The following is a 72,089-nucleotide window of genomic DNA, read 5'->3' as shown; positions in this document are numbered from 1 at the left end:
GTAACATTAGCAAACGATGTAAAGTGATTCCTTTTATGTTATATGCTGCTAACCCAGTTGGAGCAGTAACCACACAAGACAAAGTAGAATCCGTTTTTTGCTGTAGGTAGCTTCTGATGACTTTAATTAGGAAACTTTTTCCAGTTCCAGCTTGTCCGCTTACATACATCCTGATTGGATGAAATGATGTGCATGAGCACTCTTTTTTTTCATGTAGAAATCCGTGATCAATTTTGTTTCTGATCTCTTCATAAATTTGTTGCTGCTCTTCATTCAGTTGTCTTTCCAAATTTTGTAAGTCTATAAATTCTTCTTGAGCTTGATTCATAGCCGTTTCCACTTCATTCATGGCTATTGATGCTTCATTTTCAACGATTGGTTGTCCTAGGGGATCTTGACTGAGTGTTCCAGAACTTTAACTGTCCTGAGAACTGTCTCTAGCTATTTCTGCTGCAATTGTAGTTTCCTGTTCAATTTCTTCATTTAACATTTGCAGATAACTTGAGAATGTACTGCATTGTATGCTGTCTTTGCAAGCATTAAAAGAATCTTCATAGCTTTGAAATTCTCCCAGTAGTTCATCCTCTGTACGCCATGGTTTAAACAACTGTAAAAGAGCCAAGTAGTAAAATTCCTTCTTGTCAGTAGTGTCGCAACTCAGCTTCCTGTGATTTATCAAACTTCCTTTTGTTTGCTTCACCAAACATCCTTCCTCACCAATGACTTTATATTTTCCATTGTTGATGTCTTCTGCGGCTTTCCGTGAATAAATGTAGTTCTGCAGCACTTCATAGAGACACATGTTCTCCAGATGTTGACTTCTCTTGGGATAATATGTGTCCAACATGTTTGATTTCAAAATATCTGTACTTTCTGGGTCATTCTCGGCCAAATATTCAATTTCTCCAACAGATTTCAGTACCCGATTTCTCATTGCTGCAAGGCCTAAACTTGCCCAAATTATTCTTCTTGATTTCGAGTAGAGACTTGCAGAAGATAACCTATCTGAACATTCGTAGGATCCAATTTCTCGATGCGATAACATCTTCAAACTGAAACTGTACAGCTTCTTACTGACAGTCTTCTCGTGAGAAATCTCTTCCCACATTTCCTTCAATTCTGTTTTTTCTGATTTCGTAATGTAAGACGTTACATATCGAGCAACAGCAATGGAATTGTCAGCTACATACTGTATATCCATGTTAGCGTTCCACATGGATAAAATGACTGGGTTGTAGTCATTTATATTTTTTGATTCTTCTTTTCTTTTTAGGTTGTAGGTATTCTTAGGTGATTTTCTTGTGATAGTATGTCTCACAGCTGACATAAAACTGTTTTCCATTTGAAAGAACAGGTCTAGGAAATCCAAATCGACATTTAGTGTAGTATTTATCTTTGCTCTTGTATTTCCGTCGACAGTATTTTCCACACCGATGACTTTGGAAACGTAAAACTTGCTCCTTTAACTTTTTCTCTTCTGTGCTTTTTGGTATAGCACATGTTGCATATTCTTCAATGTAAGATAACACTGCTTCATCAGTATCTGTTCCAAACTTTGGGGCATCCTTGATCCACAACAGCATATGAATATGAGGAGCACCTCTTGCCTGGTACTCTTTTCTCCAAAAGAAATCCACTACTTCTCCTAGAGGTGGATTTTTTTTATTGCAGATGAACGACATCATAGCCTCAAATCTATGATTGAAATATCTGCAAACATTAACCGGATCCAATGAGCACAGTTCTCTTGCTGTCTTGTATTCGATGTTTTTAATGTTTGAATTTGCCTCTCGTAGAAAATCCAGTAAATCATCCCAAGCGTACTCGGCACAGCTTAGGGTAACGAACCATGTTGGTGTTCCTAAATTCCGTAACATGCATTTTAATTCACCATGGCGTCGGTACCAATATTCATTTGTCCCACGCTGACAAGCCATCAGATTGATCAGTTGTGTTTCCAAATGATCATCTCGGTGCTGCACTTTCTCCATAAAATCCTTAGCAGACACATTTTGTAAATGTACTCCACTTTTTAAAATGTGATTTACTGCATAAGACAGTGCAGACAAATCACTTTCAAATAAAAGATGGAACAAATAAGGAATACTTTGTCGAAATCTGGGATCTTCAGCATATAGTCTTGTAGTCCGATACTCAGAAGCTGGAATCTGTTCCGGACGTTCATCGTATCGTCCTCCTTTTCCTTTAGGAAACAGCTGGGGAAAACATCGAGCTTCCAAGCTCTCCTCCCATACACTCACGGGAGTTCCTTTTGCTTTCTTCATCTGAAAGAGATCAATATTGTCTCCCATAACTTCTTTTGAATGAAGAGGATGTATGCTAAAATGTTCATAAATTTCTTCTTCCTTTGACTTGTCCACTTTTTCAATTTGTCCAGTTGGTGTTTCTGTGTCTTCTTGTAAATCTTCTTCTTCTTCTTCTTCTATATAAATTGATTCATACCATTTGTTATTCCTTTTCAAATACAAAGGTGCCAATTCCGATCCGGTAAAAAAATTCCCCGTCCGACTCGTATCCGGATTTTTTTCCGTCCGAATCGTCAAAGTAGCGTACAAACTGCCAAGTACGATTCGAACGGAAAAAAGTCCATACGAATCGCATTGGGAAGATTTCCCCACACGTCCTCGGGTCGGGAAAAGTCACCGACACGTCCCCGGTCGAAAAACCCACCGTGAGGAAAAATAAAGTCCGACTGCGCAAGTACGATCCCTCCCGTCCTCCCCATTTCACAACCATACGCAAAAAACACCGTCCGAACCGAACTCCCATAGCAACCATGGAGACATGTGCCCGCATACGCGCCGAACACCCCACCACCCCCCCCGCCCGCGTATGTACGCACCGAACCCCCACCCCAGCAGTGCATGTACGCCCCGAACCCCCACCCGTGTATGTACGCCCCGAACCACCACCCGTGTATGTACGCACCGAACCCCCACCCCAGCAGAGTATGTATGCCCCGAACCCCCACCCGTGTATGTACGGACCGAACCCCCACCCGTGTATGTACGCACCCAACCCCCACCCCAGCAGTGTATGTACGCCCCGAACCCCCACCCGAGTATGTACGCACCGAACCACCACCCGTGTATGTACGCACCAAACCCCCACCCGTGCATGTACGCCCCCGAACCCCCACCCGTGTATGTACGCACCAAACCCCCACCCGTGTATGAACGGACCGAACCCCCACCCGTGTATGTACGCACCCAACCCCCACCCCAGCAGTGTATGTACGCCCCGAACCCCCACCCGAGTATGTACGCACCGAACCACCACCCGTGTATGTACGCACCAAACCCCCACCCGTGCATGTACGCCCCCGAACCCCCACCCGTGTATGTACGCACCAAACCCCCACCCGTGTATGAACGGACCGAACCCCCCCCCAGCCGTGTATGTATGCACCGAACCCCCCCCCAGCCGTGTATGTACGCACCGAATCACCACCCGTGTATGTACGCACCCAACCCCCACCCCAGCAATGTATGTACGACCCGAACCCCCACCCGAGTATGTACGCACCGAACCACCACCCGTGTATGTACGCACCAAACCCCCACCCGTGCATGTACGCCCCCGAACCCCCACCCGTGTATGTACGCACCGAACCCCCACCCGTGTATGTACGCCCCCGAACCCCCACCCGTGTATGTACGCACCGAACCCCCACCCGTGTATGTACGCCCCCGAACCCCCCCCCAGCCGTGTATGTACGCACCGAACCACCACCCGTGTATGTACGCCCCCGAACCCCCACCCGAGTATGTACGCACCGAACCACCACCCGTGTATGTACGCACCAAACCCCCACCCGTTCATGTACGCCCCCGAACCCCCACCCATGTATGTACGCACCAAACCCCCACCCGTGTATGAACGGACCGAACCCCCACCCGTGTATGTACGCACCCAACCCCCACCCCAGCAGTGTATGTACGCCCCGAACCCCCACCCGAGTATGTACGCACCGAACCACCACCCGTGTATGTATGCACCAAACCCCCACCCGTGCATGTACGCCCCCGAACCCCCACCCGTGTATGTACGCACCAAACCCCCACCCGTGTATGAACGGACCGAACCCCCCCCAGCCGTGTATGTACGCACCGAACCCCCCCCAGCCGTGTATGTACGCACCGAACCACCACCCGTGTATGTACGCACCCAACCCCCACCCCAGCAGTGTATGTACGCCCCGAACCCCCACCCGAGTATGTACGCACCGAACCACCACCCGTGTATGTACGCACCAAACCCCCACCCGTGCATGTACGCCCCCGAACCCCCACCCGTGTATGTACGCACTGAACCCCCACCTGTGTATGTACGCCCCCGAACCCCCACCCGTGTATGTACGCACCGAACCCCCACCCGTGTATGTACGCCCCCGAACCCACCCCCAGCCGTGTATGTACGCACCGAACCACCACCCGTGTATGTACGCCCCCGAACCCCCACCCGAGTATGTACGCACCGAACCACCACCCGTGTATGTACGCACCAAACCCCCACCCGTGCATGTACGCCCCCGAACCCCCACCCGTGTATGTACGCACCAAACCCCCACCCGTGTATGAACGGACCGAACCCCCACCCGTGTATGTACGCACCCAACCCCCACCCCAGCAGTGTATGTACGCCCCGAACCCCCACCCGAGTATGTACGCACCGAACCACCACCCGTGTATGTACGCACCAAACCCCCACCCGTGCATGTACGCCCCCGAACCCCCACCCGTGTATGTACGCACCAAACCCCCACCCGTGTATGAACGGACCGAACCCCTCCCCAGCCGTGTATGTACGCACCGAACCCCCCCAGCCGTGTATGTACGCACCGAACCACCACCCGTGTATGTACGCACCCAACCCCCACCCCAGCAGTGTATGTACGCCCCGAACCCCCACCCGAGTATGTACGCACCGAACCACCACCCGTGTATGTACGCACCAAACCCCCACCCGTGTATGTACGCCCCCGAACCCCCACCCGTGTATGTACGCACCGAACCCCCACCCGTGTATGTACGCCCCCGAACCCCCCCCCAGCCGTGTATGTATGCACCGAACCACCACCCATGTATGTACGCACCGAACCCCCACCCGTGTATGTACGCCCCCGAACCCCCCCCCAGCCGTGTATGTACGCACCGAACCACCACCCGTGTATGTACGCCCCCGAACCCCCACCCATGTATGTACGCACCAAACCCCCCCCAGCTGTGTATATACGCACCAAACCCCCCCCCAGCCGTGTATGTACGCACCGAACCACCACCCGTGTATGTACGCACCAAACCCCCACCCCAGCCGTGTATGTACGCACCGAACCACCACCCGTGTATGTACGCCCCCGAACCCCCACCCGTGTATGTACGCACCAAACCCCCACCCGTGTATGAATGGACCGAACCCCCACCCGTGTATGTACGCACCCAACCCCCACCCCAGCAGTGTATGTACGCCCCGAACCCCCACCCGAGTATGTACGCACCGAACCACCACCCGTGTATGTACGCACCAAACCCCCACCCGTGCATGTACGCCCCCGAACCCCCACCCGTGTATGTACGCACCAAACCCCCACCCGTGTATGAACGGACCGAACCCCCCCAGCCGTGTATGTACGCACCGAACCCCCCCCAGCTGTGTATGTACGCACCGAACCACCACCCGTGTATGTACGCACCCAACCCCCACCCCAGCAGTGTATGTACGCCCCGAACCCCCACCCGAGTATGTACGCACCGAACCACCACCCATGTATGTACGCACCAAACCCCCACCCGTGTATGTACGCCCCCGAACCCCCACCCGTGTATGTACGCACCGAACCCCCACCCGTGTATGTACGCCCCCGAACCCCCCCCACCCGTGTATATACGCACCGAACCACCACCCGTGTATGTACGCACCGAACCCCCACCCGTGTATGTACGCCCCCGAACCACCCCCAGCCGTGTATGTACGCACCGAACCACCACCCGTGTATGTACGCCCCCGAACCCCCACCCGTGTATGTACGCACCAAACCCCCCCCAGCCGTGTATGTACGCACCAAACCCCCCCCCAGCCGTGTATGTACGCACCGAACCACCACCCGTGTATGTACGCACCAAACCCCCACCCCAGCCGTGTATGTACGCACCGAACCCCCACCCGTGTATGTACGCACCAAACCCCCACCCCAGCCGTGTATGTACGCACCGAACCACCACCCGTGTATGTACGCCCCCGAACCCCCACCCGTGTATGTACGCACCCAACCCCCCCCCAGCCGTGTATGTACGCACCGAACCCCCCCCAGCCATGTATGTACGCACCCAACCCCCACCCGTGTATGTACGCCCCCGAACCACCACCCGTGTATGTACGCACCAAACCCCCACCCGTTCATGTACGCCCCCGAACCCCCACCCATGTATGTACGCACCAAACCCCCACCCGTGTATGAACGGACCGAACCCCCACCCGTGTATGTACGCACCCAACCCCCACCCCAGCAGTGTATGTACACCCCGAACCCCCACCCGAGTATGTACGCACCGAACCACCACCCGTGTATGTATGCACCAAACCCCCACCCGTGCATGTACGCCCCCGAACCCCCACCCGTGTATGTACGCACCAAACCCCCACCCGTGTATGAACGGACCGAACCCCCACCCGTGTATGTACGCACCCAACCCCCACCCCAGCAGTGTATGTACGCCCCGAACCCCCACCCGAGTATGTACGCACCGAACCACCACCCGTGTATGTACGCACCAAACCCCCACCCGTGCATGTACGCCCCCGAACCCCCACCCGTGTATGTACGCACCAAACCCCCACCCGTGTATGAACGGACCGAACCCCCCCCCAGCCGTGTATGTACGCACCGAACCCCCCCCAGCCGTGTATGTACGCACCGAATCACCACCCGTGTATGTACGCACCCAACCCCCACCCCAGCAATGTATGTACGACCCGAACCCCCACCCGAGTATGTACGCACCGAACCACCACCCGTGTATGTACGCACCAAACCCCCACCCGTGCATGTACGCCCCCGAACCCCCACCCGTGTATGTACGCACCGAACCCCCACCCGTGTATGTACGCCCCCGAACCCCCACCCGTGTATGTACGCACCAAACCCCCCCCCCAGCCGTGTATGTACGCACCGAACCACCACCCGTGTATGTACGCACCAAACCCCCACCCCAGCCGTGTATGTACGCACCGAACCCCCACCCGTGTATGTACGCACCAAACCCCCACCCCAGCCGTGTATGTACGCACCGAACCACCACCCGTGTATGTACGCCCCCGAACCCCCACCCGTGTATGTACGCACCCAACCCCCCCCCAGCCGTGTATGTACGCACCGAACCCCCCCCAGCCATGTATGTACGCACCCAACCCCCACCCGAGTATGTACGCACCGAACCACCACCCGTGTATGTACGCACCAAACCCCCACCCGTTCATGTACGCCCCCGAACCCCCACCCATGTATGTACGCACCAAACCCCCACCCGTGTATGTACGCCCCCGAACCACCCCCAGCCGTGTATGTACGCACCGAACCACCACCCGTGTATGTACGCCCCCGAACCCCCACCCGTGTATGTACGCACCAAACCCCCCCCAGCCGTGTATGTACGCACCAAACCCCCCCCCCAGCCGTGTATGTACGCACCGAACCACCACCCGTGTATGTACGCACCAAACCCCCACCCCAGCCGTGTATGTACGCACCGAACCCCCACCCGTGTATGTACGCACCAAACCCCCACCCCAGCCGTGTATGTACGCACCGAACCACCACCCGTGTATGTACGCCCCCGAACCCCCACCCGTGTATGTACGCACCCAACCCCCCCCCAGCCGTGTATGTACGCACCGAACCCCCCCCAGCCATGTATGTACGCACCCAACCCCCACCCGAGTATGTACGCACCGAACCACCACCCGTGTATGTACGCACCAAACCCCCACCCGTTCATGTACGCCCCCGAACCCCCACCCATGTATGTACGCACCAAACCCCCACCCGTGTATGAACGGACCGAACCCCCACCCCACCAGGGAATGTACGGACCGCACCCCCACCAGTGCATGTACGGACCGTACTGACGCCAAAAAAACACGTACTGAACCAGGACAAACCATACTTACACAAGGAGAGTCAAGTAGAGTTTCCCCACACCACCAAACATGCCCAACAACACCACAAACATCACATACACTCACCTGCAACTGCCAAACTGCCAAACAGAGGCCCAAAACTCAATCACTCCTCATAACACACCCACACAAATTTCAAACACAGCCACACCCACAAATGGACCAATAAAAATGGACCACACACACAAACCATGAGCCTTTGCAACAGACCCACTGCTGCCAGAGCCCACAGACGACCCACACCACCATACTTGAACCTCACACTTGCATACCTTCACACAACCACCTACACAAACACCCCCTCATCACATTCACACACACACCTCCACTACCACACCCACACACCCACAACCATCCACACCCACACCCCCACAACCATCCACACCCACACCCCCACAACCATCCACACCCACACCCCACGCCATGTCCACCACCAAGAATCCAAAGTTCACAAAGGAGGAGCTGGAGATCCTTGTCGACGAAATCCTCAGAGTCGAGCCACAGCTCTTTGGGACATTGGTCAGACAGACCAGCATATCCGAAAAAACGGCCATGTGGCAGAGGATCGTCGATTCTGTGAATGCTGTTGGGACCACCAGAAGGACCAGGCACGAGTGCCAATCCAGGTGGTACGATCTGCGGAGGACGGTCAAGAGGAAGATGACTGACAATCACAACCAGGGGAACATCACTGGAGGAGGGCCGCCCCCCAGACCGGTACAATACCATCCCTGGGAGGAGAAGGTGATGTCCACGCTGGCGGTGGAGGGACTACACGGACTGCCAGGACTCCCAGACCCTGGTGAGTACACAAACAACTCACCTCACATGGGGGGGATGCCATACACAATCAATCATGCATGCCACCCCCCCCAAGCCACCACCGGACACAACAACACTCCACAAACACACACATGCCACTAGCGCCTCCATGCCCCATGCATCAATCAGGGCCATGCCAAGTCACAGGCCACACAAAACACCAACACAACACAGGATGTGGTCGATGCTGGGAGTGGGGGCATCAAAACTAACATTGAGCAACTCACAAGCACACAACAATGCCCTCAGCCCATATGGCCCAGGGCACAGCCATACAAACTGTGTGTACCCACACAGTACTGTCTTGCCTGCAAATGGTGGCTGCCATGCAGGATGACATGGGTCTGAAGGCACAATTTGCACATAACAGCAGACAATGAAGATGCATCGCTCTGATAGAGTCTCAGCACACACCGCCACAGCAGCAGCCTACACTCAGACACACTGCCCAATGGGTGCCCGGAGAACAGGGACTAACTCACATGAACAAGCCAATGGCCATTCAAAGACCGGCTAACTGTGTGTGCCCAGGAAGCTGGCCTGAGGTGACAGAGAGTGACAAAGAGAGGGAGGGAGAGGGGGAATGAGAGGGAAGGAGACAGAGGGGGACACAGGGAGACAGACAGAGGGAGGGAGTAGGGTGACAGAGGGAGACCGACAGAGGGAGGGAGGAGGGTGACAGAGGGAGGGAGGAAGGGAGACACAGGGAGACTAAATCACCCTTGGGTGGTGTGGCCATGTCCACTCGTCAGCCGGTGGACTGTGTGCATGCAGACCAGGTCTGGCAGTGCCTCAACCCCCCCTTCCGTAGATGAAGACCGGTCCATGTGTCAATCTGTGCACGAGTCCATCCGTGCTGCAGGCACAGACCTAACCACACACCCAGTATACCCACCCACTGTGTCGGTAAGAACCCTGTCACAAATGCTTCAGTCCCCTACCTGCAACATCCAATTGCCTTGGCAAAACACCATTTGGCCACGTACAGTGCAACACGTAAGGCGCCTCTGCATGGCTCGCTACGCCCGCACACCACACTGCTGACTGTGTACCCAAATAGATGCATCAACTAAGATTGTGTCTCACACATGCGTAAAGCCCTGACAGCTGTGGCCAAGGGACATAGCCATGCACAAGTGCACTGTGAGAGGAATGCAGGACAGATCCAACTACCCAGAGGAAGAGTGCCAAATCAGAAATGCATGCAACATGGATGCCACATGTGACACTGTTAACATTGTCTCTCTCACACACAGGTCAACGTCGACGAACACCCCCCAACACTGGGGGGGAAGTCTCACAGGACCAGGCTCCGCGGGATGAGGACCCCACCGCCAGCGATGACTCTCACCACTCCGTGGATGACCCAGACCAACCTGGCCCCTCTGGTGTCCAACCACCTGCAGCACCTGCGTCAGGTACAACTGTGCCAACCACCACCCCCATTCCTGCCACATCCCAGGAGACGTCCAGGAGCCCTGCCCGCACACGACCACCCAGCCAGTCTGCCCAGGAGGGACACGGTCCTCCGGGCACCCAGGAGGAGGCAGGCGGCAACGCAGATGCCATCCCTCAGGGGTCCCGGAGACCCGATGCACCCACAACGGCAGGCCAGGTGCACGTGGGCAGGGGTGGCGGGAGTGGAGGACGGCGGAGGCGCGAACCTGACCAGGCAGCTCAGGACCCGGTAGTGTCCCAGGTCAGCAACATCCTGGATACATACCGGCGTGACACCAGGGGCATGGACCAGATTGCGTCCACCCTCAATGACATCAAGGGGACCCTCCAGGAGATGAAGACCCTGCAGTCCCAGCAACATGCCTGTCAACTGCAACACCAAGGAAGGATGGAGGATAGACAGGCTGAGCTCGTGGCGGTGCAAACCCAAATGACCGGTGTACTCCGTCGGATTGCCGACAACATGGGCAACCCTCCCTGTGGCACCAGGCGAAGGCCATTACCAGACACAGGGAGGGATCAGGAGGAGGAGGATTCATCCGACGGAGCGTCACAGACATCGTCACGGACTGCTTCCGAGGGTCCCCGCAGGAAGGTGGGTCGTCCACGAAAAAGACTGTGAGAGTCAGCAGAACATCACCATCTCCCAGGTCACCTGGCCTGGCACCTGGCCCTCTGGCCCAATAGCAGCACATGACATTCTCTGCCACATGGACTTGCTGGTCACTGTCTGACCTATGTTGACGAAGACTGTGGCATGGACTCTGACATTTTGCTACGGCAAGGATACCAACTCCCCCAGTGAACTTTGGATTCTACACTCCCGCTGTGCACCTCTTGTCATCCCCACAAACCCGTACCCCACCACAAATAAATTAATCACACTTACAAGATGATGCCGTGATTCTGCATTATTACAATACATGTGTGTGTCGTAAAGTCAAAGCATGCCTGATCTCAGAATTAACTCCAACCATCCAAACCGTGGGGTCGCAGTCTTGCCCAGGACACACATGGGTCCCAATGTATCATCTGATACAGACATGGAGTACCATACTCACCTGTGCTGGGCCCAACCAGCTGAGTGGTTCCCGCACAACTGTGGCTACAGACACATTCAGGGGAGCAACAGTCATGCGCAGAGGTCAGGGATCATGTGGAGTGACCTGGCTTGCCGCTCCCAGGTATGTCTAGACATGTGTCCCTACAATGTGCAGCATGCTTGCGTCAGGCGGATGTTGAGAATGGTGGCTAGGCCAAGGTTGGATGCATGGAGATGCCAGAATGCAGTTTAGGATCACAGTGCCACATGGTTGTGTTGGGGTTGTGGGCTGCATCATGAGTGTGGGCGTGGATCGAGAAGGTCATCCTGCAGCTGGCTGTGAAACATTCCCCCCATCCCGTTTGGACGTTGATGTGGCCTGGTTGCCCGACGCAGTAGCAGAGCTGTGCAGATGCACTCCGGATATGGACAAGTACCATGGGAGTCGTAAGGCACATGTCCGTAGACTGCAGGGTAGGATTCGACACGGATGTTGTAGTTGCCCTGGGGGATGGTCTCTCTTGCCTTGAGGTGGATGGAACTGTGCATCTTGTGCATAATACAGTTCCCACTCCCTGACAAACCCCTAGCATCTTGTCACTCTACACATAGACACATATGCACCACCTATGAAAACTATGCCAGACATGCCGCACGCACAGTGGCAACAGGCCACCATTGACAGGGAAGAGGCACCTTGGAGACAGAGGGACAAATTTATTAGTCATGTGTGTTGGAATGACAATGATACTCTGTCAACACATACACAGGTCATGTGGATGAACATGTGGGAGCAACACTGGCACCCCCCATTGCAACACAGATGCTGGTATCCCATTGACCTGGCACACAAGTGACGGATAACAGCTAAACACCCCCTGCTGCCACGGAGAGGCCGCTATACACCATTGAGGCCCTGATGGGGCAATCACACACCATGTCAACCCGGTGCAACCTGTATGTTTCCGAGGCCAGTGTTACACACAATGATGGCCTCATCACAATCCCCAATCCCCTGCCACATGACAGTCACCAAGTCTGACCATGGCTCCAGGTGAAGCCTGCCCCATGTCATGTTCCCCATGTAGGATCACCATGTATGCAAATGGAACACACATGAACCGGAGAAGTGCACACAGACTACAAACAATTCACACACCCAAAACGACGTGAGGCATCCCTTACCCTAAGGAGATTTCAACACTTGCCCGTGCATGTGACGCTGAATCAGCACATGTTGCTGTGTTCATGAGGAGTAGCAGGAGCACAACAATGCCACCAGCAGACAGCATGCACATGGACCTGTGGAAGAGAGACACACAAGGAGTCAGCACAAAGGAGCACATCCGCAAGCATGTACTCAACACGTATCATGTTGTCAACATGACAGGTGACAATGATGACCCTCAGACAACATCCTTCCATTGCGCCATCACTTGAGTGACACTTCAATACACACCACTGACTCACTTGGCAGACATGCAGATGGACACACACATTGCAACACATGCCACACACGGCCCAATGCGTGCACACTCAGACACTGGAACTCACCACTAAGCAAAGAAGTTGCGTATGAGCCGACTCCGCATGTCCTCCACAGCCTCCTCCTCCTCCACATCACTTGCCCCGTCACCAAGGCCTTCATCCTCCACGGGTGGATGGTCCTGGTCATCTTGATCCAGTATGAGTGGAACAGCTTCCTCCACTGCCATGTTGTGCAGCATGCAGCAGACGATGATGATCTTGCACACCTTCACCGGGGCATATGGGAGTGCTCCGCCGGTCTTGTGGAGGCACCGGAATCGGCTCTTCAGAAGTCCAAACGTCCTCTCAATGACTCTCCTGGTCCGCCCATGTGCGTTGTTGTAGCGGTGCTCGGCAGCCGTGCTGGGGTTGCGGACAGGCGTCATCAGCCATGGCATGTTGGGATAGCCAGCGTCCCCTACAAGGAAACATCATGGACAGAAGTGTGTCAGCACAGGCAGTGAGATTGGAAGATGACGCCAAACACTGAACTGCCAGAGTCTACCCACCAACAATACATGCTCGCTCGTTCCGCAGCTGCAGCATCATTTCAGGCAGCCTGCTACGCCTCATGATGAAGGCATCGTGTGCTGATCCTGGAAAGCGAACACAGACATGTGAAATCACCATGTTGGACAGACACACCACAAGGGCATTAATGGAGTGATAATGTTTGCGATTCCTATACACCACCTCCTGTGCCTGTGGTGGTACCAACGCAACATGTGTCCCATCTATGGACCCAATGACATGGGGCATCCCTCCCAGGGCATAGAACTCACGCTTGACATCTGTCAACTGCTCACGAATTGGGAATTTAATGTACTCATCCAGGTGAACCAACATGGCCTCTAAGAAATCATGCAGAACACGGCTGAACATCGTCTGGGACATGCCCCCGACATCAGCAATGGTATGTTGGAACGTACCCGTGGCAAGGAAATGTAGGGCTGCCATCACCTTCAACTTGGGTGTCAGTGCACTGGGATACCTGTGGCGCGGGAGGAGTTGTGCTTCCAGCCGGCCAGTCAACTCATCAATCAACCGTTGGCTGAATCTGTAGCGGCGTATACAGTCCCGTTCATGCAGGGCAGCCATGTCTGGCATACGTCGAGGGAGAGGCGGAGCCCTGCAGTGAAATGGAAGGAACACCGAAGAGTGAGCACTGTACAACGACATCGTCAATGCACTGAGCACATGTTACACAGCCAATACACATATGCCACGTTGTGAGTCAGGTCTGTGCCACATTTCCTGGACACGTACGCCAGTCAGGTGACACTCCTACCAAGGGACAGCCACTAACGGAGGGGGGCAAGATCACGATGACATGGCATGAGACTAGCTGTGGGCCAGTGTGAGTGAACATGCACACGCATCACAGGATTCACAGACATCCACACATGTGCAGAAGTAGTATGCGTATGGTACAGACAGGTAGTTGGATGCGATATGCACTGGTCACATGTCATAGGAATAGGACAGGCCACACACATTGCCTTTGAGGAGTACATGTCGAGACAGAACATACATAGGGAGCATGTGGATATGTACTTGTGTTGATACTCCGTGTAGTTGCATACATACACACCTCATGGCAAATCACATATGTGGGCTGGTGTGCGGAACAGTGTGCCATGCCCATCGACACACAGACACATGTTGGCAGCAGCAACTGCTGATGCATTGAACCACACACCTACAGCAAAATCATGGAAAGACATGCCACACACATGACATGGTTGCAGCGTGCAACGCAGCCATACACATGTCATGTGTAATATTCCGTGTACCTGGCATCAGGGGACAGGTGCGGGTGTCCGTGACTGGGACATGCAAGTGACTCATGGCTCCACTAGTGTGTACGACATGCACACATGTCAAAGGAGTGCAGGGGATGTGTTGTACAATGCGCACCATCACACACGACATGTGTACACAGCTCATCGTACATGTGCTTTGCCAACACCTCAGGGGTAAAGTGCCACATCACATCCTGACACACCTGTGTCACACACATGTGGTATTGCACAGACAATGCATTGGTGTCCACCCTTGGCAATACCTGTCCGCTCCATTCCTGTCTGTGTGCCGCCTGTCACCACTGACAGTTGTGAAACGCACCGTACATACGCTCGGAGTGCGTGTATAGGGTCCCTGGGCCAATATTGCCGCTGGCGTATGCGTACGCCACAGTAGTACGGACCGTACAAGCGCTTGTGCGGTCCGGATCACAATATGGGCGCTGGCGTATGCGTACGCCACAGTAGTACGGACCGTACAAGCGCTTGTACGGTCCGGATCACAATATGGGCGCTGGCGTATGCGTACGCCACAGTAGTACGGACCGTACAAGCGCTTGTACAGTCCGTACTACTGTGGCGTACGCATACGCCAGCGCCCATATTGTGATCCGGACCGTACAAGCGCTTGTACGGTCGGTATCACTGCTTGTGGGGTGCCCTAGGGCGTGGAACGCACCGTACCTGTGTGTAAATGTATGAAAACACATAGGGGACACATGAGGGACAAGTATAAGGGCCTAAATGCATGATGGTTGCCATGGAGACTGAGTTAAATTTTTGAATTTGAGCACCAGGTGCACAGCAGAAGTCAGTTTGAAAGAATCTACATTGTTGCAATGTGGATGTTGACTTGACATCATTATCAAAACTGAAACCATGCAAAGCCACACACTGGGGTAGGTTTGAAGGGATTGGATGAAACGTAGGATGCTAATGTGACTGACCAATCAATCTGTACTCCTATACATGAACAGGCCAGCCAGGCATATATAAGGCAGCCAGGTCCCATGAGAGAGCACTTGCCTGCACATCCATTCATCCATGACCACTGCTGCTGATAGTGATTCCTCTGGCACCATGTCCAGGACTGTGGAGAGGTCACAGCCATTCACCCAGGAGGAGAACCTTGCCCTGATAGATGTGATCCTCCCACAGTTCCAGAGCCTGTATGGTCGACCAGGGGTTCAGGTGAGTGCAGACTCCACTAGCTTAGACTGTGCCCCTTTTGTGTGACAGTGACTTCTGGCATTGTGTCCATGTGTGACAGACATGCACTGTTGTTTGGAGTGGGTCCCAGGGTGTGGAAGGCCTCATGTCACCCATGCAGAGCATGCTGTGTTTCCTGTGTGCACTCCTCACTTGCATAGTGCCTACTGTGACAATGAATGCAAGGTGCATGCCACATTCTGCCTGCATACTCCTCCTGGGGATGTTGTTTCCACAGTCCTGATGTGATCCTGTGTTCCCCCCAGTGTGACAGGTGTCAGTACCCATGGATGTGTGTTTGTTCAGTGTACCTGTGCTGTGAGTGTCCAAAGGCCGTGTTCGTCCCCTGCACATTGGTGTGTGTGTTAGTCCCCTGTCATGTGGGTGAGTGCATATGGGGAGTGTTGCACACAAGCAGCATGAGGGATGGATATGGCCTGGCCATCCGATGTGAGCAGGGAGCAGTGCTGTGTGCATGCCGTGCTGAGCCAGCCCCACACCTGTGACACCCCCGTCTACTGGCACATGGGCAGAGTGAGGTGTGTACCCGCAGTTGGCAATGCCATGTGATTGTCCTGTACCTGTGTGTGTCTGTGTACTCTGCTGAGGTAGCATCAGTGTGCTGGGGCAGGCGACTGCTGTGAGGTGCTGTACATAATCCTGGTGTAGCCTGTGAGGCACAGTGTGATCCCTGGTCAGTGAGTGTGTGGTACCCCTCATGCCACCCGTGTGCTTTCACTGGCACGTAGTGCATTTGGCCTTCCACAGTGGATAATGTCCCTATGACAAAGGTGCAATTAGTTGCATGCATACCATGGCCTGTTCATAATGAGGATTGTTCTATATGTGTGTCTCTGTGTCTTTGCTCATGTGGATTAATGTATTCTCTCTTTTGCATCCTCACAGGTAGGCGCCATTGCCAAGGGGGAGATCTGGAGGGAAGCCGTCAGTGCCGTGAGGGGTACAGAGGGTCGGAGGCGGAGCCTGTCTCAGGTGAGGAAACGCTGGCAGGACATCCGGTGCTGGACGAGGAGGATTGCACGGCTCCTGCTGGGGGACTCACCTGAGAGCCGTAAGAACCGTGGGCGCCGTCGTCTGACCCACATCCAGAAGCGTGTGCTGGCGGTGGTCTTCCCCGATATGGACAGGCGCCTACAGGAGAGGCAGCAGCAGGAAGGGGGTAGGTACATGTGTGTCAGTTGTGTGTCCCCAGCCAATGTAAGTGTGCAGTTGCATGGATACACTGCCAGGGTTTGATTGTGCAGTGCGTCAACTTCTCCACAAAGTAGCACAGTGCTGTTCTCACTCCCTCCCTTCCCCTCCTTGCAATGTGTTCCCTGGTCTGTCTGTAGCCACTCTTGCACAAGGTTATTTAGGCAGGCAGTTCATGCAGGTGCCCTATGCTATCAGCATCATGTGTGGGGGTGATGTGCCACAGGTATGGGGACCTTGCGTGTGCCATGGCCAATTTCAGTCATTGTGGTGTCCATGTCACTTGGCACTGATTGTGAATCACGACATAGGGGTGTGTCTCCAAAATGTACAGCCTTCCAGCATGCATGTCCAATTGTGTGCCCTCTGACATGATGTGCCTGAGTGGGAGGCCTGCTAAGTGCAGGGACGGTTGCTTAATTTGCAGTCATGTCCATCCTGGACCATGGAGGAGTGTGGGCACTACTGTGCCCTGGGGCACCTCTTCCTAGGTATCATGTGCGTCATCCAACAATATGGCCATTCACTGTGTCTTCACCATGGGTTGGGTAGGGTGGCATTGTACCCTGGGCTCAACTGTTAGGACCTACAGGTTGCTACATGTGTCCACTGTACAGGGGGACCCATTTTGCTTGTGCATACTCACAGTGGGCATTACCTGTGTGTGTTGTTGAGACAATCTGATGATGTTTGCCTGTCAATGATGTGTGGACATGGCCACCAGGGGCTGTGTGTGTACAGTCATGAATTAGTGGAGGCCATGTGTTTCCATCCCAGAGTAAGAGGTGTACATACTTTCTCCGTCTCAATGAGATTGTCTCAGGTGTGGGTGGTTTGTGCGTACAAGGCCTACATGTCAGAAGCTTCATCCTCCTTGCTGGGTTTAGCCTGTGTGTGATGTTTGACTGGACATACGCTCAAGGTGCAGTGACCCTGTCATGTGTGGCCTGGTTTCATGTATTGCCTTTGCAGCATGCGGCAAGAGTAAATGGATATGATTCATGCTCATCCCTTTTTGACGACGCAGTGTGGTGCAGGTGCTGTGCACATTTGTCCCCAGAGGCTGGCTCCTCTCTAAAATTTCAGGTGCAGTGATTTGCTGTTGTGTCATGATCTCCATTGTGTCTCAGTGGCATGGTGGGTCGAAAAACTGTGTGTTCCATGGCCTACATGTATACATTGTTTTGTAGGTGTTACTCCTGTTGCTTTTCAGGCTATGCAATGTGACCTATGTATATTTGACTCATGTGACATATGTGTACAGGTGTCTGATTTTCTTCTGTCTCTTCACCTTGCCCACAGCATCGCCGGGGGACACGGAAGGAGACACTAGCACGGACCGGGAGGAGGGATTGAGCACCAGTGCCAGCAGTGCTGTCCTGTCTGGCACATGGAGTGGCACGGAGGCCGAAGGGAGTGAGGCAGAGGACCTGTTGACTGCCAACACAGACTATGACGCAGACGGGTCCGAGGCTGAGCTCCCAGAGGTGGCGGAGTCTGCCCCCCCAGCTGATGGCAGCCCTCCACATCCCCCCGCCACCTCAGGTTCCATCACCGGCCTCCCACATGCTCGTGGCCCTTCCCTCCGTGCTCGGTCCCCACATGTCTCCTTCCTGCCAGGCACCGCACCCCCTGCCCCTGTCACCACTGCTGCGGTGAGTGCGGAGTCTGTGGACATCCTGAGGCAGTTGCAGGTTGGTCAGACTGCGATGCTAAATGTATTCCATGCCCACACCCAGGTGCTGACCCAGATGGAGGCATACATGGAGGGCATGTCGGCTGCGCAGTCTGACCAACGGCAGTTGCTGAGGTCCATAGACTCCACACTGACTGCAGCACTGGATCTCCTGCAGCGCTGCGTAACACCCCCTACCCCTGCCCCATCCACAATTCCCACTCCCGTGCCTGTCCCACGCACATCCAGACGTCAGCGTGCACGCACCCCAACAGACACAGGCACCACACCACCAGGGAAGTCGAAGCGCACACCTCCTGTCACGCACACACAGGGTGAGGAAGGCACACCCACTGGGTCGGGGGGAAACGTAGAACACGCAGCCACAGTGGGAGTCCGCATTCCACACAACCCACTCCCTCCAAATCCACTCCCCTTAGCTCTCCTGGCCAACAGTCAGTGACAGCATCATCCACTGCGAGTGTGCCCCCCAGCCCCAGGATGACACCACCCCGCAAGCGGTGGAGGCGGGACCCGGCCAGGGGAGTTGAGTCCCCCACCCTGTCCACACCCTCCCCCAGTGGCGCTGCGACCCATCCCTTTGCCCCCCCCCCCTCCTTGGGGCCTGTGGTTGGATTGGGTGTGGGGGAGTCGCTGGGGGAACTTGCCGACGTGTGCAGCGCCATTCTGTCCTCCACCTTTGGCGCTGGCACCCCCCCTGTGGCAGAATCATCCATCCCTGCACCCACAACACCTACCCTTTCCCCTCCTGTCCCTGCGGTGCCTGTTTCCACCCTCCCCCCTGATGCCCCCTCTTCTGTGGATGAAATGGACTTGTGAACTGTGCAGGCAAGCTAGGGGACACACGTCCCGATGTGTGCCCCCCCCCCCGGACTTTGCTGCTGGGCTGGCCCATGGCCCTTGTACATAGTGGACATTTTCTCAGATATATTTTCCTGCTGAATAAAGCCTTTTCTTTTGGTTTTGCACACTGATGCTTTCCTGGACTTGCTGTTGGTGCTGGTGCTCCCTGCGTTGGGGTGGTGATAATGTGTTAGGGGTCTGTGAAATGTTGGAGTGTGCTGCTCATGGGGTGTACCCTGCCATCTGCGTGACATCACAAAGGTCTCTGCCAATGGTATTTGGTCATGTTTGCTCTCACTGTATGGTGACATTGTCCCAAGGTGTGTTCCATCCTCTGTGGAGCAGGCCATTTTCCCTGCAGGGTGTCTCCCAAATGCTGTGCTGTGCTGTGTCTACATTTCCTGGATGTGTGAGGGTTGCCGTTCAATATAGCCATGCTGGCTCAGCGATGGCTCCGCCTGCATCTGGGGTATCACCCTTGTAGGTCACTGAACTTGTTGATGGGGTATATTGTCCTATGTCTGGGCACTGCTGGGAGTGATAGGTACACACCCCTCCTGTGTCTGGGCACTGCTGGGAGTGATAGGCACACACCCCTCCTGTCTCAGGGCACTGCTGGGAGTGATAGGCACCCACCCCTCCTGTGTCTGGGCACTGCTGGGAGGACTCTGCACCCACCCCTCCTGTGTCTGGGCACTGCTGGGAGTGATAGGCACACACCCCTCCTGTCTCAGGGCACTGCTGGGAGTGATAGGCACCCACCCCTCCTGTGTCTGGGCACTGCTGGGAGGACTCTGCACCCACCCCTCCTGTGTCTGGGCACTGCTGGGAGGACTCTGCACCCACCCCTCCTGTGTCTGGGCACTGCTGGGAGGACCCTGCACCCACCCCTCCTGTGTCTGGGCACTGCTGGGAGGACCCTGCACCCACCCCTCCTGTGTCTGGGCACTGCTGGGGGTGTTTGGCACACCCCATTCTTATTGCAGGTTCGGTGCGTACATACACGGGTGGGGGTTTGGTGCGTACATACACGGGTGGGGGTTCGGTGCGTACATACACGGGTGAGGTTTCGGTGCGTACATACACGGGTGGCCGGGCGGCGCTTGGGTGCGTACATACACGGGTGAGGTTTCGGTGCGTACATACACGGGTGGCGCTTGGGTGCGTACATACACGGGTGGCGCTTGGGTGCGTACATACACGGGTGGGGGTTCGGTGCGTACATACACGGCTGAGGTTTCGGTGCGTACATACACGGGTGGGGGTTCGGGGCGTACATACACGGGTGAGGTTTCGGTGCGTACATACACGGGTGGCGCTTGGGTGCGTACATACACGGGTGGCGCTTGGGTGCGTACATACACGGGTGGGGGTTCGGTGCGTACATACAGGGGTGAGGTTTCGGTGCGTACATACACGGGTGGGGGTTCGGGGCGTACATACACGGCTGGGGGTTCGGTGCGTACATACACGGCTGGGGGTTTGGTGCGTACATACACGGGTGGGGGTTCGGTGCGTACATACACGGGTGGGGGTTCGGGGCGTACATACACGGGTGGGGGTTCGGTGCGTACATACACGGGTGAGGTTTCGGTGCGTACATACACGGGTGGGGGTTCGGTGCGTACATACACGGGTGGGGGTTTGGTGCGTACATACACGGGTGGGGGTTCGGTGCGTACATACACGGGTGGGGGTTTGGTGCGTACATACACGGGTGGGGGTTCGGTGCGTACATACACGGGTGAGGTTTCGGTGCGTACATACACGGGTGGCGCTTGGGTGCGTACATACACGGGTGAGGTTTCGGTGCGTACATACACGGGTGGCGCTTGGGTGCGTACATACACGGGTGGGGGTTCGGGGCGTACATACACGGGTGGGGGTTCGGGGCGTACATACCAGGGTGGGGTGGGGGTTCGGTGCGTACATACACGGCTGGGGGTTCTGGGCGTACATACACGGGTGGGGGTTCGGGGCGTACATACCAGGGTGGGGTGGGGGTTCGGTGCGTACATACACGGCTGGGGGTTTGGTGCGTACATACACGGGTGGGGGTTCGGTGCGTACATACACGGGTGGGGGTTCGGGGCGTACATACACGGGTGGGGGTTCGGGGCGTATATACACGGGTGGTGCTTGGGTGCATACATACACGGGTGGGGGTTCGGGGCGTACATGCACGGGTGGGGGTACGGGCCGTACTTCCACGGGTGGGGGTACGGTCCGTACATACCCCTGCCCACGCTCTGCGTGCCTGGGTACGGGCCGTACCCATGCCTTTGGTGGGTGGGTACGGTGCATCCCCCCATTGTTGCGGTGCCGTGGGGTCCGCACCGTACACAGGCCTTGGGGGCGTGGCTACGGGTCGTACCACGCGTACCCCTACATGACCCCAGCAATGCTGGTACGAGCTGTACCAAGGCCTTTCTGACGTGGGTACGGGCCGTACCGCCATTGTTGGAGTGACGTAGGGGGACACGTGGTACGTTCCGTACCCACGCTCTTGCGGCCTGGGTAGGGTACGTACCGGTTCGCGTGACCATCCACTTCCGTTGTGGCGGACGCTTGCGTTGCTGGCCTCGCCCCCACACCCTGGCAGTGTCCAGGCCCTGATGGTCAGGTATGTCCAGGCCATGTGTGATTTGGTACCATGTGTTGGTGTTGTGTGTCCTGCCCCTGCCCCCCCCTTTGCCCCTGGTTGTTGTGCTGACCTTCTGCGGCGTCTGCGTCGGTTCCTGTACGCCAGGTGGACTGCTAGGAGGGCAGGGATGGCACGTAGGTTCGGGTCCATGTCTGTTCGTCGCGTCCAGCTGCTCCTTGCGTGTGTCGTCCTGATTTCCCGGCAGTTTTTGGCAGCCGGTAAATATTTACCGTGCGGGATGACGTCGGTTCGAATCGTACTTCCTGGTTCGTGAAACGTAGGCTGGATGCGTACCGACGTCACGTCGGCGCCTTTCAGGATCGGAATTGTGTTTAGTTTCTGTTCGGTCGGTGTTTTGTTCGATTCGTACGGAAATGGTGTTTCCGTATGAATCGTACTTGCATTTTCGGATGGATTTCGCACCGGGTACGAGTCGGACGGAGAAAAGGCTCCGTCCGACGGTTCGTACCCGGTTTTTACCGGATCGGAATTGGCACCAAATTTGCTCTTTGTACTTTCCGCACATCTACCAGCTCCTGCCAAATCTTCTTATTCTTTGTAGGTACACCATTAACCAGAATAATTAATGGTTCAGTTTCCAAAGTATCCGCATCAATAGTTTCCATATTTTTTTTCAAATCCAAGGGCAAATACACCACTCTACCTTTTAAACCTCTCAGTAAATCTGAAGGAGGTAATTTACCAGTTTTGGGCTCCATACGTACTATGGTCTGGAACGGATGAACACATTGAATGAGTATAGACTCATATGTATTTAATTCAGAAAGTTCAGCAGGAATAGCATCCAATTCTAAATTATTATGTACAGCTCTGGTCGGCATTCTATTTTCCTCTAACTTGTTGTAACAGTATTTACAAATACGCTGATCTTCACCCAATTCAAAACAATTTTCAAGAAATATATATGTGGCAAAATCCTTCCACTTATAATTATCTTCATTTTCACTCTTTCTGTAGAGATCAACATTCCTAGTTTGTTTTCTATAATGAGTTCTGCGGCAACAAATACAAGTAAAATTTGGTCTTTCATTAGAGATTATTGCAAATTTTGTTATGTGATCATTAAATGTCTTACTTACAGAGGGTTCTACATTCTCTTCCACTTCTTCCTCATTTACTGTGTCCTTCTCTGCACTGTTTTGTTCAGGACCAAAGTAACAAAACTGAATTTCATCAACAACCTTCTCTACATCTGATACCGTTCCTCGGAACAGAGCCCTATTCAATTCATTTAACTTTATTGCTGGACTTTTAGCAAAATACAACCGTCTCACAAACTTTCTCATTTCAGTATGATGAACAGCCAGCATCCTAAAATGATGGAAAACACTATTACACACTTTTCTAGATAGACAAGCCAGAGAATGACCCTGCAAACCAGTATTCTCTCTCACTCTGCATGGATCCAGACTTTGAAGCACCTTAATCTTCTGTTTTATACTTTTTTTACTATATTCTCTTAGAAACTCACGAAATTTGTCAATAGATTCCTGACGCACAGTGCAAATACTACTACAATTCCAAGTGTACACTGGGGCTTTAGGACGTCTCCCCATAGCCTCATCCGCCATCACTTGTACCTCATCTCTTGGAACCATTATCTTCTTCTCCATTATGCAACCATTTTTCACTTCGTAAGCACGACCTCTGGTGTCAACTGCATGCAGCAAGCTATTACTTTGAAAATAGCTCTCTTCATTAAAAAAAGGTTCACTACTTGAACTATGCATCCACTTTCCTAAAAACACTTTACAAAAGTTTGTTCTGTTCACTACTCTTTTCATTTTGCTATGTGATTTCAGTACATTAACCATTTTGTCTAATGTACGCATCCTATTCAAAATTAGAATGAATAGTTTCCTTTTTAATTCTAATGCCTTTGCTGCAATGGCTTCAATTTCTTTTTTTCTCTTATAAAACTTAGCCTTTTGCTTATATTTCTTCACATCCTTTATCAAATTGGACATAACTCTTCTCTGAAACATTTTTCTACGTATCTCTTTAAACGCTGTTTTTCTGTTTATGTAAATCTTTTCAGTTGCAGAAGGTATATTTGCATTAACTAAATTCTCAATTTTTTCCTGTCCTTTTCTTTTCAAAACATTCTTTCCAGTACAGACATTTTGTACATTTTTCCTTTTTTTGAATATGTTTTTTAGAAATTGTTTTGTCTGCTTACCAGAAGATTTTTTCTTTTTCCCAACATGAGCATCTTCTACTAACTTTGGTCCTCCAGTTGTCTTCAAATATAGGTTTTTTTTGTGGTTTTTTTTAACTCTGGATTTAGTAGGCATCTTAAATTTTGTTCACTGCTCTTCAGCAATACCTGAAAAAAACTAAAAAAAAAATCCTTTATTTTATTTCAATATATTACTACATTTCTTTTCACAATAGTCACAAAACGTAATTTCTTTGCCAATTTGAAAACACACTTATTACTCTTTTTTTTGGCAAGTGATAATCACTTTTACAGACTGACACATTATAAATCCACTTATCAGATTTTTTTAAAAGCACATGTCCAAACTGCTTTTTCAGACCACCACCATGTGTAACCTGGGTGACTGCCTACACTCCAGCAAGGGCAATCAGCCTTAGTGATGCTGAATGTATTTGCATTACTGACTGAAACCTCACACCCCACTCACTTGTAAATACTGTGCATGATTCCACATGGTGAGCAGTAGGGTGTGTGCTAAGAGTCTGCTTCTGCACCAAAAAATGGCTCCCCCATTTTCCTACTAATGCAAATGTAAAATTACCAGAGTAGTACACAATAAATCTCTGCCTGTTATTCCTATTTGCACACAGAGTCATGTTTTCACATTAGTAACAAAACGAAATTTCTTTCCCAATTTGAAAGCACACTTACTGCTCTTTTTTTTGGCAAGTGATAATCACTTTTACAGACTGACACATTATGAATCCACTTTTCAGATTTTTTAAAAAGCCCATGTCCAGACTGCTTTTTCAAACCACCACCATGTGTAACCTGGGTGACTGCCTAAACTCCAGCAAGGGCAACCAGCCTTAGTGATGCTGAATGTATTTGCATTACAGACTGAAACCTCAAACCCCACTCACTTGTAAATACTGTGCATGATTCCACATGGAAAGCAGCTGGGTGTGTGCTAAGAGTCTGCTTCTGCACCAAAAAATGGCTCCCCCTTTTTCCTACTAATGCAACTGTGAAATCACTAGAGCAATACGCCGTAAATCGCTACCTGTAATTCCTATATGCACACAGAGTTATGTTTTCACATTAGTCACAAAACGAAATTTCTTTGCCAATTTGAAAGCACACTTACTCCTCTTTTTTTTGGCAAGTGATAATCACTTTTACAGACTGACACATTATGAATCCACTTTTCAGATTTTTTAAAAAGCCTATGTCCAGACTGCTTTTTCAGTCCACCACCATGTGTAACCTGGGTGACTGCCTACATACCAGCAAGGGCAACCAGCCTTAGTGATGCTGAATGTATTTGCATTACAAACTGAAACCTCAAACCCCACTCGCTTGTAAATACTGTGCATGATTCCACATGGAAAGCAGCTGGGTGTGTGCTAAGAGTCTGCTTCTGCACCAAAAAATGGCTCCCCCTTTTTCCTACTAATGCAACTGTGAAATCACCAGAGCAAAACGCAATAAGTCTCTGCCTGTAATTCCTATATGCACACAGAGTCATGTTTTCACATTAGTCACAAAACGAAATTTCTTTGCCAATTTGAAAGCACACTTACTGCTTTTTTTTTTGGCAAGTGATAATCACTTTTACAGACTGACACATTATGAATCCACTTTTCAGATTTTTTAAAAAGCACATGTCCAGACTGCTTTTTCAGGCCACCACCATGTGTATCCTGGGTGACTGCCTACATACCAGCAAGGGCAACCAGCCTTAGTGATGCTGAATGTATTTGCATTACAGACTGAAACCTCAAACCCCACTCGCTTGTAAATTCTGTGCATGATTCCACATGGAAAGCAGCTGGGTGTGTGCTAAGAGTCTGCTTCTGCACCAAAAAATGGCTCCCCCTTTTTCCTACTAATGCAACTGTGAAATCACCAGAGCAAAACGCAATAAATCTCTGCCTGTAATTCCTATTTGCACACAGAGTCATGTTTTCACATTAGTCACAAAACGAAATTTCTTTGCCAATTTGAAAGCACACTTACTGCTCTTTTTTTTTGGCAAGTGATAATCACTTTTACAGACTGACACATTATGAATCCACTTTTCAGATTTTTTAAAAAGCCCATGTCCAGACTGCTTTTTCAGACCACCACCATGTGTATCCTGGGTGACTGCCTACATACCAGCAAGGGCAACCAGCCTTAGTGATGCTGAATGTATTTGCATTACAGACTGAAACCTCAAACCCCACTCGCTTGTAAATACTGTGCATGATTATACATGGAAAGCAGCTGGGTGTGTGCTAAGAGTCTGCTTCTGCACCAAAAAATGGCTCCCCCTTTTTCCTACTAATGCAACTGTGAAATCACCAGTGCAAAACGCAATACATCTCTGCCTGTAATTCCTATTTGCACACAGAGTCATGTTTTCACATTAGTCACAAAACGAAATTTCTTTGCCAATTGAAAGCACACTTACTGCTCTTTTTTTTTGGCAAGTGATAATCACTTTTACAGACTGACACATTATGAATCCACTTTTCAGATTTTTTAAAAAGCCCATGTCCAGACTGCTTTTTCAGACCACCACCATGTGAATCCTGGGTGACTGCCTACATACCAGCAAGGGCAACCAGCCTTAGTGATGCTGAATGTATTTGCATTACAGACTGAAACCTCAAACCCCACTCGCTTGTAAATACTGTGCATGATTATACATGGAAAGCAGCTGGGTGTGTGCTAAGAGTCTGCTTCTGCACCAAAAAATGGCTCCCCCTTTTTCCTACTAATGCAACTGTGAAATCACCAGAGCAAAACGCAATAAATCTCTGCCTGTAATTCCTATTTGCACACAGAGTCATGTTTTCACATTAGTCACAAAACGAAATTTCTTTGCCAATTTGAAAGCACACTTACTGCTCTTTTTTTTTTGGCAAGTGATAATCACTTTTACAGACTGACACATTATGAATCCACTTTTCAGATTTTTTAAAAAGCACATGTCCAGACTGCTTTTTCAGACCACCACCATGTGTATCCTGGGTGACTGCCTACATACCAGCAAGGGCAACCAGCCTTAGTGATGCTGAATGTATTTGCATTACAGACTGAAACCTCAAACCCCACTCGCTTGTAAATACTGTGCATGATTCCACATGGAAAGCAGCTGGGTGTGTGCTAAGAGTCTGCTTCTGCACCAAAAAATGGCTCCCCTTTTTCCTACTAATGCAACTGTGAAATCACCAGAGCAAAACGCAATAAATCTCTGCCTGTAATTCCTATTTGCACACAGAGTCATGTTTTCACATTAGTCACAAAACGAAATTACTTTGCCAATTTGAAAGCACACTTACTGCTCTTTTTTTTTGGCAAGTGATAATCACTTTTACAGACTGACACATTGTGAATCCACTTTTCAGATTTTTTAAAAAGCCCATGTCCAGACTGCTTTTTCAGACCACCACCATGTGTATCCTGGGTGACTGCCTACATACCAGCAAGGGCAACCAGCCTTAGTGATGCTGAATGTATTTGCATTACAGACTGAAACCTCAAACCCCACTCGCTTGTAAATACTGTGCATGATTATACATGGAAAGCAGCTGGGTGTGTGCTAAGAGTCTGCTTCTGCACCAAAAAATGGCTCCCCCTTTTTCCTACTAATGCAACTGTGAAATCACCAGAGCAAAACGCAATAAATCTCTGCCTGTAATTCCTATTTGCACACAGTCATGTTTTCACATTAGTCACAAAACGAAATTTCTTTGCCAATTTGAAAGCACACTTACTGCTCTTTTTTTTTGGCAAGTGATAATCACTTTTACAGACTGACACATTATGAATCCACTTTTCAGATTTTTTAAAAAGCCCATGTCCAGACTGCTTTTTCAGACCACCACCATGTGTATCCTGGGTGACTGCCTACATACCAGCAAGGGCAACCAGCCTTAGTGATGCTGAATGTATTTGCATCACAGACTGAAACCTCAAACCCCACTCGCTTGTAAATACTGTGCATGATTATACATGGAAAGCAGCTGGGTGTGTGCTAAGAGTCTGCTTCTGCACCAAAAAATGGCTCCCCCTTTTTCCTACTAATGCAACTGTGAAATCACCAGAGCAAAACGCAATAAATCTCTGCCTGTAATTCCTATTTGCACACAGAGTCATGTTTTCACATTAGTCACAAAACAAAATTTCTTTCCCAATTTGAAAGCACACTTACTGCTCTTTTTTTTTGGCAAGTGATAATCACTTTTACAGACTGACACATTATGAATCCACTTTTCAGATTTTTTAAAAAGCCCATGTCCAGACTGCTTTTTCAGACCACCACCATGTGTAACCTGGGTGACTGCCTACATACCAGCAAGGGCAACCAGCCTTAGTGATGCTGAATGTATTTGCATTACAGACTGAAACCTCAAACCCCACTCGCTTGTAAATACTGTGCATGATTCTACATGGAAAGCAGCTGGGTGTGTGCTAAGAGTCTGTTTCTGCACCAAAAAATCGCTCCCCCTTTTTCCTACTAATGCAAATATAAAATTACCAGAGTTGTACACAATAAATCTCTGCCTATATTTCCCAACATGTGTAACCTGGGTGACTGCCTACATTCCAGCAAGGGCAACCTGCCTTAGTAATGCTGAATGTATTTGCATTACTGAGTCCAACCTCAAACCCTTAAACTATTCTTTTTTTATACCAATACACCTTAATTTATCGTGAAAACATAGTCCATATTATTTTACATGTTCCTCACATTTAAATTTCTCCCAAAACAGAAAATAATAAACACAACTTCAACAAAAAGAATTACATTTCTATTATTCATTTCTTAATTTACCATATACATCTCCTCTCAAACTCTAAACTCACCTTTAAAATTAGTTAGTTGTGAAAGAAATATGGCACTCAAACAGCAGATTATCAGAGCCAGGATCTCTGTTCTCTACACCTCTCTCCTCTCAGCAGAACCAGATAATGGCAAAGTTTCCCTCTATTTTTCCACACATATACATGTAAGTTTCAAATCTCAGTACTTCCCCCTTTTTTTCAAATGTAATCACACATTTCTATTGGTTGAAAACCAACCCTTTCCCAAAAGTACCCTTCCCCCAACTTGACTTCTGCCTAGTACCCTTCCCCCAACTTGACTTCTGCCTGCTACCATAGCAACAGGTCATGGAACACTGCTGTGTAGAGTTAGGTCAGAAGTTCGCCAAACAATGTTTCAATTCCACAGAGCAAGAGTGCTTGACTTTTCAAACCTAACAGCAAATCCATAGTACTGTTCTTTGGTAACACATTTTTCTGTACCAATACAAAACATGCTTCTATAAATTTACACATACAGCCTAGTTTTTAGTGTAGAATGGTATGAAACAGACAATCAGTTCTTTTTTTTATAAAAAAATATGTATGCCTCCATTTCCAAACTGTCTTTCATTTCTTTTTACCATTCTACTGAATTACACCTCCTGAGTGCATCCAGATCTCCTTTGAAGATGTTCAGAGTGTGGATTGTAGGACACAGCTATGTCTTCTGGAGTGAAAAGTTTGCAAAGAAAACAGGTGTGGTGAGAGACCTTGCTTTTTTGAGGGTTAAAGTGGCACCAATTGATGCCATTGGTGAAATCCTTCATGCAAATCCAACACCCTGACCTCATAATAGTGCACTGTGGTGGCAATGACCTAGGCACTTTGACTGGGGTAGGTCTGGAAATGCTTATGAAGGACACCTTTGCACAACTGTTTTCACTTTTCCCTAAAACTGCCTTTGTGTTTTCCAACATATGCCAAAGGCAAAAATGGAACTGGTCCAATCATTTCTGTCCGCAGATTGACAAAGCAAGAAAGCACGTCAACAAATCTGTTTCTGCTTTCCTCCGTGACTATGGTATGGGTTCCATTTACCACAACAACTTGCGTTACGACATGCAAGACATTTATAGAGGAGATGGTGTGCACTTCAATGATGAAGGGAACAGAGTCTTCCTCTTGAACCTTAGACTCTGCATCGGTACTTACTTGTAGGTACCACTAAAAAATAACTTCATAAACACAACGGCTCTTTTTAGAGCCCCCTAATATCTAAACTCTTAAATCTGCATTTCATTTCTTTTCTTTTTTTTTTTGTTACCGTACGCTTACCGCGTGTTTTCTTTGTACTTTTCTGTCCTGCTGGGCAGGCGAAACGCGTCCTTCCAAGCTGTCCCAATAAAATACTTGGCCAGAACACAGCGTCGTCAATCTTTGTCGTTGTGAGACGGAAAGAGAAAATATTACGGGCCCTTCCTGGGTGGTCCTTTTCGACGACGCACCCGTTGATTTGGTGAGCGGCGGCTGTACCGAGGAAAAGAAAAGCGAATATATATATATATATATATGCATATTCACTGAAAAAACCATAGGTTTCAGGGACGTCATCCTTAGTTGGGCATTTGACTTATATAAAACCAGAGAAATTCACCTGTTATAGTTAGTTGAGCTAACTATAAATCGCGCCCCCCCAATGCACTGCTGATGACGTCACATATTACATCACTCATGACATGGTTAGTGACATCCCTCATGACATCACTGATGACATCTCAAATGACATCACTGATGACATCACTGAGGACATCATCCAATGAATGTGTGTTTCGGTAAAGTTTAAATATGTTTTATAAATATATGTAAGCCAAGGTGTATTGAAGAATGAATGAGTGTACAAGACTCAGGATGGATGATTAAGTAGTTGTGTGACTAACTGTATAAGTGACTATTTAATTGTGTCTTGCTTAATGCATGTGTTAGCGACTGATATAGACATTCACACAGTTTAGGTTGTTAGTTGGTGTGTAAGCAGTTCCATGGTTTGGTTGGCAACTAAATGAGGATCTATATGAGCTATTCATTGCTTGTCTGAGTACCTGTATGAGTACCTGAGTGTCTGGGTGGGTGGGTGGGGGGGGGGGGTGAGACCCTCTGCATAGATGTGTAAGTGGCTAATTCACTAGGTATATGTGTTCAAGTCTGTATCTGTGAAGGTCTGTATGGCTGAGTGAGTGTGTTTATGAGTGTCTCGGTGAGTGAATGGATGCCTCAGTGGTACATGTGAGTAACTCCATATGTGAAAGGCAGTACATATGAGTGTTGGACTATATAAATGACTATATGTGAGAATGAGTGATTGTGAGAGTGCCTGTATGGATCAGTGTGTCCTTGTATTAGTTATTGTATTAGAGTGTAGGTATGTGTGAGTATATGTTTAAATAAGTGACGTGGTATGTGTATCACTGTACAGGTGAGTAAATGAAAGTGTTATTGATTATTTCCATTACTGACTAGGTGTGTGAATAACTCTAAGAATGAGAGGCAGTGTGTGAGTGTCTGTATAGATATGTGACTGGATATGATAATAATGCTGTATTGATGGCTGACTGTATGTATGAGTGAGTGTATAGGTGAATGAATGGATGTGTGTAGACCTACAAATTAGAGAGTGGCTATGCACTAACTGGTATTGGTGTGTTCACGGTTTTGAAAATTATAGTCTGTATGTTAGATTGGGTGTATCAAGTGTTATATTAGGGTCTGATCAGGTGCATCTTATTTTCACGTGGATGATGTCATCAGTGATGTCATCAGTGAAGTCATTTGAGATGTCATCAGTGATGTCATCAGTGATGTCACTGACCATGTCATGAGTGATGTAATATGTAACATCATCAGCAGTGCATTGCGGAGGCGCGAGTTATAGTTAGCTCAACTAACTATAACAGGTGAATTTCTCTGGTTTTATATAAGTCAAATGTCCAACTAACTATAACGTCCCTGAAACCTATGGTTTTTTCAGTGAATTTCTAAGGTTTTTTTAAATGCTAATTCCTAACTATAATGTCCCTGAAACCTATGGTTTTTTCAGTGAATTTCTAAGGTTTTTTAAATGGAAATTTCTAACTATAACATGCCTGAAACCTATGGTTTTTTCAGTGAATTTCAAAGGTTTTTTAAATGCTAATTTCTAACTATAACGTGCCTGAAACCTATGGTTTTTTCAGTGAATTTCAAAGGTTTTTTGATTGCTAATTTCTAAGTAGAACGTCTCTGAAACCTATGGTTTTTTCAATGAATTTCAAAGGTTTTTTAAATATCGAACTACTATTGTGTATTTGTCGTTAATACTATTTTTACTAACTTTTCAACTACATAAAATAAACTGCAAAAGTACTATGCAACGTAATATACTTCACAAATTACAATGAGTTTTTAAATAATACAAAATAATTTAATATTCAGATAACAATTTTTCTCCCTTTTTTTGCTGTCATTAGCTACTACTTAACTTCACTATTCACAGTGATGCCAGTGTAGTTTCATCATAAACAGCAGGGGAAAAAAAAACAATCAACTAGATTGTTAAAAAAAAAAATACAAATTCTCTCAAACATACTACAAAATCAACACAAATAACACATCCAGTAGTACTTCAAATGTTCAAAGCTTATCTTTACTATGTAGATTGTCTGCAAATTTACCCAATACGCTAGATAATGTATCTATTGAAAGCATCCAGTATGAATTCCTTTAAGATCTTATGTAGTTTCTCTGCACATTTTCCCAATACGCCAGATAATATATCAGAAATTTCGCATTGAAAGCATCCAGTATGAATGCCTTAAAGATCTTACATAGTTTCTCTGCACAATGTTTCCAATACACCACATAATGTATCAAAACTTTCGCTTTGAAAGCATCCAGTATGAATTCCTTAAAGATCTTACGTAGTTTCTCTGCACAATTTTCCCAATACACCAGATAATGTATCAAACATTTCGCTTTGAAAACATCCAGTATGAATTCCTTAAAGATCTTATGTAGTTTCTCTGCACATTTTCCCAATACGCCAGATAATGTATCAAAAAGTTCGCTTTGAAAGCATCCAGTATGACTTCCTTAAAGATCTATACACCTTCCCTTTAAAGCCAAATAGTGTATCTAAAATCTTTGTTTCAGAAAAATTAAGTATGAGTTGGGTAATTCATAAGGCAATCTCGGTTTCATTTCCAAGTGTGTATCATTACAGTGACTCCAACCATTATTACACTTTAAATAAACTGTATAATGTCCACTTGTAGTAGTACTTCCAGCATGAAAAACAATAGCAACTGTTGCAAAAGTTCTTCCAGAAATAGATACTTGATTAGTAACAACATTTTTTATTTTGGTTTCCACTTTTCTTCCATTTGGTCAACAGCGTTGCAGCATTATAATCAAATATTTTCCATATCTTTGTAGGCATAATGCAGATAGCATTCTTGATTTACAATGAGAACACATCATCTCATGATCAGCTTCTTTTACTAATTTGGAAAATGGTACAGATTTGCAGTCAGGTATTGTTAAATATAAAAATCCTTCTCTGTCAACAATAGTGCTTGAAGTTAACAAACACTCTTCACATTTATGTTCCCATTTGTAACTGAGTCCAAATAAACTCTCAATCTGAATTCCTTCATCTTCTAGTACTCCAAGCACAACCATCAGAAATTCTTGTGCATCTTGCTGTATATTAGCACTGAACGATAAAGATCCAGTTCATGTATCCAACAGTTGGCGAATACCAGAAGCAGAATGAATCTTACTTCTATCAGTTCTCAATTCTTGAAATAAAGTATAGAGTGCAGAACATAAAGTTTTTTCCTGAGTTTCCATAATTTCACCACAAACATCTTCAAGATAAAATATAACATTTAGAATGACATTACCATCGCAGTTGACAACAGAAGCATTTTCTAATTTGAATCCAACAACATCATCACTTGTTTGTATTTTCTGCTTCTTTACATCTTTTCTTTTCTGTTCATTTTCTTTCTGCTTTTCAACCATAGTTAACTCTTCAACAAATTTGCGTTTTGAACACACAACGCATTTCTCATAAATAGGATATTCATCTAAATTGGGAGCATAAAGCCTTCTCAAACGATTATATTCTCTTACACAATTAACATCAGCACTAACCTTGTTCTCATCAAAATCAATTAAATACAAAGCAGACAACGTTCTAACTCGAGATAATGCAACATATACCATTCCCTCTTTAAACACAGTTTTTCCAACATTTACTGAAGTATTATCTACACTTAAACCTCGTGATTTGTGAATAGTTATTGCATATGCTAAACAGAAGGGAAACTGTTTTCTACGAACATACAAGTCTTTTACAAGCAAAAAACGTGCAGCAGAACATGCAATCTGTCTTACCTCTGCAATCTGATCAAATTTAACTTTCAAAAATTCAATTCCATTTCTATTTTGATATTTCATAAAATCAACAATTTTCCCCATTGCTCCATTCACTAAACCTTCTTCTACATTCAGATTATGCTTCAAAATTACCCGACAGTTTAAACATACATCTAAATTTATTTCTAAGCCAGCAGTTTTTGATACAGACTTTTCCAAAGAATCAAATTTAGTCTGTAGTTTTTCTGAAAGAACAATTGTTATTCCTTGATGCTCTATTTTATCAACAGCTTCAATGTGAACTATTTCTTGATTTTCCAATTTCATAAGCTCTCTTTTAAATGTATAACGCTCTTCCACTGTAGGCATTAAGCAAACTATAGACTTTTTTTCTTTCATTTTCTTGTACATTACTTCTGCTGATGTGTTTTCATTTGTAAACAAGTTCTTTAGTAGACAACTTTGAAAAGCTTGTTTACCATGTTTGCTTAGAACATCAATTCTTACATCTTTTAGAATATTTCCATAATCTTCATCTCTTGCTTGTCGCATATTCAAAATGTAACCACAGATTCACATTTCCAATACTTCCCAAAGATTTTTTAGTGTCTTCATGTAGAAGAGTTTTAAACACTGGTTCTCCTTTTACAGGGGTTAGTTGAGCATATCTCCAAATACAATTAAATGTTTCCCCCAAAGAGAACGTCGTAATCTGTTTTTAATACCTGTTGCAATTAAGTATACAAAAGCAAGCATTAAGTTTGAGACCATGCTCACCTCATCAATAATTAAAAGTTTCATTTTTTCAGAACTCTTGACACTTCATAAGAAGCTACTCCAGACAACTTCTGATATTGTAATTTATTATCATGCTCCACTGGTAACATCAATAATCTATGCAAAGTAACTCCTTTAACATTGTGTGCAGCTAATCCAGTTGGAGCTGTTACCACACAACATAAATGTGAACCAGTAGTTTTTTTAAGATAACTGGTCAACACTTCAATTAAAAAATGTTTACCTGTCCCAGCTTGACCACTGATGTACATCAGAAGAGGTTTAAAAAAGATGAACACAGACTTTCTTTTTTTTCATGCAACAAACCATGTTCTATCCGTTCTCTCACTTGCACATATATTTCTTTCTGTTCAACATCTAACTTTTCCAATGTTACATTCTCCTCATGTGCTTGTTGCATTGCAATTTCGACTTCATGCATAGCAATCGCTGCTTCATTTTCCAGCATTGGTTGTCCAAGAGGATCTTGACTACATGGACCACTACTTTGACTATCTTGAGAACTTTCATGAGCTATTTCAGCTATAATAGTCTTCCTGTTCAACTTCATCACTCAACATTTTTAAATATGTAGGGAAAATTGGACATCAAATGCTATCTTTACAAGCATTAAAAGAATCTTCGTAGCAGTCAAACTCTCCAAGTAATTCACTTTTGCTGTGCCATGGTTTAAACAGCTGCAGAAGTGCTAAATAGTAAAATTCTCGCTTATCTGGAGATTCGCAACTAAGTTTCTTGTGGTTTATAAGATTACCCTTTGCATGTTTTACTTAACAACCATGACATCCAACTACTGCAAACTTTCCTTCTTTTAAATTCTCTTTAACATTTCTTTTAAAGCTGTAATGTTGAAGTACTTCATACAGACATAGCTGTTCCAGATGTTGACTCCTTTTCGGATAGTATGTGTCCAACATATTAGTTTTAAGAATGTCTGTACTATCTGGCTCATTTGCTGCTAATTGTTCAATTTCTTCCAATGATTTCAACACTCTATTTCATTTGCAGGCAAGACCTAAACTTACCCAAATGATTCCTCATGACTTTGAATATAAACTTGAAGAACACAAGCGGTCTGAACATTCATATGATCCAATATCTCGGTGGCAAAGCATTTTCAAACTAAAGCTGTACAATTTTTTGCTAATACTATTCTCTTGTGCAATTTCTTCCCACGTTTGTTTCATCTGTTTTTTCAGATTTTGTTATGTACGATGTAACATAACGTGCAACAGCAATTGAGTTATCCGCAACATACTGGATGTCCATGTTTGCATTCCACATTTTTAAAATGAGCGTATTGTAGTCCTTGATATACTTTGACACTTCTGTTCTTTTTAAGTTGTAGGTATTCTTTGGAGATTTCCGAGTTATTGTGTGCCTCACAGAAGAAAAAAAAGAAAAGAATTTACTCTTCCTTTACAAATGACTGGACGGGGAAAACCAAACCGACATTTGGGGGCCGATTCCAATCATGGAAAAAGGCTGTACGAATCGTTGTACGGAGCGTTTTCTCCGTACGACTCGTACCCGGTAAACTTTCCTTACAACCTAGGAAGTACGATTCGTACAGAAAGCCTCTTTCCGTACGAATCGTACAAAAGACTGTACGGTTAAAAACTAGGCCTGGGCGGCAAATTCCGTTCCGCTCACGGAATTTGCGGAATTTGGGTAATTTCGCGTTCCGCGGAGAACGCGAAATTGCCCAAAATTCTGCTTTCCGCGACTTCGCAAAATATTTTGCTTGTTCGCGTTCTCAAAATGCGTGTTCGCGAGATATTTCTCCCCGAGCACGCAAACAGCGATTGTGAACAGGAAAAAAGCATCGCGAACAAGCAATTCCGCGTGTTCGCGGAATTTCTGCGTGTTCGCGGAGATTTGTTACCGTTTCGCGGAGATTTGCGTAACGTGATTACGCAAATTTTGCCCACCCCTAGTAAAAACAAAACAACGATTCTGATCCGGAACAGCCTGTATGCAAGTCCGGACGTATTTAAGCAGCGGTTTCCGGCCCAGCAAGTACGATTCGTCCCTACGGCACTCCGTACGGCGGGAGCCAAAAACAGCTGTAAAAGCAGAGTCCTACAAACTGCGCCCGGTACGCAATGTTCTCCGCAGTAGTACGAGTCGTACTCCGACATGTTCCCAGAGGTGCAAGTTGTACAGGAGTATGAGTCGTACATGTACGAGTCGTACAGGGGTACAGAGTGGTACAGGGGTACGAGTCGTACATGTGCGAGTCGTACATGTACAAGTCGTACATGTACGAGTCGTACATGTACAAGTCGTACAGGGGTATGAGTTGTACAGGGGTACGAGTCATACATGTACGAGTCGTACAGGGGTACGAGTCGTACAGGGGTACAGAGTGGTACAGGGGTACAGTCGTACAGGGGTACGAGTCATACATGTACGAGTGGTAAAGGGGTACGAGTCGTACAGGGGTACGAGTCGTACATGTATGAGTGGTACATGTACGAGTTATACAGGGGTACGAGTCGTACAGGGGTACGAGTTGTACATGTACAAATCGTACAGGGGTACGACTCATACAGGGGTACAGAGTGGTACAGGGGTACAAGTCGTACAGGGGTAGGAGTTGTACATGTATGAGTCGTACAGGGGTACGAGTCGTACAGGGGTACGCGTCGTACATGTACGAGCCGTACAGGGGTACGAGTCGTACATGTACCAGTCGTACAGGGGTATGAGTCGTACAGGGGTACAGAGTGGTACAGGGGTAGGAGTCGTATATGTACGAGTCGTACATGTACGACTCGTACCTGTACGACTCGTACCCCTGTACGACTGTTACCCCTCTACGACTCGTACCCCTGTACGACTCGTACATGTACGACTCATACCCCTGTACCACTCTGTACCCCTGTACGACTCGTACATGTACGACTCGTACCCCTGTACCACTCTGTACCCCTGTACGACTTGTACATGTACGACTCCTACCCCTGTATGACTTGTACATGTATGACTGGTACCCCTGTACGACTCCTACCCCTGTACCATTCTGTACCCCTGTACGGCTTGTACATGTACGAGTCGTACCCCTGTACCACTCTGTAACCCTGTACGACTCGTACATGTACAACTCGTACCCCTGTACCACTCTGTACCCCTGTACGACTCGTACATGTACGACTGGTACCCTGTGCGACTCGTACCCCTGTACGACTCGTACATGTACGACTCATACCCCTGTACCACTCTGTACCCCTGTACGACTCGTACATGTACGACTGGTACCCCTGTACGACTCGTACCCCTGTATGACTCGTACATGTACGACTCGTACATGTATGACTCGTACCCCTGTACCACTCTGTACCCCTGTATGACTCGTACCCCTGTAGACTCGCAGCCCGTAGCGGGTAAAGTCATTCCCTGTGTACGGGATGTTTTCCGTACGAATCGTAAATCGGAAAGCCGGTCCAGATCATACTTGTATGGTCGGACTGTATTTTTAGGATTCGGACGGAAAAGTGTCCGGGTCCATCTTGTACAACTTTTCCCGATCCCATTCGTAGGGATCGGGCTGATCCGTATGTATTTTTCCTGTACGAATCGTACTTCACGGGTCGGACAGGACTTGTACGATCGTACTTCACGGGTCGGACAGGACTTGTACGATTCGTACGGAATTAATTACGGATACGAGTCGTACGGAAAAAAAATACAGGATTGGAATCGACCCCTTGGTGTAAAATTTTCCTTTAGACTTGTATTTTCTTCTGCAGTACTTTCCACAACAGTGACTTTGGAAATGTAAAAATTGCTGTCTCAAGCTTCTATCTCCTCCTTCTCTTGGAATCTCACATGTCACATACTGTTCGATGAAAGACAATACTGTTTCATCAGAATCAGTTCCAAATTTAGGTGCATCCTTGACCCATAGTAGCATATGTATATGAGGTGCACCTCTTGCTTGGTACTCCTTTCTCCAAAAGAAATCAGTAACTTCTCCAAGAGGTGGATTCTTTTTATTACAGATAAAAGACATCATACCTTGAAACTTATGATTAAAATATCTGCACACATTTACAGGATCCAATGAACACAGTTCACCAGGAGTCTTTATTTCAAAAAATGTTATATTAGAATTTGCTTCTCTTAAAAACTCAAGCAAATCTTCCCATGCATACTCTGCACATCTAAGTGTGACAAACCATGTTGGTGTACCTAAGTTCCGTAACATACACTTGAGTTCTCCATGAACACGATACCAATACTCATTTGTTCCATGTAACATGCCATCAAATTTATTAACTGTGCTTCTAAATTTTCATCTGTTTCTTGAACTTTCTCCACAAATTCTTTTGCAGATAGAAGTGATTCATGAACTCCAGTTTTAAGTATATGATTCACTGCATACAAGAGAGAAGACAGATCACTTTCAAACAAAAGGTGAAATATGTATGGAATGCACTGTCGAAATCTAGGATCTTCAGAATATAATCTTGTTGACCGATATTCTGAAGCTGGAATCCGTATAGGTCAGTCATCATATCATCCACCTTCTTCAGTAGGAAACAACTGTGGAAAACAATGAGCTTCCAAGCTTTTCTCCCATACACTCATTGGAGTTCCCTATGCTTTTTTCATTTGAAATAACTCAATGCTACTTCTTATCACTTCTTTTGAATGCAAAGGACATATTGTATAATGTTCATAAATCTCTTCAGTCCTTGACTTGTCCACATTCTCTATTTGACCACTTGAAATTTCAAAATCATCTTCTAAACGTATTACCTGTTCATCCACATTTACATTTTTATAATAAATATTGTTCTCTATAAGTTTTAAGGTAGCCTTTTCAACTTTATAAACATCCACAAATTCTTGCCATATTTTCCGACTCTTTGTGGGTACACCATTTACTAAAATAACTTCTGCCTCATCTTCCTCTTTCTCTCCAGCAATAGGTTCAATGTTTTTCTTAAAATCCAAAGGTAAGTACACCACTCTTCCTTTCAGCCATCTTTGCAAGTCTGTTGGTGGCAGTTTACCTGTTTTAGGCTCCATCGGAATTATAGTTTGAAAAGGATGAACAGATTGAATTAGAGCCGACTCATATGAATTCAATTTGGCCAGCTCCTGCGGAATAGCTACTAACTCCAACTTATTATGCACTGTTCTAGCAGGCATTTTGTTCTCTTCTAATTTGTTGTAACAATTTTTACATATACGTTGATCACTACCTAACTCAAATCGACCTTCAACAAACAAGTAAGTTGCAAATTCTTCCCACTTACCATTGTTCTCCTTTTCACTTTTCAAATACAAATCAACATTCCTACTTTGACTTTTATAATGAGTACGTCGACAACAAACACAAACATAGTTTGGTATTTCAGAGCACACTACATTAAAATTTCCAATTTCTTCTGCAAACTGATCAGTGCTAATCACTTTCTGATCTCCTCCAACATTTGTAATTGTCAAACTTTCACTTTCTATGAACTGCTCTTCTGAACCAAAATATCGCATTTCAATATCATCACACTTTTTTTGAACATCTGATAAAGAACCATGTAAAAGACTTCCATTCAGTTCACTTAAACTTAATGCAGGACTTTTTACATAGTACAGTTTCTTTACAAAGGTCCGCATTTCTGAATGGTGTACTGCTAACATCCTCAAATGATGAAAAACACTTTTACAAAACTTTTCTGAGTATATTATCATAGCAAATTTCTCATTATTTCAATAGATTCCTGTTGAATACTATACATGCTACTACAACTCCACTTATACACAGGAGCTTGTGGATATTTCCCTTGCACTTCTTCAGCTATTAACTGTTCTGCACTTTTACCAAACATTTCCTCCTTTGGAAGAGGAACACCATCCTGAACTTCGTAGCAACGACCTCCAGTATCAACTGCAAATGATAAACTATTTTCCTGGAAGTAACTTTCCTCATTAAAAAAAGGATCAATACTAGAAGTATGTCTCCAATGTCCACTAAAGATTTTACAAAAGTTGGTTCTGTTCACAAGTCTTTTTTTTCTACTTTTGTCTTTCAATACTTTGACTATTTTATCCAATACTTTCAATCTCTTTATAATCAAAATGAACAACTTCTGATTCAAATTGAAAGCAGTATTCACTATACTTTCAATACGCTGCTTCTCTTTGAATTGGAACATTCTTCTTTTATATTTGCAGCATGTTTTCAATAAATTCTGAATCACTCTAGATCGACAAATTTCTTGAAATTGTTTTTGTCTCCGAGTACCAGATACTATTTCTTTATCATCTTTCCTTTTCCTCGTATTTGAAATTGAACTCTGCTTCACCTTACTTGAAAAATTATTCTTTTTGCTTTGTGTGATGTTTTTCTCATTAAATGTTCGTAATATTTTTCTCAAAAATTGTTTTTGGCTTTTAATCAAACAAACAGTTTCTCTACTACTCGCATTTATTTCTACTTCAAGATCTTTCCTTTTCGTCAAATATATATTTTTCTTCTCTTTTCTTTTTTTTCACTTCTTCTAGGCATTTCCAAATTTCAATCCAAACAAAATAATTTTCTGAAAAACAAAAAATAGATTCAATTATTTTTCACATTTCTTCACTATGTTAAAATAATAACATACAATTGCAAAACTTCCGCTAACAACTTCCAGACCCAGTGCTGCAACGTGATGGAGCATGACAGATGAGCACTAGGATGACAAGTAGTGCCATAGAACATACAGCAAGTATTTATTTAATTATTTACATACTCCTTTATAATTTATATATAACTGCACTACCTCATACTTTTCACCTCTCCGCCTGTTCTGCTTGGGTTTTCGGATCAGGTGGAACCCGCTCAACGGAGCCTTTCTAACCCAAACCAGAACGTTACCCCCTCCCTAGGGTCTTTTTACAAATAAATAACCACATATATATGTACCACCTAGGGACAGGGAATTCCTATTATATATATATATATATATATATATATCAAGACCTCACAGTCTCGCGATCTCAAACAGACCCAGGACTTCCTACCCAGACGGCAGCCTCAGCCTCGCGGTCTCAGACAGACCCAGGACTTCCTACCCAGACGGCAGCCTTAGCCTCGCGGTCTCAGACAGACCCAGGACTTCCTACCCAGACGGCAGTCTCAGCCTCGCGGTCTCAGACAGACCCAGGACTTCCTACCCAGACGGCAGCCTCAGCCTCGCGGTCTCAGACAGACCCAGGACTTCCTACCCAGACGGCAGCCTCAGCCTCGCGGTCTCAGACAGACCCAGGACTTCCTACCCAGACGGCAGCCTCAGCCTCGCGGTCTCAGACAGACCCAGGACTTCCTACCCAGACGGCAGCCTCAGCCTCGCGGTCTCAGACAGACCCAGGACTTCCTACCCAGACGGCAGCCTTAGCACGAGCTCATCCTATTATTACCAGAATACACGACAGGGGAATCAGGGTTACCATGTATCAGATCACACAAAGACTATTAGTTGAGCACAACCTGTTCTTTGGTTCGAGGGGCTCTTTTCTCCCTCTTTCAGTTACCACTTACCTGATCAGGATTAACATCTGTTCATGTCAAGTTGAATCTGACTAGAAGAATAGGCTATCCTCCTATACAAGGATACACGACACATGCTGACTCACAACAAGCTAAATACTTTATTTAATTGCTACATGCACACTCACAGAATACATCATATATACAACCTGCAAGGAAAGTAAAAGGTTAAGTTATACACTTCAATAAAAAGGGGTCGACATCACCTTAGTCGTATGTAGCCTGTGCTCAATGGTCATCTAGGTTCCCTTCTCGTCTGTGCCTCGGCTTCGCCTGGAAGTCACACCTCCGCAGTCGCGGATCTACTCCCTTCTCCCTCTCCGAGTCACTGGAACCTCTTCCTCATCGGCTACTCTCTCCTCTTTAGGTTCAAGTTCATCATCTGTCTTCCCTGAAATAAGTAGTAGCTTTTCTGCTAACGGCCAGGTGCCGCCTATGGACTAGAAGCAAGTGCCAGTATCTGCCTCAGACTTTCACTAATATAGAGGTGCATTTTCTCATGGAAAATTCCAGCCCGTAACCTGCCGCCCACCAAATTCTTGTACCTCCCCGTACCAAGGACACGTTCCCAGCCGGCCGGCCTGATGTAGTGTCTTCGGCATGAAGAAAAATACAATCCTTCGATAAGGGCCGGCCTGAACCGGTTCTCTCCAAGCGAACAACACCTCATAACTAAAACATCACCCTCGACCTAGAAACTTTCCAAGCTGCCGGAGCGGAAAGAAAGATGGAGTCTCTCCCGTTTAAGGCCTACCAGGCCTGGATTCAGCACGGCTCCATGAAATACCCTCACTATAGGGCAGGTTATCCTTAATACTAACGAATCTATCCCCTAGGCTATGTATGTAAGCCCTGATCTATGGGGAGGAGCACAGGATCGTGTCAAAGTGTCCAATAAATAGTCTCTATTCACTACTCTAGTCCTTAGACTTGGATGGAAAGAGACTGAAGTCATATTAATCGCTCTACAACACAAGAAGGCCGGGAAAATCGAGCAGTACATTTCACCCTTGACTTCAGTCTATTATACATCCATTAAACAGAACTAACATCGGTGGAAGAATAATATGAAACAAAACTAACTGATCTATGTCTAGTACCGAGTGTACAGAAGTGAAGCAGTGAAGGGATACACTGAATAAAGCAACAGATAGAAATAAAAACAGCGATAGCAATCAAAATGCCACCTAATGTGTGGCGTAACATATGCACGTCCGGTAACCAATTAAAGAGCCAGTCAAACCAGCCCTGATCAATGTGTTTTCTAACTTCATCCGTTAAGTCATGCAACTTATCTAGGTGTGCACGAATGGATTGTGTATGATCAGATAAGTTAAAACAGCAGAGACCTTCAAAGTCTGAGCAACCATGTCCATGTTTAAGCAAAAGATAATCAATGGCTGCTCTATTTTGCAAAATGGCCCTACGTTCACCCTGGGCGTCCAATAGCAAGTCAGACAAGACTGTAGAAGTATGATTAATAGATTTCACCATCCAGCAAGCCATTTTCCCAATAGATTTGGCATTATAAACCGCCAAAGCAGGAACACCAATAATTGAAACAGCTAGGCTAAGATATTCAGACTTGGAATATAAATGCAAAGATGAGTCACAATCCTCCTGTAACATCATAGTATCTCGAAGCACACGAGAGTTGGCATTTGGATGTGATGAGAACATCAGCAAACTCAGTCTGGTAATGGCACACGGGCCTCCGGAAATGTTTGCAGGGACATATGGCCAGGAAGTGTTACCACATGAGAAAAGCCATCCGGCAGGTAGCAACATCGCACGATAGTGACTGGGAGTAACTACCAAACTATTGCAAGTCATATTGTTCTGGACTGAGACACATGTGGTCGGTGTCCTCTGAAAACACAAAGTCCGTTCGTGAGTTGTGAATGAAGTGGCGCCTCTTAACTTGAGGCGTAGGCATTCAGAAATTGCATTAGGATTACATGTAAGAAAGAAGCATAGGTCACCTCGTGTGATATTATACGTAATTATTTGGGACTGGATGGGGAGTTGCTCATTCGGCAGTTCAGTGCACAAAGGACAATATACATGGGTAGCAAAATCACCCAGGATAATATTCGGACGAGCCTTCGAAACGTTAAAGATACTAATTAAAGTCTCCAGTGAGGCGGGGACAGCAACTAGACAAGTCGCTAGAATGTCATGCACAGATCTCATCGGTGTCAAGCAGAAGTGAGGGGCATCAGTCACTCTCTCTTGGCCAGTAATGTCCAAAAGTTCGATGACGAATCCCACGCATTGAAGGAACGCAACACTCGGGTTCTCAGTTCATCCCGGGTTGACGGGATCCCTTCTCTCTCTCCGAACCAATCCAAAAGGAGTCCAGTTCCGACACATCCTGCAGCAACAATCCAAAGAATGATCTGAAAAAGAACCAAATACAGGCATTAATCATTCTCGTAAATAACATTTATCAGCTGGGACAGCTTCCCAGCTATCTTTCCCTGGCCTCATAACCAAAATGGTATTGTCCTGACCGGTGGCAATAACCTCTGCTTGTTCAGGGGGATTCTTAGGCGATTGCACCCAAACCCTGGCCCCAGGGTTATCCGTAGAGCCAAAGCCTTTCTGGCCACGTATAGTTAGCAAAGTTGGGGCAGTGCCTTTCAATATCTCGCCACTGAAAACAGGCATAATGAGTAATTGAGCCACTCGGTCAGTGCGGTGTATCAGTAAGTCAATCTCACTGCTATTTAGCAGAAGTACCTTAATCTCTCCCTGATAGTCACTGTCGATGACACCTCCAAGTACCTGGATGCCTTTTACAGCCAGCCCCGATCTAGGGGCGATCAATCCAAAATTCCCAGGTGGTATATGAATACCAACACCAGTAGCAATGATGACCCGATTCTTACTCTCCAGAACGGTGTCATCCATGGCGTGCAAGTCTAAACCTGCCGATCCTGGGGTAGCTCTGCATGGAGTCAGAGCTCCGGGAGTAATTTCCCAATACATCACAGTTTCACTGATTACATTAGGCATAGTCTCAACATTTGGGGGAAACAAACGCATAAGTGGAGATTCAGCATTTAAAAAAGGACGATTATTCAGAATCAATAGTGCTTGTGGTAAAAAGTCTCGCCAGTTTTTATACTTGTCATCTGTTAACTTTCGTAATTGGTCCTTTAACAGGCCATTCAATCTCTCCACCAGGCCCGAGGCCTGCGGGTAGTAGGGTATATGAAATATCCATTCAATATTATTTTCCATAAACAACTCGACAAAACGTTATGTTTCTAAATTAACTTATTACACTTAAAAGCTCCTTCACATTTCTTTCGCTAGATGTCCCTTTGTTTGAAACACCACCAGAGAAGGGTGTTGAAGTATGCTCCACAAAGTGTAACTCAAAACTTTGTTATTCTTTATTAAAAAATCTGCCTGTCAATGCTTTTTGCAAGCCTTTTCAATGCCTTAAGAGGGTAGCTGGATGAGTATAATACGTCGTATTTAAGATCTGGGGTGGACGATGCACGGAAATAAGAACGTATAGTTGAATAAAGGGCGAGTGGATGCATGGCCAGATGCATCAATGGATAGATATATAGATCAATGTATCAATGTATCAATGGATGGAAGGATGAATGAATGCAAAGACTAGTACTTACGATAGACGGGTGGGCTGATAAATGCTTAGGATTGATTCTGGGACAGATATATCTATGCATATATAGGCATATCGCTGCATGAATGGCACAGTGCTTACTATAGGCGAGTGCGCTCATAGATGCTTAAGATAAGCGGACAAACAGATTTATGTATATATATAAGTATGAATATATCCATCAATTAAAAGATGGTTGAATGGCGCAGTGCTTAGGATGCATGGATACTGCGCTTTAATTGGGCCGGGTCTGGGGGTCGGCACTCATTTTTTAAGACAGCCTCCAAACGACTCGCTACCAGGCTCTATTTTCGGCCCTCTCAAAGATGGTCAAATTATTATTATTTTATTACACTGCAGTGACAGCATGCACATCGATGTACGCATGCTTATTTTGCTCACTACTGAGAACTCGAGACATCACGCTAGGTTACCCACGTTGTAGAAGAAAGGGAAATCCTTTAAACAATGTTTTTTTCTGAACCTACGATAATTGGAGAGGATTTTCTAAAGCACACAATGATACTTATCTTGATTTAGACCACGCCCCAACTTGCATAGCCCACACCCCTTTAAGAGCTTTGCCCCCCCTTTTAGAGCACCCCCACTTTTTTCTCCCACTTAGAACCCTAACTACACCATAGTAACAAACAAACAGTGTAACCTCCCATTAAAATCTACAATGGCACCAAGTTTCATAATTTTCCATCAACGCTATCAGCCTTCTACCACAGTACAAGAGTGTCTATCAGCACGTGTACCTATAAACAACTCGACAAAACGTTATGTTTCTAAATTAACTTATTACACTTAAAAGCTCCTTCACATTTCTTTCGCTAGATGTCCCTTTGTTTGAAACACCACCAGAGAAGGGTGTTGAAGTATGCTCCACAAAGTGTAACTCAAAACTTTGTTATTCTTTATTAAAAAATCTGCCTGTCAATGCTTTTTGCAAGCCTTTTCAATGCCTTAAGAGGGTAGCTGGATGAGTATAATACGTCGTATTTAAGATCTGGGGTGGACGATGCACGGAAATAAGAACGTATAGTTGAATAAAGGGCGAGTGGATGCATGGCCAGATGCATCAATGGATAGATATATAGATCAATGTATCAATGGATGGAAGGATGAATGAATGCAAAGACTAGTACTTACGATAGACGGGTGGGCTGATAAATGCTTAGGATTGATTCTGGGACAGATATATCTATGCATATATAGGCATATCGCTGCATGAATGGCACAGTGCTTACTATAGGCGAGTGCGCTCATAGATGCTTAAGATAAGCGGACAAACAGATTTATGTATATATATAAGTATGAATATATCCATCAATTAAAAGATGGTTGAATGGCGCAGTGCTTAGGATGCATGGATACTGCGCTTTAATTGGGCCGGGTCTGGGGGTCGGCACTCATTTTTTAAGACAGCCTCCAAACGACTCGCTACCAGGCTCTATTTTCGGCCCTCTCAAAGATGGTCAAATTTTTTTTTTTTTATTACACTGCAGTGACAGCATGCACATCGATGTACGCATGCTTATTTTGCTCACTACTGAGAACTCGAGACATCACGCTAGGTTACCCACGTTGTAGAAGAAAGGGAAATCCTTTAAACAATGTTTTTTTCTGAACCTACGATAATTGGAGAGGATTTTCTAAAGCACACAATGATACTTATCTTGATTTAGACCACGCCCCAACTTGCATAGCCCACACCCCTTTAAGAGCTTTGCCCCCCCTTTTAGAGCACCCCCACTTTTTTCTCCCACTTAGAACCCTAACTACACCATAGTAACAAACAAACAGTGTAACCTCCCATTAAAATCTACAATGGCACCAAGTTTCATAATTTTCCATCAACGCTATCAGCCTTCTACCACAGTACAAGAGTGTCTATCAGCACGAAGATGTCTTATCCACAGAAATGTTGTGTAATTTCTGTACCTGTCTGCTGGAACACTCATCACCAAAACGTATTAAAACATGGGAATTTGCCAGAAAAACATACACCATACCATAAAGCGATTTATAAATGGGCACACTGCCACTGCAAAACCCTCTTCCCCATCCTTCCTTAACTTCACAAAATTAAAGAAAGAGCCACACCATACCTAGTAAACACACTATACCAATACAAGAACTTAATTTCAACAACCGTCTACCGGAACGCTCATGAGCAAAGCGTATTAAAACATACAAATTTGCGGGTAAAACATATATCATGCCAAAGGGCACTTTATAAGTGCTGCCAGTGGTACTACATCACCTTCAGTAGCTCGACATCTGCGCATTACTAAATTCTGTGTTTTAATCAGAAACATACCCACCTCCCCCACACCCACCCCCGCCCTTCCTTAACCGTACGAAATCAAACAGAAACCCCCACCATTCCTAGTAGCGCCACTATACCCATACACAGGCTTAATTTTAATAGGTGTGTGCCGGAACACAACAAAAAGTATTCAAACATGCAAATTCGCGGGAAAAACATAAACAATACCATAGCACGGTTAATAAATAGGCCTACTCAAACTACATTACCTTTACTAATGCCCACGTTACAAATGTCCGTCTTATAATCAGCAATATATGCACATCCCCCACCCCCACCCATACCCATGCTTAACCTTACAAAATTAAACAACGAGCCCCTGCACTCCCGTTACCGCCACTATAGCCATAGATAGACTTAATGTCAACAGGTGTCTGCTGGAACGCTCATCAGCAAAAGCTATTAAAACTTATAATTTTGCAACTCAAACATACACCATACCATAAGACAGTTTATAAATAGTCATAGTACCACTACACCACCTCAACACCCACCCTTGCTTAACTTTACGCAATAAAAGAAGGAGCCCAAGCAAACGTAGAAGCGCCACTATAGCCATACACAGCCTTAACTTCAACAGATGTCTCCTGAAAATCTCATCAGCAAACCTTATTAAAACATGCAAATTTGCGGGTAAAACATGTACCATGCCATAGGGTGCTTTATAAGTGCTCCCAGTGGTACTACATCACCTTTAGTAGCTCCACATCTCCACGTTACTATATTCTGTATTTCAAACAGCAACATAACTACCTCCCCCACACCCACCCCCACCCTTGGTTAACAGTACGAAATCAAACAGAAACCCCCATTCCTAGTAGTGCCACTATACTCATACACAGACTTAATTTTAACATGTGTCTACTGGAACACTTATCAGCAAAAACTATTCAAACATTCAAATAGGCGGGTAAAACATAAACCATCCCATAGCACTGTTTTTTATAAATGGGCCCAGTGAAACCACAATACCTTTCGTAACTACACATGCCCACGTTATAAATATTCGTCTTATAATCAGCAACATACGCACCTCCCCCACCCCCACCCATCTCTTGCTTAACCTTACGAAATCAAACAACGAGCCCCAGCACTCCCGTTACTGCCACTATAGCCATACATAGACTTAATGTCAACAGGTGTCTGCCGGAACGCTCATCAGCAAAACCTATTAAAACCTGCAATTTTGCAACTCATACATACACCATACCATAAGACGGTTTATAAATACACTTGCTTAACTTTACGCAATAAAAGAAAAAGCCCCAGCAAACGTAGAAGCGCCACTATGGCCAAACAGAGGCTTAATTTCAACAGATGTCTCCCAAAACACTCACCAGCAAAACGTATTAAAACATGCAAATTTGCGACTAAAACATATCCCATGCCATAGGGCGCTTTATAAGTGCTCCCATTGGTACTAGATCACCTTTAGTAGCTCGACATCTGCACATTACTATATTCTGTGTTTCAATCAGAAACATAACCACCTCCCCCACACCCACCCCCGCCCTTGCTTAACCGTACGAAATCAAACAGAAACTCCCACCATTCCCAGTAGCGCCACTATACCCATATATGACGTTAATTTTAACAGGTGTCTGCCGGAACACACATCAGCAAAAAGTATTCAAACATGCAAATTGAAGGGTAAAACATAAACCATCCCATAGCATGGTTTATAAATGGGCCTAGTCGAACTACACCACCTTTACTAGCTAGACATCTATATGTTACGAAAGTCGTTAAAAACACTCTGTAGAGTGTATAGCAGGGCATGAGGAGAGCACACAAAGTTCTAATTCCCAAACTTTTGATATACAGTCCCTTTACTGTATCTATAATAAAGGTATTAAATGGAATGAATACATTTACGAGTGTCTCAAAAGGGAAAGCTCACCATCAGTAAAACACGAACCACTTCAACACCTACATATATCCGCCACAGCGACACAGCATGACAAATAGTATCACTTATAATGACATGTAGTTCTCTAATGTCAACAAAGTCATACAGAAAATATACTTCACATTTATATTTGTTTTTATCTCTCACACATTTATGAAACATCTCTTCTAAAGAAGCACTCCCCAACTACTTCTATTCCATAAGAACAGACAATAATTAATACGTTTACTACCATATATTTTAGGATATATTTTTATGTATATTATTCACTAGTCAGAAACTACAAAAACTATTCACTATACCCAAATGCAAACCAGAAGCCATATTCATATTTATCTCAACTGATTCAAACTATGCGTACATATGAAAGGAACGTATCACTTTTCCTATCTCCATCTCCTCTCCATGTAATCTCCAAGCACTGTACACGGCCCCACTGTACAACAACCTACCCTGACTTACATTCAAACCTACCTCTCAGTGTCAAAAATAAGACCACAACCTGCCCACATAACATTTCTGCATTTCATTTTATCGCTTTTAACTTAATACCACATACGTCTCCTACCACCACCCCCTACCCCACTATTTCCACAAAAAGTATCAGTTGCAAACGTGCCTATAAAGATGACAAACTACACATCTCTGTGAAAAATTCCTAAACATATATAAAATACTTATATAACAACAGCTCAAATTTTATGCATATTTCATAACCAATATCAAACACCACACTTTACTAACACTATATTAATTTAAAATAAAAAATACTTTAAAAATTTAAAAAAAATCACCTCAAATATTTAATCAATGCTATAAAACACAAAACACACCTTGTTCATTTCTAACTCACCTTTGCAGTTGTTATCCAGATTTCAAATGACACACACATACAATTCTCTCTTTCTCACATAGTACATGTAAAGCTCCGACTTAATCAAGAATGAAACCAGGAATGGCACAATTTCTCTGTCGCTCCACACATAAATACATGTAAAGAACAAATCAGAATACTTCATTCCTTCAACGACATTCCAAAACTTACCTCCATTGGTTAATTTTGAATTTTCCTTCCGAAAAGCTACTTATTATTCTGCACCACATACAGGTCACAAGTTCAACCTATTTTATCACCACACTTTCTGGAACCTTCAACGACACCTGCAGGTTAAAAGTTCATCTTTTTTTTTAACCTAACTATATATTTTTGCAACATTTTATCAAACATTCAACAGCATGTGCACGTTAAAAGTTCACAATAGGGGTCAGTAGTTCATCAGCTTTATTCCCAACTCCAGCAGCACCTCACCTTACACCCCCAGTGCCATCAGACCCGCAGGAGTCAGTGCTTTCCACTTTCCAAATACCAAATTCATTTCATACACACAAATTTAGCTTCGCACTGCCTATATAACACCCCCTAAGCACCATACACAAGTTACAATGTTCGAAACAAAAGTTCCTCCAAGTAGCTATAACTACATGCTGACACTACTTGCACAGATGTGGCACAGCGGCCAGAGCACATGACTTCACAGCATATGACACACAGTTTGGGCTCACGCTTTCATCCCCGAATCCGGCAGCAGCTCAGCTTAGCAGCATGAGACTCTACACACTACCTCACATATTTTCCGTACCCCAGAACTTTCAGACCAGTATGGGTCAGTAGTTCATCCTAGTAGTTATAAACACATGCTGACACTTCTTCCACAGCTGTACTGCAGCGGCCATGGCACATAACTTCACAGCATAAGACACACAGTGTGGGCTCATGCTTTAATCCTCGAGTCGCGCACAAGCTCACCTTAGAAACATCACACACTAGCCAATACCTCACTTAATTTTCGTGGCCTAGAACTTTCACACTGGTAGGTATGATTAGTTCACTTCGCACCCCCTCTATAGCACACTTAACACCCCACAAAGGTTACAGTGCTCCTACCCTCCTGTTTCCTAAATGTTTCGCCTTTTTCCCCCTTACTCACTTCAACGGAATCACAAAATGGCAGCCAATACTTCCTAGTTGCAAAGGCTCGCAGCGCTCGCAGCCAATCACCAGCAAGCTCGTGCTTGTAACGACTTAGCCAATCAGATGGCAGAATTCCAAAATATCTATATCTGTAAATTTTGACATTTCTCAAAAACTACTGAACCGATTTACACCAAATAAATGAAAGCGTGTAGACCAAGACCCTTTTGGGGTAATTCCATTCACCCGTTCGACCTGTAGCCTTGTCTAAAGTTTCCTATAGAAATTAACATTGAAAAAACAAGTTTTGGGACCCCCCTTTTTTCTCGGCCCCCTTGACGAATCACTCCCAAACTTTTCACATAGGAGCTGATCTCATCAAAGAATTAGTTTTGAAAATTGCACGAAGATTCATCATTCGGCGCAAAAGTTATTGCAAATAGAATGTTGCCATTTTCCTATAGTAACTAGGTCCTAACTATAACTACCTACTGGCGACTGCCAGTAGGTAATATATATACATATATATATATATATATATATATATATATATATATATATATATATATTCACTGAAAAAAACATAGGTTTCAGGGACGTTATAGTTAGTTCAACCTTTGACTCATGTAAAACCAGAGAAATTCACCTGTTATAGTTAGTTGAGCTAACTGTAACTCACGCACCTGCAATGCACTGCTGATGACGTCACATATTACATCATTCATGACATGGTCAGTGACGTCACTCATGACATCACTGATGACATCTCAAATGACATCACTTATGACATCACTGATGACATCATCCAGTGAATGTGGGTTTCTGTAAAGTTTACGTATTTTTCATATATATCTATGCCAAGGTTTATTCGAGAATAAGTTGATGTAAAAGTGCCTGAATACATTATTTAGTAGATGCATGACTGACTCTATAAGTCACTGATTGAATGTATGTTACTGAATGCATGGATTAGTGACTAGACTGTGTGAATGTCTCTCTTAGTCTCTCACTTGGTATGTAAGCAGGTGCATGGCAAGGTGAGTAGCTACATCAGTGTGTATTTGTGTTTTTCATTGATTGTATGAGAATCTGTATGGGGGTCTGACTGTCTATGTGGGTGCGTGGGTGGTGTCTGACTCTGTGCATACATGTCTGAATGGCCGATTCACTGGTTCTATAGATTCAAAAGTGCATCTCAGAAGGGCTGTATAGATAGCTGATGGTGTGAACAGGTGTGTTCATTGGTGAATTGATGTCTCAATTGTATATATGTGAGTAACTATATATGTTTTTACACACTATATGTGAGTGTTGGGGTGTAGAATTGAGTACATGAAAGACAGTGAGTGCAAGAGTGTCTACTTACACAAATGTGTACATGTATTACTGATTGTATAAGAGAGTAAATATGTGATAGTATCTATATAAATAAGGAAAGTGAAGTGTGTATAAATAAGGCAGGTGTTGTATATATATCTGCATAGGTGAGTTCATGGGTGTATAATTGATTTTTGGCATGACTGAATAGATGTGTGAGTAACTCTATGGATCAGTAGCACTGTGTAAATGTATATATACGTGTATGAGTGGATATTATACTGATGTAATGATGAGTGACACCATGTATAAGTGACTGTATCAATGTATCTCTGGCTCACAATACATAGATAGGAATCAGTGGATGGATATCTAGTATCTGGTATTGGTGTGTCTATGCTTTTCAAAATGGTAGTTTGTATTTTAGAGTGCGTCTATCAAAGGTTATATTACAGTGTGAGGAGGTGTGTCAGAGGTGTGTCAGACTATCACGTGGATAATGTCATCAGTGATGTCATCAGTGTTGTCATTTGAGATGTCATCAATGATGTCATGAGTAATGTCACTGACCATGTCATGAGTGATGTAATATGTGACGTCATCAGCAGTGCATTGCAGGCGAGCAAGTTATAGTTAACTCAACTAACTATAACAGGCGAATTTCTCTGGTTTTATATGAGTCAAATGTCCAACTAACTATAACGTCCCTGTAACCTATGTTTTTTTCAGTGAATTTCAAAGGTTTTTTAAATGTTAATTTCATATTTTAATATTTATAAAACCTATATTTTTCCATATAGTTTTTTAATATTTTGCAACTCTATCATCCTTTTTTTAAACTTTACAAATTATATAATCTTTTATATCTTCCCCACAAAATATGTATATTTTTTTGGGGGGGGAGAAAACTACAGTCCTGTACCGGTAGTCTACCAAGCATTTCGTATCCGACGGGTTTGTGGCACCGCGTCCCGCGTAACAACATGTACATATGATGTTGCGCCAGCTGCTACTTTGGTATGCGACGAGTACGCACTACCAAGCCACGCGTTACGTCATGTACGTATAGGGTCGCGCCCGCTGTGTGTTGCGTATGTGACGAGTGCACGCTGCCACGCCCTGTGTTACATCATAGACGTACGATGTCGTGCAGCATACGCCATTCCCTCATTTTTTTGGTCTCAAAACTATATCTAACAAACTTTAAAGTGTATATGAGAGCAAGTAATAATTACAAATATTTTAAACAGTTACATATTTCTAACTCTAATAAACATATTATAATAAATATATTTTCTCAAAATCACATCGGGTGGGGTCTCATTGCGCACTGGCTGCGCGATTCCATGTAACCATAAAAAAAAGCATTTCATTAGTTCATAACATTTCCCATTGTAACAGTTTGAAAACGCCACTCATGTTAGTCAATATCTGTACTGCATTTCATGAGACACACCTCTTCTGCTTAGAGAGCTTTGTTCAAAACTTTTTGCAATATACACATATCTTACACCACACACAACATGCAACCATGATTTTCATCAATATTCATGCTCTGTAAAGTAGCCTTCCACCTATGATACCCATACACCTAAAAGTTACCTTACCGAACTTTTCTCCAATACCACAGGTAACATGGTTGCATATGCTGTCCACAACACAATGTAATATAGTACGGTCCAGAGAGAGTATCATGCATAGATAATGAACCCACGGACACAGATAGATAGTGGATGTGGATACGGGCACCATGGTGACATATCCAGTGACATCTGTGCTGGATGTGTGTGTGGTAAGTCTAAACCAGCCTTCAGACAATGGTTGCTGCTAGCATCAACTACAACAGTAATCATTGGATCACACACAGAGATTCAATATTAAAAGAATCAATAATTTATGCTGCAGTAAGATAGGGACAGTAGATGAGAAATAATACAGAAATAATTCCATCGTAAAAGAACAACAACTTGTGGTATACTGACACACAATCAATAGATCTGAAATAATACACAAAAAGATTATATCATAAATGCTCCATCAGTTCTAGTGCACTCACATAACCACATCAAACGCATCCAGCATGTGCTCAGCCACCGATAATGCGTGCCGTAGACAGGCCGTACTAGGAGCAATATCTGTTGCCATCAACACTGCATCATCTGCAATACCGACTCAATCTGAATTATGAACACTGCAGTGTAGGCCATAGAGAGCGGTTACAAAGGACCCACAGATGCGTAATGTGACTTCACCTTCCCAGTTTGTTGTCAGCGAAGCAACAAAAAATAGTGTGCAAAGCCTGCAATGATACATATGCATGGTGCAGCCAGTAGACACTGGAGAAATGTCTTTTCCTACAGGACTACCTCATGTACAATAGCGACTCAATCTCAATTGTGAACACTGCTGACTGCAGTGTAGGCCAGAGTGAGCAGTCACAAGGGCCCACAGCCACATGGCATTCACTTGAGCTCTACAGTTTGCAATACACAAACTAAAAAAAAACGTGTACAGAGCCTGCAATGATGCATATGAGTGGTGCAGACAGAGCGCACTGGAGCAATATCTTTTCCTACAGGACTGCATCATCTACAATACCGACTCAGTGTCAAACGTTGACACAGAAGTCTGCAGTATAGGCCAGAGAGAGCGTTCAGCAAGGGTCCACAACCAAGTGACTTGACCTCTACAGTTTGCAATACACGAAGCAAAAAAAATGTGTACAGAGCCTACAATGATGCGTATGAGTGCTGCAGACAGAGCACACTAGAGCAATATCTTTTCCTACAGAACTACCTAATCTACAATAGTGACTCCATCTGAATTGTGAACACTGCTGTCTGCAGTGTAGGTCAGACAGAGCAGTCAGCAAGAGCCCACAGCCACCTGGCATTCACTTGAGCTCTACAGTTTGCAATACACGAAGAAACAAATTGTGTGCAGATCCTGCAATGATGCATATCAGTGGTGCAGACAGAGCGCACTGGAGCAATGTCTTTTCCTACAGGACTGCATCATCTATAATACCGACTCAATGTCAAATTTGGACACTGAAGTCTGCAGTATAGGCCAGAGAGAGCGTTCAGCAAGGGCCCACAGCCACGTGGCATTGACTTGAGCTCTACTGTTTGCAATACACGAAGCAAAAAAAACATGTGCAGAGCCCACAATGATGTGTATGAGTAGTGCAGACAGAGCACACTAGAGCAATGTCTTTTCCTACAGGACTGCATCATCTGCAATACCGACTCAATGTCACATGTGAACACTGAAGTCTGAAGTATATGCAAGAGAGAGCGTTCAGCAAGGGCCCACAGTCACGTAGCATTGACTTGCCCTCTACAGTTTGCAATACACAAAGCAAATAAAACGTGTGCGGAGCCTGCAAGGATGCATAAGAGTGGTGCAGACAGAGCACACTACAGCAATCTCTTCTCTTACAGGACTGCATCATCTACAATAGCAACTCAATCTGAATTGTGAACACTACTGTCTGCATTGTTAATTAAAAGCAGTACTCACACACACAATCATCAATTCTTTTTCTCACTCCCTCTTTACAAAACAAAACAACATAAATTACAGAGAACTCTACAATGAATAAATCAAAACAATTCGAATTGGGATTTCATCTCTCCACAGTCTACACTATTCACTGTTCCTTTGGACTTCCAAGATAAATTTGGTCATTTCACTAAACCTATAACTGATATAAAAAAACTTCTTGAAGCAAGTATACTAAAACAATATTGTGTATGTTTCAATAGACGTTCTAATTACTTAACTACTGGATTCTGTAATTAAACAATCACCACGCAATCTAAATTGTGAACCCTGCGAACTGCAGTCTACACCAAATCCAGTGGTCATTCACAACTCACAGCCACATACCGTTGGATTCGGAAGCACGGAGGTGGTTGCACCTGATCAGAGGGGGTACACAAAAATCATCACAGACTTTAACTTATGACATCCTCAATCATAGAATCAAAACCCCATTTCGCTGTTTGCACCTGCTGTACCACAGTGTACTCCACCGACTACTGTCAACCCAGCCCAATAATCATGTGTAGCAGTTAGCTATGGAATCACAGACTGTGATGCACCTTAACACACGAACTTCTGAAAAAAGCAAGCAGCAGGTAATATCGGACATCATCCATTGTGGGATCAAGACACCATTCCACAGTTGGGACCTAGAGTTGCTTGCACCTCATCGGAGGGGGTACACAGAAATCATCACAAACTGTAACTTCTAACATCCTCAATCATATAATTAAGACCCCATTTCACTGTTTGAACCTGCTCTACCGCGGTGTATACCACCAATACCAGTCAACTAAGCCCAATAACCATGTGCAGCACTTAACTACAGAAGCACAGAATCTGATGCACCTCAACAGACAGAGTTCTGTGAAAAACCAGCAACAGGTAATATCGGACATCGTCCATTGTGTGATCAAGACACCATTCCACTGTTGGTTCCTAGAGTTGGTTGCGCCCCATCAGAAGCTATACACAAAAATCATCACACACTTTAACTTCTGACATCCTCAATCATAGAATTAAGACCTCGTTTCACTGTTCAAACATGCTGTACCGCTGTGTACTCCAGCAACTGCACTAAACCATGCTTAATAATCATGTGCAGCAGTTAACTACAGAAGCACAGAGTCTAATCCACCTCAACGGAAGGAGTTCTGTAAAAATTAAGCAGAATGTAATATCGGACATCTTCCATTGTGGAATCAAGACACCGTTCCACTGTTGCAACATAGAGTTGGTTCCACCTGGTCAAAGGGAGTACCTTCATCTCCACTCTCAGATGCAGTTCTAACATCATCCATTATGTCATCAAGACACCGTTCCACTGTTGGGACCCAGAGTTGGTTGCAGCTGGTCAAAGGGAGTACCTCCATCTCCACTTGCACATGCAGTTCTAACATCGTCCATAGTGGGAGCAAGACACCGTTCCACTGTTCGGACCAAGAGTTGGTTGCACCTCATCGGAGGGGGTACACCGAAATCATCACAGACTTTAACTTCTGACATCCTCAATCATAGAATCAAGACTCCGTTTCACTCTTCCGACCTGCTGTACCACGGTGTACTCCACCGACTGCAGTCAACCAAGTCCAATAATCATGCTCAGCAATTAGCTACAGAAGCACAGAGTCTGATGCACCTCAACGGAGGGAGTTCTCTGAAAACTCAGCAGCAGGTAATATCGGACATTATCGATTATGGGATCAAGACACCGTTCCACAGTTGGGACCCAGAGTTGGTTGCAGCTCGTTGAAGGGAGTACCTTCATCTGCACTCTCAGATACAGTTCTAACATCGTCCACTATGGTATCAAAACACCGTTCCACTGTCGGTACCTGTCAGACTACTGTGTTACTATTATACAGAGCACTCCACGCTCCTGGGCCTCAGGCTGGGCTCTGTGTGCCTGTGTGGCGGTAGCCAGCGTTAATCTCAGGAGCCTTCCGAGCTCGCAAACCTCGGCCCAGGACCTTCCGCCAGCACGTTGTCAGCCCTCTTTCACATACAGCGGTGTCAAAAGGTGAACTGTGGGGCATATATGCGTCACAGCGGCCTTGACGGTTTCTAAGTACCAGCAGGCTGAGAGCATCAATCATGCACCCACCTTCGCTCACAGCGTCAGCCTTGTGGTGGTGTAAGTTGCGCAGACCTGGCAGACCCATTCGCCATTCTGGAAGAGAACCACACCCAAAGAAACATGCCTTTTATTCATACCCCTACGCTAGCCTTGCGTACGGCGAGCCTGCCCACTTCCCTAAACATTTGGGGAGGGGAGGAGGCACGTACGCACTACCATTCCGTAATCTTCCCTACTGACTGTACTATCATGGTTGCGTCCACTTCACTCAATAGACCATCAGTGTATGTTGACATGTACATGTCTGTGCTCTGCATACTCAAGTCTATCCGGCACATCTCCTCAAGACTATGCATTGTATACTTTTATAATCGAGAATTACTTGCCACCTTCGCACGTAATTTGCTCTGATCTCTCCCCGCATTCTGAATAGTGAGGCAGAGGTGCCATGCCATGTTTAGTTTGTATACATGGCTAGCCACGGTTCCCACAGTATGTAGTGTCATTGAGTCTGCTATGTGCACATGTTGTTTGTCATGTTGAATGTCATTATATAAGCGCGTTTATTCACGAGCAGTGGCTTATTCCATTTACATATCGCTGTCTTAAAGAGCATACAAAAGTTTATCTCACAGGTGAATAGCGCGACCACAATGGCAGTCATTCGTTACTATCCAAGAATGTTCAACTACATTGCGCTTCTAAGCTTACAGCCACCAATCTTGCGTCCATCTCCCACAATCACACCAACATTCACACAGCATTCTAACGACAGTTATCTGCTTCTCAATAACACACACTCCTACGGAATATGAGCTGGCATACCGCATGTCCTTACTGTTTCAAACACAGTGTGGCAATATCTATTCCCACCCACACAAACTAACTCCCAAACTTCAACTTGGCCTTCAATTCAATTCCTAGTTTGAAAACACATTTCAAGAAACAAACAAAAAGCACCTTTGTTCAGAACAGAAGTCTCCCTCACTTCTGCAATAGAAATTTATCGACTGCAGATACCACAAACTTCAAATAAGATACACTCTCTTTTAAATACGAACCACCAATTACACTTAGTGAATTGTTACACAATTTTCAACATAGGTCACACCCAAGGTCTGGCACACTTTTTTAACATGGTCTCCTACAGCCTTCTAACATGCTTTTAACTGTTCTTCTTTTAATACCAGACTACATTCAGACATTCTTTCAATCATCTCCGGAATAACAGGAACAGTGCCCATAATTCTCACCCTCTTTGCAGCCATCCTACAACTAATTCTACGCTCTCTATGGTAAAAACTATGTCCGACAGAATACGCCTCTACGCCAAGCTACATCAATACTGTAAAAAAACGGAAAAACGTTTCGGCTGCCTGCCTCTCTCTATTATCGGAGCTAGCTACAACATAACATTTATCTACACTTATGCAATATGCGTACAACCATCGTTTGATTGCAAAACTTGCCCATTCGACTGGCGAATGGATGTATGCCTTGCCAACATCTCAAGAATCGCTCCAGATATCCAGCAGGTAATGGAGTATGGAGTATCTTGAAAACCATGAATGTGATTGTTCTGGCAATGGGATTTCTGCGCAGCTGCGAAAGATCTCCTGCAACGTGCGACCTTTCACAACATCGCCGATTACCTGCCATTCAAATTACTGCTCCAACATTCGAGGAGCATTAATGTCCCTTCGAGGATATGAATTGGATCGCTTCGCTTTTCTCACACAATGGCAACAATAGCCTCTTGGAACATTATGCATCTCAAGCAGCTGAAGAACTTCTGGACTGGAATCTCCTAGACTTGTAAGAAACTCACATTATTTTTTAATGGATTTTTTTTCCATCTTTTTTGACTTTTTCCTTTAGATTTTTTATAATACACTTCAATCCTACTACTTTGATATAATAAATTTCTAAGTATACTCAGACATTTGAACTCTATCCTCATTATTCCCCCTTACGTCTCCAGTCTAACCAGGAATCGCTGATGTATGGCCTATGCAAATACGCTATTTACTTACAAAATTAACCTAAGCCCAAACCTCATTTAGAAACCACGTCTATTCTTTGTGCACACACCTCTCTGCCGGCCTGTTATTCACAAACCCTTTCACACAATTTTACTCAAAGTCAGCCTCTGCTCAGAACCTCACAATAAAAATGTAAAAAGACGACTTTGTTTAGGAACTGGTTGGCACAGTGTGGTAACCTTTATTTTCATTATACAATGTATTTATTCATGTCTAATAACTATTCTGTAGGTCACATAGAACTATAACATATAATGTGCAATTCACTGATACAGGAGCTTCGATTTGACTACAGCAGAAGCAATTGGAGTTTGTCTAAGCTCGATACTTTAGCTCTCTACACAAGAATGTTTTTTTGAAACAGCTGAAGACAATAATGTACGGTTTGACTATAAAGGTACCGAATGTGCTTCTCAGAAGCGAAATGTTTGTATTCATCCTCAAAGTTCCAATGTGGGTAGAACTAGTACCAATTCTGACACGCACCACATTGAATCTACTGTATAACAGATTGCTAACTATTCTACTGTTGTTAATTTTCTGTTACAAAAAAGCACTGCCAAGGTACATAAAAAGTTTGATGACTACATTTTGCAATTTCTTTTTTATTTCTTTCTTTTCTTAAACGATACATGTGGTAATCGTATCCTACCGTTATTTTCTTTATAGAATGTAGAGTCATTCAAGTGTAATAGCTATTGTTTATTTCACATGCAACTGTAACTTGTAATATACAATTCACCGATGCCAAAGCTTACGTTTTAATACAGCAGAAGTGGTTCAACTTTGCATCAGCTGGATACCCTAGCTCTTGCACCAGTGGGTCAAATTATGGCACTTAAATAAAGACACTTTCTATATAATTTTCAAACTCCATCCCTTTATTACACACAGCCACTTTCTTAGACACAACTCCTTTTACCATTTTCCTTTTCTGGCATTGCAACATTCTGCGTTATATTCTTCATGATTATTCCTTTATTCCTGGTTCCTAAAACACTACATTCGACTCTTCAGACCAATAGGGATGAGTAGTTCGTTTCACACTCCCTGTATAGAATAAACGCACACTAACACTACTTACACAGGTATGCTACAGTGGCCAGTATCCTACAGCGCCCACAGCACATCACTTCACAGCACTAAACTCACGACTAACACTCACAGTTTCATCCCCGAGTCTTCATACCGATACCACTAAGTACTTTGCTTCCCACTCCCGCTATACTCTAAACGCATACTAACACCACCTGCACAGATATGCTACAGAGCCCACTATGCTACAGTGCCCAGAGCACATCACTTTACAGCACTCAGCTCACAGTTTAGATGCACGGTTTCATCCCAGAGTGTACCGGCACCTCACCTCAGCACCATCTCACAGTGGGCAAAACAGCACTTTCACATCAGCAGGGATAAATAATTTGCTTCACACTCCCTCTATAGCACCCCCTACCCACCCTACAAACCTCACAGAGCTCCTACCCTCCTCTTTCCCACTTTTTCTCTTTTTTTTCCCCTTACTCACTTTAGCGGAATCACAAAATGGTGGCCAATACTTCCTAGTTGCAACCACTCGCACCGCTCGCAGTCAATCACCAGCAAGCTCGTGCTTGTAATGCCTCAGCCAATCAGATGGCAGAATTCCCAAATATCAATATCGGTAAATTTCGATATTTCTCAAAAAATACTGAACGGATTTACACCAAATAAACAAAAGCATGCTTTCTAGACCAAGACCCTTCTCCCTTTCAAATTTGTGGTAATTCCGTTCACCCGTTCGACCTGTACCCTTGTCTAAAGGGTCCCTATGGAAATTAACATTGAAAAAACACGTTTTGAGACCACCCTTTTTTCTCAGCCCCCTCCTCAGGAATCACCCCCAAACTTTCAACATAGGGGCTGATCTCAACAAAGAATTAGTTTTGAAAATTGCGCGAAGATTCGTCAATCGGCGCCAAAGTTATTGCGAATAGAATGTTGCCATTTTCCTATAGTAACTAGGTCCTAACTATAACTGCCTACTGCCGACCGCCAGTAGGTTATATATATAAATATATATATATATATATATATATATATATATATATATATATATATATATATATATATATATATATATATATATATATATATATATAAATATATATATATATATATATATATATATATCCCCAATTTCACTCGCGTTGCTCTGCCTCTTAATGGCGGCGGGCTCCGGTGAGGTAGCGAACCTCAATATTACTCCAATTCGTGCGATTTGTTCTTATCACAGAAACCGAGCCCAGATCCGTATGCGTGGTTGAAAAGGATTTTTATTCGTTACATGGCAAACAAAAGCCGCTCCTTTGTCCCGTGACAAAGGAGCGGCTGCTCCGAAACGCGTTGGGCTTTTGTTTGCCATGTAACGAATAAAAATCCTTTTCAACCACGCATACGGATCTGGGCTCGGTTTCTGTGATAAGAACAAATCGCACGAATTGGAGTAATATATATATATATATATATATATATATATATATATATATATATATTCACTGAAAAAACCATAGGTTTCAGGCACGTTATAGTTAGAAATTAGCATTTAAAAAACCTTAGAAATTCACTGAAAAAAACGGTTATAGTTAGTTGGACATTTCACTCGTACAAAACCAAAGAAATTCGGCCGATATAGTTAGTTCAGCTAACTATAACTCGCACCCCCGCAATGCACTGCTGAGGACGTCACATATTACATCATTCATGACATGGTCAGTGACATCACTGATGACATCTCAAATGACAACACTGATGACATCACTGAGGACATCATCCACGTGAAAATCTGATGCACCTCCTCACACCCTAATATAACCTTTGATCAGGGGTGGGCGGAATTTGCGTAGTCGCCCTACGCAAAGCTCCGCGAAACGGTAAAAAATCGCCGCAAGCACGCATAAGTTCCACGAACATGAGGAATTGCTTGTTCCGCCCGTTCACGATGCTTTTTTCTTGTTTGCGAACGCTGTTTGCATGTTTGGGGACAAATATCTCGCGAACATGCATTTTGAAAGCGCGAACAAGCAAAAAATTCCGCAAAGCCACGGATTGCACAATTTTGGGTAATTACGCTTCTTAAATGACCCAAATTCCGCGAGCGGAACGGAATTTACCGCCCAGGCCTACCTTTGATACACCCCATCTAAAATACAGACTACCATTTTTTAAAAAATAGACACAAATACCAGTTACTAAATACGCACTGACTGAGACCTAGGTGTACACACACATCCACTCATTTACCCATACAGTCACTCATACATGCAGTCACTCATCAATACAACACTATCATATGCACTCATACACCTACACAGACACTCACACATCGCGACACATCCACAGTTACTCACACACCTAGTCAGTCATGCAAACAATCAATCATACTTCCATTTACTCACTTATACAGACACCACCTCACTTATTCATACAGTTACTAACAAATAATTACTCTCTTATAGAATCACTGATACAAGTGCACACTCATCCATGCAGCCACGCTCACAATCACTGACTCTTACATATTTTTATTTATATACACCATTACTCACATGAACTGCCTTTTTCTTATGTAGTTACTCGCACATGTACCACTGCGACATCCATTCACTTACGAACACACCCAAACACAAACTCACCCACCCATACAACTATTTTCACATGAACTCTTGAACCCATACACCCAGTGAATCAACCACTCACATATCTATGCAGAGAGTCACACACCACCCACCCACCCACACACACACTCAGGCAGCCATACAAACACTTGGGCAATCAATCAATAACCTATACAGGCACTCATGTAGCTACTCACCAACCCATGCAGCAGCTTACATAACAACAGACAGACTGATACAGACATTCACACAGTTTAGCTGAACTAACTATAACGGCCAAATTTCTTTGGTCTTGTACGAGTGAAATGTCCAACTAACTATAACGTGCCTGAAACCTATGGTTTTTTCAGTGAATTTTTAAGGTTTTTTAAATGCTAATTTCTAACTATAACGTGCCTGAAACCTATGTTTTTATAGGGAATTTCAATGGTTTTTTAAATGCTAATTTCTAACTATAACCTGCCTGAAACCTATGGTTTTTTCTGTGAATTTCAAAGGTTTTTTAACATGCTAATTTCTAACTATAACATATCAGTTGCGTTTCAAGAGTGGTGGAGAAAGGTGAGTTGGCCTTCGAAACACCTCTTAGCAATCCCACTGTGTGGGATTTACTGGAGGTAACAGGAGGAGTAGTTAGCCCCCAACGTAAACCTTGGGGGACAACTACCCCTTCTATTACTACCAGTAAGTCCCACACAGCAGGATTGCTAACTTCTTATATCAGGCCTGCCCCCTTCCTGCACCACTGTGCAAATGCGCCCCTTAGCACATTGTAAATTGGGGGATTAAGTCCCCTTGAATCCTGGTCTGAGGCGACGCCCCTTTTTACAGATTATCACATGGATGATGTAATCAGTGATGTCATTAGTGATGTCATTTGAGATGTCATCAGTGATGTCACTGGCCATGTCATGAACGATGTAATATGTGATGTCATCAGCAGTGCATTCCGGGGACGCAAGTTATAGTCAGTAATATCACTTATAAAACATGTGTCTTGTGTCCCTAAATTCCCAATAAGGGGGTTTGACATTGAACGTTTGGAACTTTAAAACAAGTTTGCAATGTAACATAAACTACCACGTGCCCCCAGCTGACAGCAGCGCTTTGCAAGAGGTTGTAGCGCCTTTATAGACATAAAAAGCTCTATATTTCTTAGCACCGACTATGGGACCCTGCCCCCAACAGCACCTTGTGAGTGGTGGACTAGTAACAGGGTGCTGTGGTCGCGTCCGCCTGCATGCTCTGGGTTTAGGTGTCTGACAGATTGTGGGTGTTGAATACTGTGATTACGGGTGTCAGCAGAATTTTACAATTGTGGGTGTTTGACATAACTGTGTGTCTGCGCGTGTCTGACAAAAGTTGTGTTTGTTGGTTTCTGACACAATGTTGTGATGGCTGTGTCTGCCACACTGTTGTGGCTGCGAGTGTCTGCCACACTGTTACAGCTGCATGCATCTGCCACACTGTTGTAGCTGCGGATGTCCGCCTGAATGTTGTGATGGCGGTGTCTGCCACACTGTTGTGACTGCGGGTGTCTGCCACACTGTTGCAGCTGCATGAGTCTTCCACAATGTTGTGGCTGTGGGTGTCCATAGAATGTAGTGATGGTGGTGTCTGCCACACTGGTGCGGCTGCATGGGTCTGCCAGAATGATGTGATTGCGGTGTCTGCCAGGATGTTGTAATGTGATGGCGGTGCGTGCCACACTGTTGTGGCTGCAGGTGTCTGCCATACTGTTGCGGCTGCAGGTGTCTGCCACACTGTTGCAGCTGCAGGTGTCTGCCACACTGTTGTGGCTGCAGCTGTCTGCCAGAATGTTGTGATTGCCTGTCTGCCACACTGTTGTGGCTGCAGGTATCTGCCAGAATGTTGTGATTGTAGTGTCTGCCACACTGTTGTGGCTGCAGGAGTCTGCCAGAATGTTGTGATTGGGTGTCTGCCACACTCTTGTGGCTGCTGGTGTCTGCCACAATGTTGCTGCTGGATGTGTCTGCCAGAGTGTTGTGATTGCGGTGTCTACCACACTGTTGTTGCTGCGGGTGTCTGCCAGAATGTTGTGATTGGGTGTCTGCCACACTGTCGTGGCTGCAAGTGTCTGCCTCAATGTTACAGTTGGGGTGCCTGGTACCACGCTACGTTAGTGGGTTTGTACAAGATAGGTGTGGGTGTGTTTGCCTGACATAATGTTATCATGGTGGGTGTCTGACAGACTGGGGTTCCTTATCTGTGACATACCACTGGGCTCGCCATAACATGAACGCACTGTGTTTTCCAGGTGTGTTGCATGCAATATGAGGCCAGGTGTCTGACAAATACATTGTGGGCTCTGTATTTCTGCAGATGTGTTTCCGGGTGTCTGACGAGGTTTATTGATGTGATGTCAGTGTGCCTGACTGCAGATTGTGGCTGTACAATGTCACATGATGTGGGTTATGGATGTCTGCCTGTAGATTGTGGTTTCCCGAAGAGGGTGTACATTGTCTGGAGTACATGGTGGGTGGGGGTAACTCTCACAGCACATGCCCCCCTGCCCCCCTTTCTCCATACAAACTCAGCTACACAAATAACAATGTTTCTTCTTGTGCGACACGTCACACCGCACCAAACGGGTTGTGTTTCCAGGAACAAAGATATGATTATTTTTGAGAAATCTCTGCTGTTCACAGCTCTCCAATGTCTGTCGAGTCAGTAACATTTCAGTAAGAGCATACATACAACAGAAAGCCACACTGTATTTGTGTGATGTATGTATCGGCGCTCTTATCAATTTATATTTCAATAAACAAGAAATAGGGCAGTATTATTATAATCAGGGATCATTTAAAAACCTATTTTTACAGTATTTAAAAATGCAATACAATACATCTCCCCCACCCCACACACAGAGAATACACACCAAGGTCACGAGGGTTCTGCTCCAACGACAGAGACACAAACCCAACAGGTTGTAGACAGACTCGTTTGTACATTTCACCAGAGCCCCGAATTGGTATTTCAGGGTTTTTACATTTTAGAGAGTTATGTGACATGTTTATTTGGGCGCCGATAGTATGAAAGTTGCTTGTTTTTCCAAACAAGAAAAGTATTTTTTTGTTTTTTTAACAGAAAGTAAAATCCTGCACAGACTGTTCTGCTGTCTGTATGAACAGACCATACAATATTTCAGTGTGAACCTTTCAGTAATCATGCCAGGACACTACAAACAGCATATTTCGACTACAGAAGTCAGAGAGTTTTAAACTGCTTTCTGTAGGGTTCAGGGGCCCGGCTGTCACTGGGGTTCAGACCTTGTTTACATGTCATGCACAACACATTTCTTGAACAAAGGGTCTGACGTGGAGCCAGCATCATGTATGACGTCTGTGTTTCATCACAATTACGTCACATGCTCAACAACATGAAACCACCGTGGAATATGGGCTTTGAAACCGCTGCTTTATGAGGAAAAAACTCTACCCACGCGTCGTCCCCTCTCTTTCTGTAAATAAGCACAGGTGTGTACTTACATATACATGTATGTACATGGCATGATTATAAACATGCCTTCTTAGGCAGGTGTACAAAGCTACACGAGTGCTGGTGTGCGCCTTAATATCAGCACGTGCGCCTGTGTCCGAATAAATGTAGTATACCCCGGATGTGCACACGCTTTGAAAGGAAGCACTTGACGGCATCTACCTTCCAAGCCCCCCCTCCTTAAAGGGGACTTTCTCTTTAGCTCCCCCGGGGTATCTCTGGCCTTCTCTTTCCTTGCCCAATGTCATGTTCAGGATTCTCGGAGCTCCAAAATTAGATATCCAACTGTTTTTGTCTTACCGCACTTCTGGAAGTTTTTTTGTATCATGGTAGCTTGAACTAACAGAAAATGGTTAAAAAAAATCAAAGTTTAATTCCGAACAGAGGCCCCAAAAATGTGTGCTGCCAGGCCCCAAAAATCCTTTAATGACACTGGCTTTGAATACTTATCGCTGTAAACCTTTGTATCTTGTACACTTGTGCGTTCCACTTCGGGTCCTGTCCAACTTTGTTCTACTCTAGACTCCCTTCTACTGCCCCCCTCCCCCTACCCCACCACTTAAGTCCTATGCAGCTGCTCAGATAACGATCGTTTTGTTACACATCCCGCCATGCAGCACCTCTCCTGTTTTTGTGCAGTGAATACCAGCCGTTCCCCTTACTCAATGTGATGGTGTTCAGTTTACCAACCTTGGAAGGATGTAAGGCTTGATGCGAGCTCAGGAGCGGGGAGGGGGTCACTATCTCACTGAGCCATCCTGACCAATGCCTTATCTGGTCCCATGGACAAAGAAGGAAAACTGTTAATGCAAGTGATCAGTCTGTTAATACAAGTGAGCAGTGCAGCGATGGGTGGAGGGCGGTAACTCTGATGACACAGTGCGGTATCCGAGGACACACCGCGCTGTAACACAACCAGGAGGCTGCGCATCATACAGAGCCGTTCCAAGGACAAACACAGCCCACGTGTCCGATGGGCTGGGAGAGGGCTGTGGAGACGGGGGCTCTCTGACACTCACTCAAAGGTTTGTCACCCATGTGCCGGCCCCTCCCCCGGTTCCCACTGCTTGCACGGCCCCTGTAAGCCAGGACAGTGGTGTGGTAAGTGGCCACCTGCCATTAATTCATCAGCGCCCAATCAGCACAGGCACTCGTTAGCAGGCTGCACTGGGGAGGGGCTGTGACTGAGGCCCCCAGACCCCTCCCCATGAGCAGCAGAGGGGCTGCCCCTTCCTACCTGTTTATTCTGCATTCATGCTCAGTGCTGGGCACTGCGGGCTGCTTCTATACTCCCTCTTGCCTGGGGTGGTGAGCTGGGGGAGAGCCAGACTTTTCTCTCTGTGGATGGACTGCCTGTCCGCTCCCCGGACACTCTGCCTGTCCACTTTGTGTTTGGACTACCTGATCCCGGACACTGTGCCTGCCTCCTCTGTGAGTGGACTGCCTGCTCTGTCTCCGGACACTCTGCCTGCCCTACCCCCAGACACTCTGCCTGTCCACTTTGTGATTGGACTGCCTGGTCGCTCACCGGACACTCTGCCTGTCCACTTTGTGATTGGACTGCCTGTCCCCGGACACTTTGACTGCCTCCTCTGCAGAGCACATGTGCGGCCTGCACCTTGGACACCTGCACTGCCGACTGGGGCCCGCAGGTGCTCCTGCTTGGGGGGCTGGGAGGGTCCGGGCATCCGGTCATGCCCTTTCACGATTGTGTAAGTCACTGTGTGCACAAGTGTGTGGCACGAGGCATGTCTGGTGCAAGGATGGGTTTAAAGCTGAGCTTCAGAGGGTATGTCGGTAACATCCACCCATGGCAGTATAGGGTGTGTGTGTGTATGGGGCGGGGAGGGGGCTACACTTGTCATAGTGTCTGCCACTCACAGACATATATCTCTGCCGTGACCAAACAATGTGTCCTCTAGGGCAGCTCTAGGGGCTCTCACCCTGTCCACGTTTATCACCACAGTGCAAAGGTCCCAGTAACGCCTGTTCACACTGTTTACACAAGGAGACGCCGTGTGCCCCTCACTGATGCATAATATTGCACTTACTTAATACTTGGGAGCCATGATCAAACGGCCTCCCTTGCAGTGAGGATACAAGGTAGGTAGTAATAATAGTTGATTAGTTTATAAGGCTTTTTAAATTTTCGAACCGAATTTGCACACCCAGCGCGTGAATTCGGCCGATTTTTTATTCCGTTCAGCAGTTCGGGCTGTAGCCTGTCTCAAAATTTCCAATGGAAATTAACACACGAAAAATGTGTTTTGGGACCCCCTTTTTTTCTCAGCCCCCGCTTGACGAATCACCCCCAGGATAGGAGCTGACCTGGACAGAATTTTTTTAGGAGAATTTTGTCAAATGACGCCAAAGTTATTAGCAAATCAAAAAAACGATTTTCCTATGGAAACTAAGTTCTAACTATAACTACCTACTGGCGCCCGCCAGTAGGTAATATTATCTACTGGCGGTCGCCAGTAGATAGTTATAGTTAGGACCGTGTTTCCATAGGAAATCTGAAAATTCTATTTTGAATAAATTTGGCGCCGGTTGACGAATCCTCGCGAAATTTTCAAAACTAATGGGGCGCTCCGCTCAGCTCCTACCCTGAAAGTCTCGGGGGGATTCGTCAAGTGGGGACCGAGAAAAAAGGGGGGTCCCAAAACGCGTTTTCCCCATGCATTTTCCCATAGGACCTTTAGTTGAATTACTAGAAATTTGGCAAAGAGGTAGTCCTCAGATCAGGAATGTGCCTTTTGCATATATGGAGTCAATCTGTTCAGTAGTTTCTGAGAAAATTGCAGTTAAAGTACATAAATATCTATAGCCGCGCACCGTGCGCGCACCGTGCGCGAGCGTAATTCTGATTGGTGGTTACATGTCAGTCAACGTT

This window comes from Triturus cristatus, chromosome 7, assembly GCF_964204655.1.
Source record: "Triturus cristatus chromosome 7, aTriCri1.1, whole genome shotgun sequence".
In the NCBI taxonomy this organism is placed as follows: Eukaryota; Metazoa; Chordata; class Amphibia; order Caudata; family Salamandridae; genus Triturus; species Triturus cristatus.
This window is presented reverse-complemented; position numbering follows the sequence as displayed.